The sequence below is a fragment of the Parasteatoda tepidariorum genome, chromosome 1 (assembly GCF_982258835.1).
Source record: "Parasteatoda tepidariorum strain Cologne lab strain chromosome 1, Ptep-v5.0, whole genome shotgun sequence".
NCBI lineage: Eukaryota > Metazoa > Arthropoda > Arachnida > Araneae > Theridiidae > Parasteatoda > Parasteatoda tepidariorum.
In genome coordinates this window covers 74810993-74883081 of record NC_141755.1, presented here as the reverse complement: position 1 = coordinate 74883081, position 72089 = coordinate 74810993, and positions in this window count along the sequence as shown.

The window sequence follows — 72089 nt, the reverse complement described above, 5'->3', positions numbered from 1 at the left end:
AAAAATCATTCTTGCAGCATGTTGAGATAGTTGCAATGGCGGAAAAAGAACGCCATGATAAAATTAAAACTCCGTCTCTCAAAGAGAGGAGGGGGTGAAAAAGTAAAACGAAAAGTCCCTGTTAAGGGATCGTAGTGTATTGAGTCATCACGTTTTTGAATGCTGCATGCTCCCAAAAATGGGCGGTATTTATATCAACAGCTTGAAGGTCGAAGTTAAACTACCTAAAACGCAGCCGAATCGTGGTTAAAAGGAGAACCGAAATGAATTGATGAACCTCTTAAATATAATCACAATTACGCACTAACTGTGACCCTATCGGACCATCTCCCATGTGCTCGCATCAAAGGCTGCCGAAGGTCAAAGACAGTAAGGCGTCAGAGAAGAGGGGTCAGGGGTCGGCCTAATTTTTAGGTCACAATTTTATTAGAAAGTTGTGATTAAGTGACACAATGTCACAGTAGGGGGCAGGGAACTGAAAGGTACAGAAAGGTTCTGGGTTCGAATCCCGGGCAAGATATGGATGTTCTTTCCTTTTCTGTACCATTTGTTCTTACTGTGGGAGTGACGTTGGCCCACCTAATATGGTACCCCTGTAAGAGAGGTCAACAAAATTGCCCTGTAGATACCTGAATTGACGGATGTTAACACAGGCGGGAATTAGAAGGAAAAAAAATTTTCAATGCGAAATTTATTTGAAAATGGTTTGAAGATTTCAAGTTATCGTCAATTTGTTTTAAAACACCCACACATTGCATATCAAGAAATACTTAATATGTGATGTATAATAAATACGTATTTGACGGCTTTCTGATAAACTATTTCGCACCTATTTGACCATTGGTCTTATAAATTCTGAATGTTTCTACACTAAAGCTTTGCAATGTTAATTCCCTTGTGCGTCTAGCATTACGAACTACGCAATGTGTGAGTAGCATTACGAGCAATGTCTTCTGTTGACATTAATCAAGGTACTTGTTAATCTGAATTTGATGGAGTTTGCTCCCTCAAACTAATGTCCAAGTTCTGTATTCGCAGAATGCATTGAATAGCACAGTTTCTGTATTAGATCAAAATAATTTATACGCTTGTCTTTACATCTGACATTTTCCGTCTAAAGTGGGATCGATTAAACTGTGAATTAGTTTGAAAATGGCTGATTGCATAAACATAAGAAATCTTGGTGATAGTCTATGCGCAATGAACGCACATTTTAATTGAATTTTAAAAGTATTGATTTAAAGCATTAACTTTAAAGAATGCGTTATGCAAAATTCGAAGAAGATTTGAATTTATTATTTAAAAAGCCATTGCATGTTCTTTCAAATAGTGAATGAAATAAAATCTAATTAATAAAAAAAGTATTGATCTCAAACTTTTATTTTAACTAACTTTTCACTTCAAACAGCCAAAAATCTTCTGAACTATTTTATTTTGTTGCTTTAGAAATGACTTCGTTTTAAAGGTTTTCCTTTTCCTCTTAATTATAATATTAAACTTCATGACAAAGGAAATTGTGTTTAAAAATTTTATAGAATTAAAAATTGTTCATTCTTATTCTTTCGTTTAAATATTTTTAATACCTTTTATGTTTAGATTTGAGAGGTTGTATTCTAACTCTTCTAAGTGTAAACCGAAAGGGAACAACCATACAGTAAAAAGCGAAACATGCTAAACAACTTTTAATCTAATGATCGGATTTTCATGTACTGAGGCTCAATCATACACCAGAATAAAAAATTTGGTCAAATATAGCAGAATATGGTAAACTTTACCATGTTCCTGGTTATATGGAAACCTCAAAAAGCTCAGTAACTTTTAGCGGATCACTTTGGCCATGATTTTGGCAAAATGAGCAGCAAAATATGTTTTTATAATATACGATAAAAATGCGCATGGCATAAAAATCATTTATTCAGGTAAATTTATTTTTCAATTTTTTTATTTTTTACTAAATGAAAGACAGAGCTCCGCAATTTCGTGATCAGCTGAAAAATAACGATATTTGAGTCAGCATTGCTTAAGTTTGGGGCTTCAAGTCATTGCCGTTTACTCCAGTCTTTCACAGTGACAGCTCATTGCTTTAATCACGGATCACGATTTCAATAAGTGGTTTAAGGACAAATTCTAAGCATAATCTTATGTAGCTTTTAACAGTTACTATTCACTTCGACCGTAATATATTTCAATCTTAAGGCCTGGTTTCTTAGGACAGGTAGGCGTTACAGAGCTTGCGTCATCTTGAAACGAGCACTAACCTCAGATTGGTCAATTTGTGAGTTAAACAGCATACGTTCATCGAACGCTCAGCTTGAACGACGACTGCCGTCCGAATCAACTGCAGTTGGATTACAACGGATAAAGTATGCAATGGCGGACAACAGCCAACAAACGACAAAAGCAATGGCGGACAACAGCCAACAAAGCATTGAAATCGGCCAAGATTTTGATTTCGAGGAGAAATTAATCTCTGAAATTAAAAAATTACCTAATTTGTATAATACAAAATCTAAATGTTACAAAGATTCCGTGCTTAAAAGCAATCTGTGGTTACAGATTGAAATGTCATTTCCCCCCCCCCTCTAAAGCACTGGTCGACAATAGCACATATAAAGTTATAGGAACTAGCTACAAAATCAAAATAAATATTTGTTTACGTCATTAACGCATGCGCAATGCGAGATAATGTCTGCCTTGGAACGACTGCTCACGCTGTACTTACAAAACAGTATTTTGTTGGCGTCAGGGTAGGTCAACTTCCCGCTGACGCCCAGAGAACGCTCTTGTCTTAAGAAACCAGGTCTTTAGGCGACTATTGATCACACAATATATAAATCATTTAATTATTTAACATAACAATAATAGCATGTAATTATATAGTTATTTAATGTACAAAGGGTTTATATAATAAAGTTGTCGACATATTATTCAACGGACAGCATACCGTTTGAGTGAACGGAATAAAAAATTTTACATAGGCATTATGATTTATGCGCTTAAGAACAATGTCAAAAACGATTGCGGAGTCGCAGTTTCAATGTCAAAATTTTCAAATGGTAACACTAACTTTTTTCACTTAATTTTTTCAGTTAAAAAACCAAAAACAAACTTCAAACTATATTTTTATCACTAGAAATTGTGACACCAGGTTTTTGAAAAGTATTACGAGTTTTTATGTCCCCTAACGGGAAGTAAGTGAGATGAAAACCTTTAAAAACAGGGAGGTAAAATTACAAGGAAAGAAATTTATATTTTAAAAATTGTTGGCTGTCAGTCCTCACCTGTTTGTATTTATCACACTCTCTTCTCGTTAGTGGTCATGAAAAATTGCGACCTTCGGCAAAAGCATAACGTCACAATATAGTTTGAACTCTATTTTCGGTGCTTAATGTAAAGATTCGGTTCATATCAAAACAGTGAGAGTTGTCATTTGATAATTTTGAAAATTTGTTACTGTAACTGTAGGAACTATGCACTCACTTTTGACATTCTCCTTGCGCACATAGATCATAATGTCTGTGTACAAAATTTTACCCCATTCACTCAAATGGCAAGGTCTCTAGAGGGCCATATGTTGACAAAGTTATAAATCACCCTGCGTAAATAAATAATATTACATATATATTTAACAATTTTATACAATCATATTATAAACTGAATCTTATCATACAAATATGCAAAAAATTTGCATATTAAACAATTTTGGACATACCATTTATAACATGTTTTAATGTTTATGAATATCATTCATATTATGCAAGGTTCATAATACAAGGTTCATAATAAGGTTCAATAATTAAGGTTCAAGGTTCATAATAAGGTTATACACTCATGGACAAAAAAATTAGTTCCCCAAGAAGGAGTCTTCAAAATGAAACGAAATTTTACATGTGTAATGACTACTTCGATATAAGTAAATGATTAAAAAATCAAAGATTATCGTTTTTCTTTGATTTATTTATATAAAAGTAGTCATTACGCATGTAAAATTTCGTTTCATTTTGACGACTCCTTCTTGGGGAGCTAATTTTTTTGTTCATGAGTGCATAAATTTTTTTGTTACGTTTTTTCTACATAAATCTTTATATGTATTGATTCCAAATTTTTTAAATAATTTTTATTTATGTCTGTGAATTAGAATTTATTTTATTGTAGATAACTATATTATAGGTCAGTAGTTTCTACCCAAAATCTTTATTCATAAATGGTCATAGGAGATTGTCGTTTACACCAATGGAGGTGGTGGTTTATGATATTTGAGGGGAAAGAGAAATGGTAGAATCAAAAGCCTAAACACATGCAATCATGCAAATAGCTTTGATCAAGTGCAGAGTGGAGTCCTGAATTATGCATTGAAAATTTCTGTAAATGTAAAACATGTGTGTATTTTATGGAGGTAGGATTGAAAGATAAAAGATGACTTCCAGATGGATCATGAATAATATGTTACTGAACATCTGGCGCAATCGGTGAAATAGTATACAAACGCTCAAACAAATTGTTTTTGATATTCATTCAATTCAATTCAATTTATTTTGTAGATTTTTTCTATTTTCAAATTTCGGAGTTCATTTTATTTAAATAAAATCACACTGTTTAAAATCAAACTGAAATATTTAGAAACACAGAAAGTTTTATTGAACTTTCTGTACTTCTAAATATTTCAAATGTGTTTAGTTATTCCATTTGAATTTTTCTTCCAATGGCAAGGCAAAAGGTACAAATAAAAAGATGAAATAAATAACGAATACAAATTTATGTAGGATAACAAAGAAAGAAGACCGAAGTCATTGCCTTAAAAGTTCTCTTGCTTCCCAATACCTCATTTGAAATATCAACCAGCAGTTTCTAAACTATTTTATGTGGTGTCCTGATAACTCGGTTTTTATAAAAGGTCACCATGTTTCGTCTGATAAATCACCATGTTCCATCTGATCATCGATAATTGCTCAAATCTCCTCAAATGGTTTACTTGTAATAACAAATTAGTGGCTCTTCAGTGGATTCCGGCCCACTGTGGAATCCAGGGAAACGAAGCGGCCGATCTCCTGGCAAAAAAGGGAGCCTACAGAGATCTAATTCCAGACTCCCTTTCACATTTACTGACATTTATTGAAACTTAATATTTGTTAACATTTAATGAAACTTAACTCTCTTATTTTCATAAAACTTTTGTTGATAAACGGTTTCAGCTAACAGAATCTTTTTAATTAGAAAAAATAATTTTTGAAGGTACTTACATGTCTCAAGAAATGATTATTAATTTGCATTAAAACCTTCATTGTTAATTATCTTATTTGCTGTCAGAGCCTAAGATTTAGATCTTCGTTTAGATGCTTTCACCTTTTGAAAATTGCCTAAAACCAGTCTGCGATAAAACGATTATATTAGCAATAACAACGATTAACGACAACAATGGTGTTAATGATAAAATTAACACCATTTGTACAATCAAAGGTAATGTTAGCTTTCTCGAAATTCTCTATTCGATGATTATTTTTAGATGTAACAATCAGACATCTAAGTTTATAGTCATTATTGTTACGTACTCGTCTCTCGAGGCATTGACACTTACGAAACGGCGAAATGTTACAACAAAAGTCTAAAACTCCTTATTGCTTTCCTGTAAATTTCTCGATTTTGAACATCTACTAAAGGAAAGCGATTTCCACATGAGTAAACTACACTTTCGCCCTTGGTTAATACAAATCCTTATTGGTCCGTATGTATTCTTACGGTTACACCCTGCAGCAAAGCTTAATCGAGATTTTGGGAGCTAGCCTCTAGCATTCTCGTTCAATTTTCTTAGGAGCAATTGTTTCATTCATATTTGTAGTAACTATGTTTTAATATTTTGAATTCACAATTCAGGACTAACACATATTGCTTTCAAAAAATTAAATTTTTTAGTGTAATTATTTTTGAAAGCAAGAAGATTTTAATTTTCATTGTGCATTTCGTATAAATATATATATTTGTAAATAATAAGTTTTTAGAGTAATGTATAATATTAAGTTCACTGTGGTTTAAAAAGGCAAATATTACACTGGGAAAAATCCAGGATCAATTGACGGTAAAATGTACCGGCAGTCAAGGTGCCGATACTTTTTACTGTTAAGTTCATTTATATCAGAACCTGTTACGGGACAAAAAAAACCGTAATTTTTACAGTAATAACCGTAAAATCACTAAAACACTCTGATTAAATAAATTTTACTGTAAAATTACTGTATAACATTTTATGGTAAGAAACGCGTTTTAAGTATGATGCATTCAAAGTACCGGTACTTTATTCCATAATTTGATCCGGAATTCTTTACAGTACAATTGAGAGGTAGAATATTGTAATTAAGGCAAATAATCGCTCTTTCTGAATTTATTTGTTAAGTTTTTCTGATAATCGTGTTGTATAGTGTGCCATAAAAGTTAATTCACACATCAAAATATTGCTATAAATTCAAAAATCACAGTTGTAAAATATTTCACTACATTCTTTTTAAAAAGTTTTATGGCATATTTTGTACAATTTTTGTACTGTAAAAAATTTGAGTGTATTTATCATCAAAAATAATGGCAACTATCCTAAGAACTAGTTCTTAATTAAACTTATTCTAAGACTGAGGAGTGAGCTTCTTCTTGTCTTCAAGTGGCGCCATCTATGACCAAGAACTCGATTTCTGTCACACACATACATCATAACCCGTTTTACAGGGAGGACATTCACAAACTATTCATCCATCAGCAGATCGTTATTTTGACCATTGAGGTCATTTTGACCTAAACCAGAGCACAATTAATCTCCGATCCAGAATCCCAGTATGTTTTAACTTGTCATTGGAACTTGAAGGACTTTGTGATCCCAACAGATTTAGCGCGCACCAGTCACAATTTTAAACATGGAAAGATTTCAGCCGGTGGGGATCGAATTCACAACCTCTTGGGTATGGGCCCAACGCCTTTCCAACCAGGCTATTAAAGCTATTCATGATTCTAGCTTTGGATTGTATAGCAAAAGTAACTTTACCGATACTTATGTGTATCTTATCTGTAATTATAAATTTTAGTGATTAGCAAACAAGGGTCGGCTATTTTACGCCAAGTAGTGACAAAGAAAATTTTAGATGTTTAACTACAACAGGAACTATTCTTAGTTTTGGTGTGGTGTCACACATAGTGAAGCACCACTTTGGTGAAAAGTAGTGGCCACCGTTTTTGGTGTTCAAATACGCGAGAATATCTTACAGTATGGAAATCAAATTTTATAAAATTACATAATAATTACGCATTAGACAAAAAACATATTAAAATGTATTCGAACTAGGCTTATCAGAGGAGAAGCGGGTATAAATTATTATTTATAAAATTAATTAGAACATTTCACAGAGATTTAAAACATAAACATTCATAGCACACATACGCCTTTTAACGACGAACTTCTGTTTCCATAGATGCAACTCACACCAACTTGTATGCAATCTACTAACGATATACAAAGTCTGCAAACCTTATTATTCTCAGGAATGAAAATATTTTATGTAATGTTAAAGATCTCTAAGACGTGGTCTTGGCGTAAGCTTCATGTTTACAAATATTTGTTGAGTATTAACTAATTTTAAGCGTCGCCTGCAAATGAAAGAGGGGAATCGCATAAGATCATACTTTAACTGCTTTATGACAGTACACAGGAATACATTTTTGCAAACTTTTTAAAGTTGCATGATAACTAAGTCTGACAAACTTTTTGAGTTTTCAGACTTATTTGAAAATAAATAAAGTAATCTTAGATACCTATCGTTCAAAAACATATATTTTTAAACTTGGTAGTTTACAGTGTATGCTAAATTCTCACATTAAATTTTCAAGTATTAATAAAATTTAAAAAATAAATACATTTTTCAAAAAACATGTTATATTTTAAGGTTTATTTAGATGACTTATTTATAGATTAACACTCTACCAACTTTTACTTTAAAGACTCAAGCAGAGTTTTAAAAATCAATGAAAGGAAAAATTAATATGCTGCGCTCTTAAAAAACAGCAAAAGGAGAAGAAAACATAAATTTTGCATCGAAATTTCTTTTGTTTATTTCTTTTTAATGTCCATTGAATTCAAAATATTATATCAGTGTTCAATACATAGAAAACTGTTTTCGATTAAACTGGGTTGTAAGTTTAACAGATAGGTTTTTTAATTTACTCTAAGCTTTGTGCTTAAAATCCTTCTAAAAAATCAATTTTTAAATGAAAATTAGTTCGAACAAAAAAAAAATGATTGGTGACATTTATTTCAATCCTCAATAAAACATTAAATCTAAAATAATTTAATATACGGTTTTAGTAACAATTTCAATTTGTCGCTGGAAATGTTTTTAATATTTTTTAACTTTTATTTATTTATTTTCATTTTTCGTTTAAATTATTTTTTTTCTACAAAAAGCATTCATAAGACACTATATTTTTTAAAAATTCATAATTGCCAAAAAAATATGTCAAATAAGTTTTTCTAAGCTCTGACCAAAAGTCATGTTGTAAGCACGTATCTTAGAACTGGCAACAACCAGTTAAAAATTACATCAAAACTCGTATTCACTTGGGAGTCGTTACAAGTCACTACGTGACCAAAGTGTGTAAACAAACAAATCGGCAAAACTTTACATTGAATGCTGGCAGATAGGAATTACCAAAACTACTGCTATCGCATTCCAATCTCTTGGAAAAAATCCATTACCTTCATACAAACTTCTTTTAAAATTTTACCTCTATAAAAAATAACTTTATCTAGGAGAAGTTTAAAAAAATTAATACTATTTTTAACCGTTCATTTCATTGTTATCTGTATTGCATACTGATTAATATATTATAAATATAGAAAAGAAAACAATCAATGTTAATAATTTATGGAAAATCATTTATTTACTACATATTAAGTAGTATCATTTATGTAGTGTTATAGAAGCAATAACTCATATCCTATTTATTCTTTCATTAAAAAATTGTTTAAAGTGATTCTAGAGATTGAAAGAACTGCATTTCAATGTATATTTCTTTAAGCATAGAGATAAATTTAAAAACAAGTAAAAATAGGGCGAAGTTTAAAGGAAATCACAATTCACTTAAGGTGATTACGACAAAATGTACTTTGTTCTTTAAACACTTGAAGTCCTTAAAATTTAAGACTTCTAGTATTTTTATTGAATGAAAATAAAGCTATTATAATCAAACAATCTATTATATATAATTCTCTTACGTGGCTCCCAAATTTTGCCTGTATTTCTCTTCCACCGGTGGCAACGTTTGCTTTGTTTTGTTTACGTTTTGAAAACATCAACGCATTCTGCCTTTTAATGATGTGTTTCTGATCTAATATATATAATTCTCTTACGTGGCTCCCAAATTTTGGCTGAAGTACTTTGTACAACTAAATAAGATTCTTTTCACAACACTTAAATATTTACTTTATTTTCTTCATATATCAGTCGGCAAAGAATTCTGTTGGGTTAAAAAACATTTAGCTAAAAAGATAACGAATTCTAAAAGAAATAAAAATAAGCAACTTAAAAAATAAAAATGCTGTTGCCAGCCATAGAATTTTTTGAAAGTTAACTTAATAAATCAAAATGACATAGAAGCGCAACTAGATCAAAATTATGATACCTGAGCGCTTGACGTAACAAATCCTTTAATTCTATAAGTGCTGTATCGCCAAATGCCCAAATTAACAATTGTATTTTTAAAGAAATTCTATAAAAAGTTTTAAATAAACAACCTACTTCTACAACTGCTTCTTGAAGAACTTGGCTCATTGATTAAAAATATTGTTTTAATTTCACAGTACTAACTTTACTTCTACTTTCATTATTGCTATGACCCTCTTTCATTACATTTTACAACTTCATGCTAAATTTGAGGACTTAAAGTTGTTTTGTGGTTGAATACTGACAGTTATAAATGTGTACATAAAAAAGTAATATTTAGAGGTTAAGAGTTTGCCTCAGAAAAATTTGAATTGTTGACATTGAATTTAACAATGGAAACAATCGTCTTTGTGAAAAATTGAATTGTATTGTAGACATCAAAACTGAAAATATTGTGTTTCAACGTAACAATACTACCTTAATTTATACTTTAGAATTGCCTCGGAGAAATTTGAATTGTTAGAAATGACTTAAAATTATAATATGGTATTTTTCAGTTAAAATAAAACTTTTTCTTTAACTTTTTCTATGACTATACTCATTTTCTTACTCTTTTCTTTGTTTTTTATACATTTTATATTTTTGTGATAAAATAAAAAACTTATAGTTGTTCTGCTTCTGAACACTGATGAAAACACAAAATGATGGGCTTCATCAACAATCAAAAATATATACATTTATTTTACAAATTCTATATTATTAGGGTGGCGCACTTCAGAGAATTAAAAATGCAAAATTATCTTCATCGAAGCCGATGCTTTACATCCGGCGTTCAGTGGCAGACTACTATTTCACATTGTTTTACAACACATGGCTTTAGCCCTCTGGTGGGAAAGACTTTGAAACAAAACTTACAACAGTTACTTTTCTCAACAACTGAAATTTAGAATAGTGTGATTAAGAAAAATATGTGAACTGTTTGCAATTTCAAATTAATATTGAAATGTACAGGTTTAGAATTTTCTACAGTGAAAAGTTTTCGGAACTTCAGTATTCAAAAAAGTATACAAAAGCTAGATGTTAAGAACGTATCCAATGAGTGAGCAAAGCGAGCATTGGATTGCGAAGCAATCCGAAATGAACTGCGAAAGCCGTTCCGGGGGTTGGTGAGCGTTAGCGAGCAGGGGGCGAAGCCTCCTAGTAAAAAATAATTCTATAAATTCAATCAATTTAAAACTAATAAAAGAAATTATACATTAATCGTCAAAATTGCAATTAAGATAGTTTTACCGTAGTATTGAATAAATAATTTATATCTATACTTTAAATATATATATATATATATATATATATATATATATATATATATATATATATATATATATATATATATATATATATATATATATATATATATATATATATATATATATATATATATATATATATATATATATATATATATATATATATATATATATATATATATATATATATATATATATATATATATATATATATATATATATATATATATATATATATATATATATATATATATATATATATATATATATATACACGTCGTTTCAAACCAGCTATAAGCAGTTCAATACTGACTAACAGTAGCTAGAACTGGTTCAAAGAACTTTGGAGTGCCGTATTTCATACTTAAAAGATCAAGCGATTATTCTATAGAATACCTAGTTAAATTGTGGAATTCAATAATTTTATCTAATTTTACCGACTTAGCTATTTATTTCATGAAATACCTAGTTATCTACGAAATAACGGATTTCCCACTTTAACAGTAACTTATAAGGATTGTTTGCTTAAAATATGTGCTAAATAAATTTCGTATTCATAAATTATTATTTGGATTGTGCAGCTAGTTAATTTGAAAGCTATGCAGTTGTGTAATTTTTGTGTTGTGACTTCCAATCCAAAAAGCACAGGATTTTTTAAATGAAATCTATTGAATTTTTCCAAAGAAGGAACTTCCTATTCACATTTTAAGATATCAATAACAGTGTTAATTTACCTTCATTCGTAATTTAATTTAATTTTAATTTAGTTTACGTGATGACTCAACTTGAGTTATTTTTAATACAACTAAATATATAAAATTGAAAAAAGTAAAACACATAAATTTAAAAAGAAACGCAAAATGGCTTCAATTTATTGAGATTCTATTGCAACCGAAGTATAATAGAGGATAAATTGGGGTAAAAAGATAATCATAGAAAAGCAATTTTTTTATACTCTACACTTCTCAAAACATTAGTTCATCTTTGAACAATATTATCTGCTGTGAAGAATAATACAATTAAGGTGTTGAATTTAGACACATTTTTTCTTTCATTTAAAACCGTATTACCGTGTTATTAAGTTTCTGAAGCACGACAATAATGTTCATTTCAGCATCATATTAAAAGCTGCAGTAATTGTTGACAATATTATATAATATGGTTCAAAATTGTTTTTTCGCCAGTATTTTAAGCAATACTGCTTGATTTCCATTTTACTGTATCCATAACATTCAGCTTCATTATCAAATCCAAAATGAAAGATCTCAAAAACCCGAAAGTGCTCTTATTTCATGATTCAAATACAAATCCGAAATATCCTTTATACCATTCTTTCAAAACATGTTAAAACACTTAAATTATATTGTCAAATAAATTTCAGATACTCAACTTTTCATGAATGTTATAATATTCTCTAAACAAAAATTTTTGCAATTACACACGCAAAAATATTTTTAAAATTTTCAGTCCAGACACTATAAAAAACTTTTTTAAAAAGTAATGATCTAGGACCAATCCGTTCTGCGCCACCTAAAATAGCACGGTTGATAAAACTGCTGAGACATTTTACTCCTAAACTATTCTATATCGGATTGAAAAGGAATGTTTCGAAATTGATTTTGTATCTCATTATCTTTCTCATAATTACTTCGGCTAGAATTTTATGATACAATTACTGCAAATCATTAAACTAATGAAAGATAATTAAGGTAACAGCTGCAAAAAATCCCTGCCGAAACTGTAAAAAGTTCTTTTTTCTTTTTGAAGTTTTACCATTTCTCCTCCCCCCCCCCCCAAACGTATTTTTCTCACAAACAGCGAGGAAGTTTAAAATAAATATCATAACAATTTAAGTAATTACCAATGTGTGAATAATTCAAAACTTAAATAGCTGCTGTTAGCTAATTTATTTTAACTAACTTTTTAATCAGATTTTATTTCGTATTTATTAGCAAAAATGGTGTACAAAAAAATTATTTTAAGTTTTTCAAACTTAAATCTTGAAAACACTATCCTGCTAATTCCTTTTTATCGTAGAATAACTGGTTTAAAAGTATGGTTTTTATTTTTATACAGACAAAAAAAGACAATTTCATTTTATAATGTAGTTTTTAATAAGTATGAGTGACTATTTCTTTATATTAAAAATTTATTTTGCACCTTATGAAAAATATAGATCTAGTTTTCTTACTGTCCCTTAGAGATGGTTACAGTTCTTTACCGATGGTTACAATTTATAACCGTGTACCATTTCCTTAGTATTCTGCCAAATGCAGATAATATTTTTATTAAATGGTTTGTAAAAGTGTATTAGTACATTCTATCTTAATTCATGCCTTAAAAACTTTTAGTGTATATACTGTAAGAAAGTTTAGTGTAGGTACTGTAAAAAAAGTTTAATAAATTTAGTGTAGTGTATTTTAGTGTAAAAGTTTAGTTCAGTGTACGTACTGTAAAAAAGGTTTAGTAAATTTAGTGTCGTGAATTTCAGTGTAAAAGTTTAGTGTATATACCGTAAAAGATTCAGTAAATTTAGTGTAGTGTATTTTAATGTAAAAGTTTAGTGTATGCATTGTAAAAATGGTTTAGTAAATTTAGTGCAGTGTATTTTATTGTGAAAGTTTAGTGCTAGTATCTCTTTTCGTTTTCCTTCCCATTGTTTAGAAACTTAATTTTCTCATTTTTTTCGAATTTAATCTCTACTAACTGGACACCCCCTCAAACCCGCTTCTTATCACCCTTCTTTTATTATCCAGTTCAAGCTTATTTCTCTTCTCCTTTTTAAATTGCTTTTTTTTCCTTACTGCAACGTGTTTGTCTCCTTATTTTTCATCTGTTATTTTGTGTTTAGTCACTGAAGAAGGTTCTTATTTATAGAACTAAATCTATAGTATGTCTTTATTCACGTTGTTTATTCATACGTAGCACCTAGTATACCTATCCTAATTAGGACAAATAAAGTTAGTTTTGTATTTCTTTCACACAGGAAAATTTTATTAAAATAAAAACAAATAATAAAGCAAGATGATATACTAAACGCTTGGATTTTCCTTCAAATCACTATTAATACATTTTTTATACCGTGAATACTCCAATTCCAAAGTCTAGCACGAGGATCGTGATCATTTACTTTGAGCCATTTAGTTTGATATATGCAGAATGACTGAAGGAATATATCGAGACAAACACGCTGAGATAAAGAAAATCCACTATATTATTTCAAACACTATACAAAAACAAAGAAACGGGAGAAAAAAACTTTTTTTCTAAAATGAGGAAAAACTGTGGCGTAACTACCACTACAAATATTAAATACCAAATCACTAGTATATAAAACATGTTAAATCGATTCTATCTTGAGGTACGTTTTTGACAGATGAAGGTTGGCATAGTCTATAATTAATTCCCCTCAAAACAAAGAAGAACGTCATTAAGGTCTGTTACAGACACCAGTCTCGTTGTATTCTAAAACAAAATTTAAAAAAAAAATAGAATTATCACGAAAGTTTTTTTTTATATTCGCGATCGCAACGAACTATAGGGGGCGTTGTTGTATGAGACGCTTACCTGCGATTTCCATATGAACCGTCATTCAGTTACTCTGGAGACGTCGTTAATGTAGCGTGTAGCATTGCAACGTTCCTTCTTTAATGTGGCTTATTAAATTTAAAAAAGAAAAATGCTTGATCTTCTTTCTTGTACAACCGAAAACAAAATGGTATCTCTTTTTATTAGAGAAGGAATATCCAAAACACATCGGAAAAATATTTGTTCATTAACAGAAAAAAATATGTATATTCTTATAAGAGTTAAAACCTAATGCCCGAGAAATAGTATTACTAAATGTAATGATATAACATGAAAGGCCCATTTAAACTTTACATTCTATAGTTTTAAGAATCATATTAGTTCAAAAATTAAAATGAGCAAAAAGTATACATAAGCCTCATAATTTTATGAAATTTAATTTTGTAAACAACGTTTTTTGACAACAATTATCAAAAAATTTCAAGTTTCAATAAAAATCATTATTTAGAAACTAAGAAACGTAAAATAAAGAATGCTGACGAAACAGAAAAAAAAAAAAAAAAAAAAAAAAAAAAAACAATTCTTTTTTGTCGCCATTTTTAGTGCTACGAATGTAGCACTAAAAATGTCTGGGGAATGTCTTTGGGATTTGCCAAAAACAAAACAAGATGCAATTTTATTTTTTCAGGAGGGAAATATTTTACCGAAAAAACGAAAATGTACCAATTCCCACAACATAAAACTTTATCTTGGCAAACGTACGTTTTGGAAATGTTATTTCATTTGGAATCTTATTCATCAGAGTTCATATGGCGATATGATTATTTTGAATCTATGCTAAACTCTATATCGGCTCATTTTCCACCGAAATCCAATTAACTATTTTGATTTTAAATAAAGTGTTTTATTTTATGAACTGTCGCAAAAATTTTAAGTGTAGATTGGCGGCACTTAAAAACCGCCAAATCTGTAGCGGCGGTGGCGTTAATACGTCGTAAGTACCGAATTTTTATTCCATACTTTTCTGAATCATATTATTTCAAACATTGGAATATACAAGAAGTATACATAAACACACAATGTTATACCATTTAATTTTTCAAAAGTATTTTGAGAACAATTTTTATCAAAAAATTATTAACTAAAAAACGGAAAATAAAGAATTCTTAGGATAAAAAAAACGATTTTAAGAATTCTTAACATTGAAATAAAAACTTTCATATTGTTTCTTTTTTTATTATTCTTATAGTTCTTAATCAGACGTAAAAAACCATTCTGTAGAGAAAAATCATCAAATGAAAAAAAAATATTTACAAGCAAATTTTTTATTGTAAAAATCATTGCACTTACCTGATTTATGATTCCCGGAGAATTCCAAAATGATAAGTTTCTTGTTTGAAAACTTTATTCTCAAATAATAGATACATAGTTTATACCTTCATTACTTTTAGATAACATACTACACAGCAAAATTTTATAATTGATATGAATTTGAATATGTAGCTAAAAACAGAATAGCTGAATTCTAGTTGAACTTATTCTTTCAAAATTAAAAAAAACTTACCAAGAAAACGATTTAAATTAATTAAGAATCAGCACAAATGGCACTATTTCAAGTAACTTGGATAATTTTTTATTGTTGTTTTCCGAATTATATGGATACAGAAATATATACTATTCTATAACGAAGAAGAATATGCTATAACTATTACAATTCTGTATGTTCTGAATTCATATTTATTCACTGGAATGACGAAATCAATGTTGACTTCACTTTAATTCGTAATGAATTGAAGACAGAAGAAATGCATTTTATCTTAATACACACATCTGTAACAGTATCCGAAATCGGAAGTCATCAGTTGCAAGTTTATTGATAATAGAAATTAAAAATTATTGAGGAATTTTTCTTCAAATGTTTGGCGTGTTCTGTCCTGAAAGATTTACTAATATTCTGGAGATTTTTTTCAAGTTCTTCGGCTTTTACCTTAGGGAAATTTTGTTTCTTATTTGCTGCTAAAAAATGGCGTCTGATTCAGTCAATGACTTTGATGGAACTAAATGAAAACGTGATAAATTAATGTCCGATATTTACAGGCTCCCGCTAGACGGCGTACTCGAGCGTTGCGATCGCGAATTGTCGTTGCATACTTTTCTTATTTATTTTCTTTGCTTTAGTCAACCTCGCTAGATATTTTTCTATAAGTTCTGACAATAATAATAGTCACATTAACTCTTACTTATCTAAGTAATCAGAGCCAATTACGTAAAATCATACATGTGATCGCAAAATTTAAGTTGCTTTTTCGTATGTCTGATTTCATTTGACGAGATTTAAAAATAATTGTATTTACAGTATAGGTGGTATAAAGAGATAAAAACAGCAGTATAAAGTAATAAAAACTAACGTAGCAACACTGGCTGCGTTTTCTTTCTTTCTCCTATCTTTTTTAACAAATTATTAAAAAATTAAACACCAGTTTTCTCAAATATTAAATTTTTTTTTAAAAATTAGAAAATATTTGAACACAATGTGTAAAACGTTACAGAAATAAATAACTTATAAAAAAAACATATCCTCAAACTACCGAATTTCTAAAAAGTGTGACCAATCTCTAAAACATTCTATACAATTTTTTTTCCTATCTGAAATTCATTTCAGAAGTGCATAAATCTTACTTTGTAAGATTCAAAAAAACCATTTCTCACCGTAAGAGAAATTTTGCTCAAAAGCACAAATGTCTAAAAAGTATTTCCTTAATACTATATGAAGGCTTGACTTGGTAACCATTTATTATCATTTTCGAAAGAATGGAAGAAAAATTGTCCTCCCGTAAACAAGATGGAAAACTAACAACTTCACTAAAAAGAGGTCTGTTTTTCCTTCTAAACATTCCCGTATGATGCACAACGTATACTAATGATCAACGAAGACAAATGACGGTAAAACACAAAACCGTGTTTTGGCATTTTTTTGTGGCTACGGTTTTGCAAATATCTATAATCAATCAATGTTTGGAAAGGATCTTGTCTAAAAAAAAGGGATAAAAGATATCTTGCTTAGGGCTGTATTGTGGAGATTAATTTATTCATGGATAAATGAATTACTAAATGAGAGCCCGGATGAAGCCGTATTTACAAGGAAAGCCTTTTCTCATGAATATTTATGCTGTTGAAGTTTGAAGTAATTTATATCTATAAGCCCGAAGAACGTTTGATAATTTTTATTTTTATTTTTAAGAATTTCTTAAAAATAACTAAAATTCGAGTTTTTGGTTATACCTTAAAGTATAATAAGCAGCAATCGTACCTTAGAGCAATATTTCAGTAAAATCACTGAATTTAAATAGATATTACTGTAAACAATTACGATATAAAGTTTTACGAAAAAAAATAAGATTTTGCGGATGCTGCACTCAAGGTTCCAGTGCTTTTTACTACAATTTGATCAGGAATTTTTACAGTTTAGAGGAGAAAAATAATTGATTGTGAACAATTTTATTATAATGTGTGAGCTACGAGCATCAGCAACGAGCCAAATGGTACCGAATACAGTTAATCTTTATTTTGGTGGGGTGAACCACTAAAAATGTTTTTTATTTAATCAAATAACGAAAAGCCAACAGAAAAGGCAAAAAGCATTAATAAAAAATGGTGTATTTTAGCTTTATTGATTGTATTGTTTTATGTCTTTCAGTTTGGGCATGATTTTGTGGCATTTCTCACCGTTTACGAAGAACTGTAAGCTATTGCGGTTATAGTTACAGCAACTGTATTTAGCTAGTATGAATAAGAGAAAACAACTTTATTTTTCTTAGAACTAAGACTAAAAAGTATATGGGATCACTGTTGAAAAGCGTGTGGAATAAATTTATTGAGGTGATAGCTTATTAAGAAAGCTATGCATACAACACTATTTGTTTTGAGCCTGACAAAAATTAAATTATTTTCTCTTTTTCAGTTCGAGTAAGTTCAGTTCGCAGTTCTTAAAAGTTTCATTTTATAAAAATATTTTGTTCTATTTCAGTTTTAGGTATATCTGTTAATTAAATTATATTGGTAAGCTTTTTTTAAATATCGGTTAGATATAAAGTTGCGATAATTACTGCTGTAGAGTTCAGGAAACCATTAAACCTTTAATTGTCATAAATTACAGAGCTTCAGCTAAAATGTGAGCACAATAGAGAGTCAAAAAACCAATCAAACTTTTGATCAATAGATAACTCCTAAGCGATAAATTCTTCTTGTACCAGTCAGAAAACAATTGATTTTTGTGTTGCCATAAGATTTTAGCACACAAACTAGTCAAAACACAGTCAAGCTTTTAATTAATAGTTATTTCTGTTTGTCAATATATTTTGGTTATAGTCGTTCGGAAGCTATTGAAACTTGTATTGTCATAAAGCATAGGATCCCAGATTATATTTGAGCAATAATTACTCGAAAAGAGATAGCAATTGCGATTGTTGATTCCGATAATTTTTCGACAAATGCAAAACTATTTAACAATAAAACTACAATAAATTCTACTTGTAATGGCCAGGAAGCGCTTGGAACTTGTAGAGATTTAAAAACATTCAGACTTGTAGAGATTAAGTTCTTTAGTAGAGATTTAAATATTCTAGTCAGCTAATCAAAAAGTGGTTGAAAGTTTGATTGGCGAGATTGCAACTTAACAATTACAAAAGTTGCCTAATAAAAACTTTTTAAAGAAAATGAATCAATACGGTAAGTATTAATGATATAAAAAAAACAGAACAGAAGTCGTTTAAAACTGAAACAAATTCCACATGTTTCCGACCCTGAATGTGGAAAATCTCTGTATCTTTCACTTATACAGATTCTTCTAAAAACCATATTTAGATTTTAAACTTTCAGATGGTATGTTTACCGAAAAAAATGCTTTATACAAATCTGCAGATACATTGATATTTTTTATTAAAATATTTTAATTACAGCTTTTTATTATTGACCGTTTTTTTAGAGATTAAGTTAGGTTGTGTTTCGAAATATATTATCCAATAATATTTAAAGTTTTAATTGTATCCTTCATTTTAAATTTAATCTCATAAACAAGTTTTTTTTCTGAATATTCATAACACATATAAAATTTGTCAAAAAATAATAATTTTAATTTGTTATTTATAGACAAAATTTAATTTTCATTTTATTTTAAATTTTTTAAACTGTTTTTAAACTCAAGTCTTTTAGATTTATTTTTATTTCGTAAGACTATTTCATCTCGTGGTATGTCTGATTTTTCCTCGCAAACACGTCCCGCAGTGGACTGATCGTTAAGACACGGTTCCCAACAGATCACCGAAGTCAAGCATCACTGGCTGCGGTCAGTGTGCGGGTGGGTGACCACTTGGATCAGTCTGCGTACGGACCGAGGGTGTGCGGTATGGGTCCTCGTTAAATTGTTCTACCGTAAAGGACTCGACTTCGCCTGCAGGTCGTCGAGCTACCGAAGCGGGGGTGCCATCCCCTCTGCAGAGGATCAAAATTGTGATGGCATGTCTTCGGATCATCCTCAGGGATGTTTCCCAGACAGTCACCAATAGCCCATTGTGCAGCTCTAGGGCGACGTAAATGAACTACTACTACTACTACTCCTCGCAAACACGGCCATGTGACTGAAATTCATGGTATAAAAAATACCAACACTTAGGATGCCAGTACTTTTTATCTATATTTACGATTTACCGTGACAATTTATGACAGAAAAAAACAGTTCAAGTATGAGTGCAAGAATACTCGGTCATCGTACTCGGTTCGAACCCAGGTTAACCTTACAAGCTATCATGCTAACATCTGTACCATCCCATCAAACAGTGCGGAACATTTTAGAATAGAATAAACCAATTTTTATTTTATAGCTTATGAGGAAAAATCTATCATTGCCCGCTACTGTTAATAATCTGCTCTACTTCTACCATGTATTTTACTATAAATACTTACGAAGAAAAAATTCTGGTAAAATTACTGCACTGCATGTTAATGATATTTCTTGTAAATGAAAAACATAAATTTAGTTTATAAAACCAAAATATGCAGGTTTTAAACCATTCATTTGGTAGCGATTTACCAGAAATTCTGGTTTCTAAAATCTATATATATATTTCTCTTACACGGCGACAAAAAAAAGCCTCATTACAACTCTCCGAATGGCAACGCTAGAAAATCGACCAATGATTGCCGCTAAAAATGTCACATACCAAATCTAGCTAAAGGTGGCTCAATATATAGCGCTTTTAGAAACGGAAACTGAAACAACCTGAGAGAGTATCAGTTGCGGCAATCTTATACTATTAAGCTAGGCAGAAGTGAGTACTCTTTGTCGATAGATCTCTATTTTAGTATTTTGTTGAAAGCGCTTTTTTTCACGAATTTATATATTACGAATTGATTTGACGATTTTTGATTTATATCACGAATTTATTAGCTTTATTATTGTTATTTGTTATTCATTGAAAAATGAGTCTCAGTCGTGCTGTTACGCTTTAATATTTTATACTATAGCACATTTCTAATAGGTTTAATAAATTACATGTCATTTATTTGAATTCAAATTTATTTTAATGACTTAGTATTTACTAAAAAGATGCAATTTTTTTTAAAAAAAATTGTTATAAGGATTTGAATGATTGCTTTGAATTCTTAGAATTTTGTGCATTTGCAATGCACCTAAGTTAGCAGCGAGCGAAGCGAGCTTGGTTTGCGAAGCAAACCATATAAGATTGTGTAGCAATTTTCGGGGATTGGCGAGCGTTAGCAAGCAGGGGGCGCAGCCCACTAGTTTTTTATTATTATTAACATACCTTTAGTGCAAAAAAAATAGCCAGATTTTCCGAATTTTATCACTATTATAAAACGATATTTTAGGTCAATTTTGCAAAATTCATTAACAAAGCGTTTCGATTAAAACTACCGAGCTTTTTGGTGCTCCCAAAAAGCTAGTGACGCGGTAAATTTTTACCATATTCTGGTAGTTTTTACCATGTATTTTTCAATGCAAAAAAGACAATAAAAACAATATTTTAGATTAATATTCACCTCAAAAGTTTCTTTCTGCATTTTTATTTTAAAAAAAAAATTATTAAAAAAAAATCCTAATGGAAGATGCTATAAAAAATCTCTAAAATGTAATGGAATGTGAAATATTGTCAACAATGTTCCTGCTGTTTCTATCTAATAAAGTCTAGAAAGGCTGATTCTTATGACCGAATTTTCTTATCTGAATGTATATACTTTATCCAAATATATTTTTCCTCTAATCTCATATGATCGTCATATTTTATTGAAAAATTATTCTGAAATTTTTCAACGGCTATTTATTATTCTTTAAGGAAGATTTGTGCTTAAAGTTAGCGTCTTTACACGCCGCTAAGTTAATACATTTCTGTAAGAATAAATTACAGCTTTTCCCTGGACATAATCTAAATCAAGCGAGTCACATAATAATAAAGATGTAAAGAGAGTGTGACAGAAAATATATATAAAAAAGCTCTGAACTTGACTCTATTTTCATCGCACGACTTCATCTAGAATTCCACCGGGATAAATTTATTCCGCTGAATTTCCCGGAAGAGTTTTTCCGGAAATCGGGATCTAGAAATAACGCTTCAGGCTTGGACTCCTAGGAATGATTTATTAAGAAACGAATGTAAATAGAAACTTTCTTAAAAAGTCTTTCCCCGTTTTCACTCTAAAAGAACGTGTATTTACTGCAAAGTCTTATTCATGAATATTTATGCCTCTGAAGTTAACACGGCTTTATTAATGTTCTTAAAGAGCAACTTTGAAAACTGCTTTAACGTTTTCAGTTGCTTTTGTTGAATTTAATTTAAGAGTTTGTAGATTTTTGAAGGAAAATAAAAATTAAGAGAAAGAGATGAAAAGACTGCTTTTAACAAATTTGCTCTATTGAAGTAAGTTGCGAGCTTGATTGTTCATTTAGCATAAATGGCATCTTAATTAAATGGAAAGTTTATTTTAATTCAAGAGTTTAAAACGCTTCAGCAGTTTTTAAAAATTCAAATGTCTAAACCATGAATTTGAATAGACCAGAGAATTTTCCCAAACTTTTCAGATAGTTTAATTAATGGAAGAGAGCTTTATGTTTGCAACACTATAACGAATCTAGACTTCTAATGTACGTCGTCGGTAAACTTTGCATCTAGACGTAATTCAAAATGCGTGTTTAATAAAATGGGCATAACCAGAAAAGCGCATTTGAAATTTGGACACAGCTCAAATTGAGAGTTTACGAAAAAAAAACACTTTTCAAAACATTTGCTAAGGAAAGCGGCATATCCTGAAATGTGTGAGAAAATATGCTCAGCTCAAAATGAGTGTTTGAGAAAATGGACATAACCTAATATGCGTGTTTATGAAAATGGATACAACAAAAAATGCATGTTCAGTTCAAGAAAATGGCCATAGCTTGAAATACGTATTTTGAAACATGAACACAAAATACGTATTTATATATGGACATGTCTCACATTATTTAAGAGACGGACTTTGCTCAAAATGCTTATTTAAAAAAATGGACATAGCTACTTAAAAAATTGACCTATAATTTTATTTCGTTTTTCAAGCTTCCCTTATAAAAAAAAATTTACGAATAAACTGATGAATCTAAATTAACTCGACATTTGATTTTCATTCGCCTAAATTATTTAGTACATTTTTTTTATTAAATTCGTCTTTTTTGAAAATACTTTAAACGTCAACAGTTGTTTTGACAAGACTGTCACGATTTCTTTAAATATGTAAGAAATAGGGTAAAGTTTACGTTGCACTAATTTATATTTTTAAAAACCACTTTATTGTTAAGTGTTGTGAATACGAAAAAATTACCTGAATTGTAGATAGGTAATATACTCAAATGTCCCGACTCCGAAATCTGGGACTTTGCCTCTTTATGATGAAACTAAGTGTTTAAAACTGAAAGGAAAAGTATGTACGAAATTCTTCGTTTAGTTGTTAGATTTGAAATTGCGTATTTTTTGTTGTGCACATTTTTATAAAAAAAACGCTTTTCTGTTTACTTTTACTCTCTTAACGCGTGTTTCAAGTTGGGCCCGTTCTCTTAAAACCTTATTTCGAGCTACGTCTATTTTCTCAAACACGCACTTCTATCTATGTCCATTTTCTTAATCACATTTTTCGAGTTTTGTCCATTTTCTTAAACACAAATTTCAGACTATATTTAATTTCTTAAACACGAGTATTAAGCAGGCATTTCGAGCTTTGTCCATTTTCTTTAACACGCATTTTGTGCCGAATTTATTTTTTTCTCGCGAGTTTATAGCTTAGTCCATTTTCTTAATCATGCATTTTTTGCTACTTCCACAATTAAAAGCTCACCGGTGATGTGTTGTTCAGTTATCACAGCACTTAAATTACATTTTTAAAATTGTTGCCAACAAATGAATAAAAAATACAGGTCCGAGTTTGATAGTTAAATAAGTAAAAACTAAAAGCATTTTTCAAAATCTATTGAATAATGGTTCAGAAATACGGAATTCGCGATCACAACGCTCGAGTACGCCGTCTAGCGGGAGCCTGTAAATATCAGACATTAATTTAGCACGTTTTCATTTAGTTCCGTCAAAATCATTGACTGAATCAGACGCCATTTTTTAGCAGCAAATAAGAAACAAAATTTCCCTAAGGAAAAGGCCGAAGAACTTGAAAAAAATCCCCAGAATATTAGTAAATCTTTCAGGAACAGAACACGCCAAACATTTGAAGAAAAATTCCTCAATAATTTTTAATTTCTATTATCAACAAACTTGCAACTGATGACTTCCGATTTCGGATACTGTTACAGATGTGTGTATTAAGGTAAAATGCATTTCTTCTGTCTTCAATTCATTACGAATTAAAGTGAAGTCAACATTGCTTTCGTCATCCCAGTGAATAAATATGAATTCAGAACATACAGAATTGTAATAGTTATAGCATATTCTTCTTCGCTATAGAATAGTATGTATTTCTGTATCCATATAATTCGGAAAACAACAATAAAAAATTATCCAAGTTACTTCAAATAGTGCCATTTGTGCTGATTCTTAATTAATTTTAATCGTTTTCTTGGTAAGTATTTTTTAGTTTTGAAAGAATAAGTTCAACTAGAATTCAGCTATTCTGTTTTTAGCTACATATTCAAATTCATATCAATTATAAAATTTTGTTGTGTAGTATGTTATCTAAAAGTAATGAAGGGATAAACTATGTATCTTTTATTTGAAAATAAAGTTTTCAAACAAGGAACTTATCATTTTGGAATTCTCCGGGAATTAACAATCAGGTAAGTACAATGATTTTTACAATAAAAAATTTGCTTGTAAATTTTTTTTTCATTTGATGATGGTTCTCTATAGAATGATTTTTTACGTTTGATTTAGAACTATATGAATAATAAAAAAAGAAACAATATGAAAGTTTTTATTTCAATGTAAAGAATTCTTAAAATCGTTTTATTATCCTAAGAATTCTTTATTTTCCGTTTTTTAGTTTATAATTTTTTGATAAAAATTGTTCTCAAAATACTTTTTTTGAAAAGTTAAATGGTATAACATTATGTGTTTATGTATACTTCTTGTATATTCCAATGTTTGAAGTAATATGATTCAGAAAAGTATGGAATAAAAATTCGGTACTTACGTATTAACGCCACCGCCACTACAGATTCGGCGGTTTTTAAGTGCCGCCAATCTACACTTAAAATTTTTGCGACAATTCATAAAATAAAACACTTTATTTAAAATCAAAATAGTCAATCGGATTTCGGTGGAAAATGAACTGATATAGAGTTTAGCATAGATTCAAAACAATCATATCGCCATATGAACTCTGATAAATAAGATTCCAACTGAAATAACATTTCCAAAACGTACGTTTACCAAGATAAAGTTTTATGTTGTGGGAATTGGTACATTTTCGTTTTTTCGGTCAAATATTTCCCTCCTGAAAAAATAAAATTGCATCTTGTTTTGTTTTTGGCAAATCCCAAAGACGAATTTTCGTAGCACTAAAAATGGCGACAAAAAAGAATTGCTTTTGCTTTTGTTTCGTCAGCATTCTTTATTTTACGTTTCTTAGTTTCTAAATAATGATTTTATTGAAACTTGAAATTTTTTGATAAAAATTGTTGTCAAAAAACTTTGTTTACAAAATTAAATTTCATAAAATTATGAGGCTTATGTATACTTTTAGTTCATTTTAATTTTTGAAGTAATATGATTCTTAAAACTATAGAATGTAAAGTTTAAATGGGCCTTTCATGTTATATCATTAAATTTAGTAATACTATTTCTCGGGCATTAGGTTTTCACTCTTATAAGAATATACATATTTTTTACTGTTAATGTACAAATATTTTTCCGATGTGTTTTGGATATTCCTTCTCTAATAAAAAGAGATACCATTTTGTTTTCGTTTGTATAAGAAAGAATATCAAGCATTTTTCTTTTTTAAATTTAATTAGCCACAATAAAGAAGGAACGTTGCAATGCTACGTGCTACATTAACAACGTCTTTAGAGTAACTGAATGACTGTTCATATAGAAATCGCAGGTATTAGTCTCATACAACAACGCCCCCTATAGTTCGTTGCGATCGCGAATTAAAAATGTTAAAATCAGTTTCAATAGCGCGTGAAAATTAAAACACTTCCAAATAATTCATCAAATTTAATAAGATTTTTTCTTTAATAAATAGTAATTCGCGATCGCAACGAACTATAGGGGGCGTTGTTGTATGAGACGCTTACCTGCGATTTCCATATGAACCGTCATTCAGTTATTCTGGAGACGTCGTTAATGTAGCGTGTAGCATTGCAACGTTCCTTCTTTAATGTGGCTTATTAAATTTAAAAAAGAAAAATGCTTGATCTTCTTTCTTGTACAACCGAAAACAAAATGGTATCTCTTTTTATTAGAGAAGGAATATCCAAAACACATCGGAAAAATATTTGTACATTAACAGAAAAAAATATGTATATTCTTATAAGAGTTAAAACCTAATGCCCGAGAAATAGTATTACTAAATTTAATGATATAACATGAAAGGCCCATTTAAACTTTACATTCTATAGTTTTAAGAATCATATTAGTTCAAAAATTAAAATGAACAAAAAGTATACATAAGCCTCATAATTTTATGAAATTTAATTTTGTAAACAACGTTTTTTGACAACAATTTTTATCAAAAAATTTCAAGTTTCAATAAAAATCATTATTTAGAAACTAAGAAACGTAAAATAAAGAATGCTGACGAAAAAAAAACAAAAAAAAACAATTCTTTTTTGTCGCCATTTTTAGTGCTACGAATATTCGTCTTTGGGATTTGCCAAAAACAAAACAAGATGCAATTTTATTTTTTCAGGAGGGAAATATTTGACCGAAAAAACGAAAATGTACCAATTCCCACAACATAAAACTTTATCTTGGCAAACGTACGTTTTGGAAATGTTATTTCATTTGGAATCTTATTCATCAGAGTTCATATGGCGATATGATTGTTTTGAATCTATGCTAAACTCTATATCGGCTCATTTTCCACCGAAATCCAATCAACTATTTTGATTTTAAATAAAGTGTTTTATTTTATGAACTGTCGCAAAAATTTTAAGTGTAGATTAGCGGCACTTAAAAACCGCCGAATCTGTAGCGGCGGTGGCGTTAATACGTAAGTACCGAATTTTTATTCCATACTTTTCTGAATCATATTACTTCAAACATTGGAATATACAAGAAGTATACATAAACACATAATGTTATACCATTTAATTTTTCAAAAAAAGTATTTTGAGAACAATTTTTATCAAAAAATTATAAACTAAAAAACGGAAAATGAAGAATTCTTAGGATAAAAAAATGATTTTAAGAATTCTTTACACTGAAATAAAAACTTTCATATTGTTTCTTTTTTTATTATTCTTATAGTTCTTAATCAGACGTAAAAAACCATTCTGTAGAGAACCATCATCAAATGAAAAAAAAATATTTACAAGCAAATTTTTTATTGTAAAAATCATTGCACTTACCTGATTTATGATTCCCGGAGAATTCCAAAATGATAAGTTCCTTGTTTGAAAACTTTATTCTCAAATAATAGATACATAGTTTATACTTTCATTACTTTTAGATAACATACTACACAGCAAAATTTTATAATTGATATGAATTTGAATATGTAGCTAAAAACAGAATAGCTGAATTCTAGTTGAACTTATTCTTTCAAAATTAAAAAAAACGTACCAAGAAAACGATTTAAATTAATTAAGAATCAGCACAAATGGCACTATTTCAAGTAACTTGGATAATTTTTTATTGTTGTTTTCCGAATTATATGGATGCAGAAATATATACTATTCTATAACGAAGAAGAATATGCTATAACTATTACAATTCTGTATGTTCTGAATTCATATTTATTCACTGGAATGACGAAAGCAATGTTGACTTCACTTTAATTCGTAATGAATTGAAGACAGAAGAAATGCATTTTACCTTAATACACACATCTGTAACAGTATCCGAAATCGGAAGTCATCAGTTGCAAGTTTGTTGATAATAGAAATTAAAAATTATTGAGGAATTTTTCTTCAAATGTTTGGCGTGTTCTGTTCCTGAAAGATTTACTAATATTCTGGAGATTTTTTTCAAGTTCTTCGGCCTTTTCCTTAGGGAAATTTTGTTTCTTATTTGCTGCTAAAAAATGGCGTCTGATTCAGTCAATGACTCTGATGGAACTAAATGAAAACGTGATAAATTAATGTCCGATATTTGCAGGCTCCCGCTAGACGGCGTACTCGAGCATTGCGATCGCGAATTGCGACCGCCTAAGCCTCGTTTTTTGTGATCTCATTTTAACTGCATATACTAAGCACAGATTGAAAAAAAGTAAGAAAAAACAAAACTCCTTGTTTAAATTATTCATCGTTTGAAACTAAATTTTCGTATATAAACTTGACTTGCTACGAAAAATTAGCACTTTTGTACGTGAAAGCTCGTTCATTAGTTAAAAAATTATTATGGGCGTGATGTGCCTTATTTAGTTCTTTGTATATTATATTATAGTTGGAAACATATTTTTTTCTTTCAAAAACAGAATGGCCAATTTTGTCCTTTGATAATTTAAATAAACCGTTCCTTTAATAAATTTCCTATCTTATTGCTTAATGCCTTTGATAAACAATACACATTTATTAGCTTTCTAATATCTTTAACTCTCTCATTTATTTCCTCTAATCCTTTTTTTTAAAACAGTCATTATATTTTTTTCTTAGCTAGAAACAGTTTTAAATTATATCATTGCTCTTAAATTAGATTACAACCGCATAATAAATTTTAATTAATAGAATCTTTATCCTATTACTCTACCATCTTTTAATCTTTCTCTTGCATTTTACTACCTTTGAAGGTTAACCATGAGATCTGTCATTTTAAATTGTCCGAAAATTTAATTTTTCGAAATAAATTTTACTTGTCTTTTTTCATAACATTTTACTCCATTTTTGATAATAGCTGTTATGGAAAGCGTCTGTTTTAAAAGTATTCGTGGCTCGAATTCCTTGTTTCTGGTTACCTCAGGCTTTGTTATTAGAAATTGAATTTAATTTTTTTTTAAAAAAAAAAGGATTTTTTATTCATCGTGATCATTTACTTTGAAGTTGATTCGAATTTGATATTTAAAAGTCAAAAAAAAGGGAAAAAAGCTTTAAGATAATGAGAGTACGATCTAAATTTCCTTTTTAAAAAATTAGAATTTTTCATTACTTATTTTGAAAAGGAAAATCTCTCTACAAACAATGGAGTTTTTAGTTAATTACATACCTAAATATCACCAAAGGACAGTACCAAAATCACGAAGATTTTTGTCACAATTTTTAAGTGATTAATACATAAAAAATCAAAAAGGTACTTTATTTCTAAACTGGAATGTCTTAAGATATGTAAAATTAAACTAGCTGGTTTCAGCTCAATTGATTTTCTGATCTCCTTCGAACTCCGACATAGGAAGTCGTAAATTCGTGTTTTAAAACATAGGGAGTCTTTGTACTTAATAGTAAATACTGCGTACAGTGCGTAAAATAAAAAACTGACAATCCTGAATAACTTTTTATCTAATAATTAGATCTTCACTTTCTAGGACTCAATCTTAAAGATTCGAAGGGGAAGCCTCCATTATGCCAACTAATTAGCGCAAACGACATTTGAAGTTACAGAATCAGGCACAAAAACGTTCTCTCTCACAATGAACACACCATGTAGAATTTTAAAAACATGCATTTTTAAAATTCAATTTTTCAGGAACTATTCGACCGATTTCGCACAAATTTTAAATTTTGACCATGTAAATTTTCCTTCTTTAAAATTATATAAAAAGTTGTATACCTTACAATTCAAAAGTTTTTCGACTATTATGAAATAAAATAATAAAAAATAATAAATATTAACTAAAAGTTATATTTTACATGGGATGATTTTTGGATAAATGACTTTCATGACAGTGTGCAAAAATATTTTAATTTGCCTGAAAAGATCTCGAGATATAGTGAAATAAGCAAAATGTGAAATTAATATTTTGGGGGTCCAAACATTGAACCACTCATCTGACCAAACTATAACCACGTAGTTAGACACAACCGTGTGATTAGTTACAAGTACCTAATTGAGAGCGGCGATGGCTCAGGGGATAGAGCGTTCGCCTTCCAATGCGGCGAACAGGGTTCGAATTCCAGTCGATACGAATTCGGCATCCGGCTTGCACCGACCACAGTGCTGACGTGAAATATCCTCAGTGGTAGACGGATCATGGGTTAGACTCCCTTTGCCGTTAGGCTAGCCGTGAGAGGTTCTTGTGGTCTTCCTCTCCATGTAACGCAAATGCGTGTTAGCTCCATCAGAAAATCCTCTACGAAGGCAAATTTCTCCCTATACTCGATCCAGTAGTTTCCTTGTCTTCTGGATTGGGTTCAAAATAACAAGGCTACGGAGTTGAACATTAGTAGTCGTAAACCCATAAAATTGAGTCGGCTGTTCAACGACGGTTATAAAATAAAATAAAACTATAGGGACCATATTTTCCAGATTGCAGATACCCCTATATTTTGGGGGTCAGAAAACATAATCCGTCGAAAAAATGGCATGTTTATTCAGTTTTTATGTCTGCTTTCGTAACTTAGAATATCGTTTTCACAAATTAATTAGCATATTTGAGGTCACCCCCTCGAAACGTTCAAGATTGAGTCTTAGAAAGAGAAGATTCTATCATTAGATCAAAAGTTATTCAGGATAATCCGTTCTTTATTTTGTCACTGTTTATTAAGAGTAAAATATAAGCACAGGCATTGTTATTCTTGTAATATGGATTGCACACTGGAAAATTACCTCACGATTGAAAATTGAGATAGGTTTGTAAGCCTCTTTAGGTTTAGGAATAGAATGTTTATTTTTTTAGAGTTAGCGTTATAACTTATTTCCTTCAAGGAAAACAAATACCAAGAATCCTTTTTTTTTTTTTTTGTTTCTTAGCTCTTTTCATGTATTTCCCTTTTAAATAATTTTCCTCTTTTTTTACCATATCGAATGAAATTTTACCAAAGATTGCTGCATACATTAAAATTCCTCACTTCTTTTTATCTGTTTAATCTTAATATTCTCTTTCAGGAGATTGAAAGTTCCCTAAGAAATTTCCCTCTTAATATCATCCTAATTGACTAACTCGAAGATTTTCACATTCTCTCTATGAATATTATTAGCATATTTATTAGATATTTTATAAAAGGAAATTATTAAAACTCTTTACTTCGTTTGATATTTATAAGGCGAAAGTTTTGATGTGGTTAATGAATTTTCATTAACTAACAGAAATAATCTTAACACATATTCAACATGTATAATTCAAACATATTTTAAGTTACTAAGTTATACCTTTTAATTATGAAAGAAACGTTAAGCTCTTTTATTCCTCAAACATTTAAGAAATTTTGCTTTTGATCAAAAAAACTTAATTATTTCTACTTATTTTAAGAAATTACAATTAGATAATTAACCATTATTAACCAGGATTACTAAAATCAAACTTTCCAAACTATAATTTGCATGCTTTAAAACAAAATAAACCTGTTAGAATTGCTTAACGCTGTATTATTCATCTACACTCATTTAAATAAAACTCTCATTTTTGACAATTCAGAAATCCTTATGGTGTATTTTGCTAATTCTGAGAATCAGTTCGTCACTAAGATCACGTGATTTGTGACAAAACTCAAACTCTTAAATATGTGACGAAAATGTTTCCTCAACTCGAAACCTCACCGTTGTGCATTGTGGGAGATTGTTAACTAGAATGACGAAACGTGAATGAAGACTAGATGATGGAAAATAAAGTGACGAGACATGCCGACTGGCTCGTATCGCGATCAATGAGTTTGCCTCGTACCAGGAGGATCCCGGTTTCATATCCCGAATCGGGCATGGGTGCAATTTAATTCTCTATTCTATCGATCTTTCTTGTGTTGTAGGGGTGACATTGATCCCCCTATATAAAGCCTACGATAAGATGATTAATGGAAAATGTAAAAACAATAGGTAGGGGAGAGTGGGGTCAATTGTAACAGGGTACGATTGTAACAGAGCAAAAATTTCGAGTGTCGGGTTCTAGATTTGGTTCCTAGGTGGCGCACAAGGTGTATTTAATAAATCTACATGTACACCCCTGCTGGCAACCATTTTTATGTACTTTTGAAAGAGTTACATCACAAAAGATATTTTCACGCTACGTAAGTACTTTTTTTTGTATTAGAATATTATATTGTAACAAAGTAATTCTGTTTAAACAAATAAAAATTATTAACCGAATATGTAAGTAGACACCTTAATAAACATTTCAGAAAAAATATTAGTTTTGTTAATTAACTAGCATTGTTTTTAACAAATGAAGCTAAGATGGCGTCATGAGGACGATTGTAACAATAAGTAAAGGGACGAATGTAACAGCTGAAAATAAATAATCTTATGTTTACAAACCATTACTTAACTCTTTAAGAACCACCAATAGTTTCCTACACCATTTATACTATGTTCCATGTGCATTATTTAATTTGTCACCTTTCACAGCATAAATTTAAATTTTTAATCACTTAAAGTTAAACGTTTAACCCTTTAGGTCTCTGCTCATTATTATTTTTACTCCTAAAATATCACTACTATTTTGATCAATAAAAAAATATATCACAACTATGATAATATGTATAATTAACTATGTTTTAGTTGAATTTATGAACTGTTACAATTGACCCAGTAAGTGGGGACAATTGTAACAAGTGCACGACTGTCAAAAATTGTTAATAACTAATATAATAACATTTAAAATAAGGTATTTATTTATTTTTTCTAGTTGAGGATTGTCTACTTTACTCGTCTGTCAATTAATACTAATAATATATTGGATTTTTTGTTAGTTAAAAATAGTTAAGTAAAAAATGTTATAATTGACCCCACTCTCTCCTACTCCTTTTTTTTTTTTTTTTTTTTTGATAAAATTAGAATAACAAAATATTTCTTAAATTTTGACAAAATTCGTTTCCTCGTTGAAGTGCCGATAGTTATTTCGTCACTTTGCCGAAATTTTTTTCGGGACATATATCAAAAAACGGTTTCGTCAGAAACGAAGAAACTTTCGTGATATATTTGCGTCCATTCTTTACAATGTATTTTTATTATTTTAGGAATCCTGTCGGAAGCACTGTCACAAATTTCACTGATCAGTTAGAAATTTGTTCAAAATAATAACCATTATTTGAAATTTTTTTATTTAACCATCTAATTGAGACAGCATACAACAATTGTTTTATTCACAAGTAATTTGAAATTTACATATTTTATGAGAGGAAAAATATTTCACTTAGTCAAACAATAAAAGTTTAAATGCACTTTACAAAATAATTTGGAAAAAAATATTTAAAGCTCTTAATACACATGAAAAATCCTGCTCCCACTTCATTTGAAACTTGATCTTCGTAGCTTTTCTATTCAAAAACAAGACAAGTGAGATAAAGGGGAGGATTAAACTAATAAATTAAAAAGAAAGTACTTCAAAATCTTGGAAGTGTCTCTCTTTTTTTATGTCTCTGGAACCGGAAAGATCCCATTTTCAAATTTTTCTGATGTAGAGAAAAAAATCCTAGCTCAGTAGGGTTAGCACAATTCAATTAGACAGAAAAAAACAGCTGTTCAATGATCTATAATTAAATCGGCTTAAATATAATTCTAGTTTCATCCTTTTTTTCTGAACTAAAAAAAATTAAATCTATGCATATTTTTTAAGGAATTGCATTGAGATTTAAATGATAAGATGGGTATTTTTTATTAAGCTGAGAACAATATCTTTCTCTCTTGCTGATTTCGCGATTAAAGATATTACAAATGTTTTTTTTTAAGTTTAAATTAATATAGAATATAATTTAAATTTTAAATTAATAGAGATTCTGCATGAAGTTATAATACTTGCCAATATAGGACCACGTTTAAAAATGCAGCAAAGATACTGATGTAGATTCTGATATACACCGAAGAGCCATTACATTATGACTACCCTGCTAATAACATGTAGGACCACCTTTAGCCTTCAAAACTGCTAGCACCCGCCGTGGCATTGATTCCACAAGGTGCTGATAGGTAATCTGAGGTATCTGGTACCAAGCGCTCATCAACTGGTCCTGCAATTCCCTCACATTGCGAGGGGGTAGCGTGGCAGCACGAATTTGGTTTTCCAAGAAAGACCAAAAATGCTCTATTGGATTAAGGTCAGGTGAATTTGGGGGCCAAGGCATGATTTGAAAGTCACTGGAATGTTCCTCGACGATTAGACCCTTTTGACATGGTGCATTACCCTGTTGATAAACACCATCCCCCGCAGAAAAAAACTGTTGCAATGAATGGGTGAACCTGGTCTGCCACTATGTTAAAGCAGCTTACAGACGTCAGGGTTTGTTCTATGAGGATTATGGGTCCTAATGTGCCCCATGAAAACATTGTTCATGCGCGAGAAACTATGAAAACCTGGGCGAACCCATTGCTATAGATAGAGGGTGGTCATGATGCAATGGCTCTTCGGTGTAGATTCACAATTTTAACTACTTGAGACAGCATGCAGCAGTAATTTTATTCGCAAGTAATTTAATTAAAAATTGCACTTTGTGAAACGAAAAATATTTCATTTAGTCGAATCCAGTTCTATTTTCTAAACTAAATTTTCTAATTTCTCTAAACTAAAAAAATAATTTATTCCATGTACAATTTTTTTTCAGAATTGCATTAAGATTCAAATGAATGATGGGTATTTTTTATTAAGCTAAAAAACAATATCTTTCTCATTTACTGATTTAACGATTTAAAATACTTCAACTAGTTTCGTTTACTCTAAATTAATATAGATAAGCTGATATTTTAATTTTTAAATTAATAAAAAATCTGCTTGAAATTTTCACTTTGCTTTCACAAATAGAAATGTAGACAGATGCAGATTCTGATGTAAATTCAAAATTTTAACCACTTGATCATGCAACAATAATTATATTCGTGAGTATTTTATTTGAAATTTACTTTTTATGAAACGAAAAATATTTCATTCAGTCGAAGAATAAAAGTTTAGTACACTTCACAGACGTATTTCGAAGAAATATTTAAAGCTCTTAGTATACATGAATAAACCTGCTAGCACTTCATTTGCTACTTGATCCCAGAGGCTTTTCTATTCAAAGACAAAACAAGTGAGATGACGAAGAAATAAAACTAATAAATTAAAAAGAAAAAGTACTTAAATTCGGTAGTATCTCTCTTTTTTCCTGTCCTAAAAACCTTAAAGATCCCATTTCAAAATTTCTCAGCATTGGAGGAAAAAAAACTCCATACTCAGTTTGGTTAAAACAATTTAATTAGGCAGAAAAAGTTAAAGTCCAATGATCTATAATTAAATCGGATTAAATGCGGATCTAATTTCATCCTTTTTTTCCCTTCATTCTAATGAAAAAATCAAAGGCATAATTTTTAAAAGAGTTGCATTAAGATTTAAGCGATAAAATAGGCATTTTCTTTTTAAAGAAAAGACAATGTATTTTTTCTTTTACTGATTTAACGAAATAAAGGATACCAAAAAAATTTTTTATTATTTTGAGTTTTACAGGAATCAATATAGATAGGAAGAGAAACAGATATTTTAAGTATTAAATTAATAAAACAAATCTGCCTTAAATTTCTGGTTTTACTCTTCTGTAAAAATTGCAATCTCTCTCTGAGTATGATGTTGAACAACCCTAACAATTGCGAGAAGGAACACTTTACTCCATAGTAACGCCAAATCGTGTAATCATATATGCTTTAAAGTGTATAATTTAAATCTAAACATTTAAAATTGAATAATCTTCCTCTAAAATTTCGCGCTGTTACACCACGCGTGCACTCACTTCCGAAAACAACAATGGTGAACTTTATATACCAAAAACTCAAGGCCGGCGGGAGTTGTCATTATTTAAAACGATGGATATTTATCAACAGAAATAAAAATTCTCCGTCAAATATGCATGCATCTTTTTAGTTTTTAATCAGGATAACTGAGCCATGATGACTCAGGGAATAGAGCTCTCACCCTCCAGTGAGGTAAACCAGGTTCGTGGTAGATGGATCATTTTCAGTGGTAGATGGATCATAGGTTAGAATCCCCCTAGGAGGCTAAACCGTAGGAGGCAATCCGCTGGAGGTTTTCGTGGTTTTTTTCCCCATGTAACGCAAATATTAGTTAGTTCCAACAAAGTTCTCCACGATGGCTAGTTTTCTCCAATGCTTGATCCACGCGATGGCTCAAGGGATGGAGTGTTCGCCTTCCAATGTGGCCAACCAGGTTCGAATCCCAGTCGATACGAATTCCTCATCCGGCTTGCACCAACCACAGTGCTGACGTAAAATATCCTCAGTGGTAGAAGGATCGTGGGTTAGAGTTTCCTTGACGTCAGGCTAGCCGTGGGAGGTTCTCGTGGTCTTTCTCTCCGTGTAACACAAATGCGGGTTTGTAAATTTCTCTCAATACTTGAACCAGGAGTTTCCTTGACTTCTGGATTGGGTTCAAAATTACGAGGCGACGGGGTTGAACATTAGAAGTTGTAAGAACAAAAATTGGGACGACTGTTCAACGACGGTTATAAAATAAAACAAAATAAAAATAATTGTTTTACCAAGAGAAACCAAACTAGGATGATAGAACAAATATTTTGAATTTATTTATTAAATAAATTTCATTTTAAATGTGTACCAGAAAAAAAGCAAATATTTCTAAGCATATCTTGTTTACGTCGTTGTTAATTGATTATACTTAATGTATATATTTAAATTCCTTTCCATAAAAAAGTATGTACATTAGAATTAACAAATTATTATTCAAATGAAATAAAAACAAAAAAGAATATTGTCCGCGCCCTTATTGGCTTTAATTGGCGAGATTGTAGAGCGCCAAGCTTAGCTTCCCAGCAGTGTTGCCAGATTGGGCTACAAGTAGCGGATTGGGCTACTTTTATAAGTCCCCGCTACTGAAAATTGAATTTTCGCTACTTGCTACTTTTTGGGCTACTTATTATTTTTCGAAAGCTACAAATCTTAAATATGCGCTACTTTTTTTCCTTACTGAAATATATATATATTTTTTAATTTTTTCCCTTCCCATTATAAAATGATTCTGAAAGTTTGCAGCTTCTTTACCATTTTTAAAAAGGACATTTTTGTTGCTGTTGAAAATGTTCTCGCTTCAGTTTTGGATTCTTATTGATATGTTTTACTGATGGAGTCTTTAATCTTTCCTTGTTTATGTTTCAAATCGTAGACTCGGGAAATCGCAAGGATATGTATGGAAAAATGCACAGAGAGTATGATAGGGAAAATGTTTTTTAACTCCAACTATTATTAATCGTTTATCTTCTGGAGAAAAAAAATCACGTTACTCGCTTTGAAACTCAGAAAAATTAAATCCAAAGTCATTAAACCTGATGAATGAAAATAGTTGTCGTGAATGACAATGAGTTTCCAAAAAATATCGTACTGTTAAATGCTTTTTTGTGAATTCATTTCACTTTTGTAAATCACCATCTATTCACAGTTGCACGAAAAATAGGAAAATTTTTATATCTCTCTAGAGCTTAGATTTGCCCGTTGTAAATGATGAAATTATTTTTTTTTAAAAATAAGCTATAATATGTATTGCTATGGTTACAGTTATTATTTTTCACCTCATTTTGCCAAATATGCAATAAATAAATGAAACAAATAAAAATGAAGTTTTGGATAGTTATCATATTAAAATAAAATTCGTATTACCTAACGCAAATGATAATCAGAATTGGCATCAAGGAGAACGACATGAAGAAATATTTCATAGAAGGCCAAGGCCCACCCAATGATGTCGATGAAACGCAAAAGATGGATTTTGTTTTTAAAACAAAAATATATACTATGAAATTTCAAATTATAAATAAAATTATAACTATAACAAATATAACTATAACAAATATAACAAACTTATAATTATAACAAATAATTAACTATAACAATGAAATTATGAATAAAAATAACTAAGTTAATTGAAACATAATGCACTTAGGGATCAGGAAAATTGAATAACGACAATTTTTTTGAATTCGAAAATGTCAACATTTTAAACCTTTTGAAACATTTATAGTAATTGCAAAATAACTAGGAAAGATAATTACTTTAAATGATAAACACGGTAATGTATATGCTGTGTGTTATAAAAGGAGTTTAGAAAATTATTAAAGCTACTACAGTGAAACTAGCGTAAACTGATCAGAAGTGGAACTACAATTTGAGGGTTTTATAAGGGAAGTCATCTTATAAAAATGATAATAAATTGTTTTTACCAGATTTGCACTTGATCATCAAAATCTTAGATGGGTGATTAACTTATAGAGATGGTCAACTTAACATGTTTCATTGTGCAAGTAAAGTAAGCACAGCAACTAAGCGAACTGCGAGAAAAGAAAATATTTACGAGCATTTAGTGCAAATCTATCTTTTTATCATTGTTTTTTTTTAAACTTTGCAACAGATGTTACGGCTACTATAAATGAAAAAAATATTTGTTGCTTCGTAGACGCTTTAAAATATTGTTTCATGCGTGGCCCAAATCAAAATATTCATTTGTTCACTAAATTACTGTCAAAACTATTCTCAATCGAGTTTGAAACAATTATTGATGCTGTTACAAAGAAAAGCAAAGTCATATTTCTCATCTGCGAGCTGAATGTTTGTACTTTGTATTGTTTCGAACTTCAGAGCAGAAATGATTAAATAAATTATTTTGCTTATCAAAAAAAGATTTTTTGCCCTTTTTTTTAAAAAATACACACAGATGTAGGCCCATGAAGTTGAACTTTTCTGAATTTCTTGTTGGAGTTTGGGTCCTAGTTAGGTCTTATTTTTAATTTCCTCGAAACGCGAGATAATTTTTATTAAAAAAAAATTAGCTAGTGAGAACATTTTTATGTGCGAGTAATTAAGGTTCTTGAGGTTGGGGAACGAAGCGAGCTGAGGTCGAAACCTCTTAGTATTCTTATGCAGCTCAAAGACCGCACCAACATTAAAATATCGAAGACAGTTCCGACTGATTTTTACACATACTGCTTATACACATTAGAAACCATCCACTGCTTGAAAAAAACGAGCTATCCAATGTTATTATAATTTTAGTGTTTTCTGGCAAACGGCGCTGTTTTACAGAAATATAGCCAAATAAATTAGAGCACTCAAAACATGGCAAACTTTACTCTTAATTTATGCTGTGATATTAATTTTGTTTATATATATATATATATATATATATATATATATATATATATATATATATATATATATATATATATATATATATATATATATATATATATATATATATATATATATATATATATATATATATATATATATATATATATATATATATATATATATATATATATATATATATATATATATATATATATATATATATATATATATATATATATATATATATATGATTTATTTTTGGGCTACAAAATGTTCGAATCCGCTACTTTTGGAGCTCCCATTCGCTACTTTTTAATCTTAAGTTCTGGCAACACTGCTTCCCAGCATTCATTTCATTCAATAAAATATTGTAAAACGATATAGTCCACTTTGTTCTTTTAGCTCCAACATCTTTGATCCGTCGAGCCGAATCGCGATTCTAATAAACCATGGCTTAAACTGATTCTCAATGTCCCTCAGTATCTTACAATAAAATCTGGTACCATGTATCGTCTGATATCTGAACACTATTGCCTGAATAAACATCTATATCGCATCAACGTTGTTCCTGATTGTTTTTGTGCCTTGTGTGATCTCCACAAAGAGATGGAGTTGTCTCACCTGCTTAAATGCCCTGCTCTTCTCCGGACATCAATTTGCGAAAGCTACTGCTCGCATTTATAGATTTATTGTTATCTTTTTGATATTCAATTGCCTTTTAATGCGCCATTGGTAATAAAACTAAAAAAACTCAAAAGATTTCTCAGAAAAAATACCTGCGCAAGTCAATCTCGAAAAAGTCAATGCAACTATAATGCGTTTTTATAACGTTTTACAAAATATATGCTCCCAGAAGTTAATTTTTGTTGTTGTATTTCTTCAGTTGACTTAGCACTCTAACTTTACTGATGCAGTATATATCGGTTAATGTGTTCAAATTTTGTGGGCACATTGTAATATTTTTGGAGACAAGTTGCCACTCTCTTGGATGTTGAGGAAAATTGAACACATTTTTAATTTCTAGCAACAACAAAAAAATTACATACAATTGACAAAATAACAATTGTTTGAAAGAATTAGTGTGAATATAATTAGCGTTACTAAAAATGCCCTTATTTTTTAAACGAAATTTTTCTGCAATGAAGCTATTAAATTGATTTGAAGCGCTTAAAAATATGCGTCGTCAGTATAGAGACACAAACAAAAAATGAATGAATAAATAAATGTAACTATAACAGGAAAAAAGTAAATAGAAAATGAGACAACTTTTACTGTAAAAATTTTAGTTTATTTCAATACCGAAAATGGGGGCAACTATACACCAATATTTTTTATAGTGTACTTGTGTTGTAACTAATTTTTTCCTAATGTCAAAATAATGCCCTTCAGAGTATGGAAAAGACGATCAATGTAAAAGTACAAAAAGTAAATAATTAGAATATTGCATCTTTATTAAATTTAAAATATATATTCGCCTTCAAATGATTTAAAAATAAAATAACATCAAAATCAAAAATGGCGGGCAGTTATATGCTAAAAATTTTAATACTGTGCTTGTTTTATAACCTATTTTTTTCCTAATGTCAAAATATCTGTTGCGCTTAACTCGCATAAAGTAATAAGAATTAAGAATTTTTTAAACTTTTTTTTAAGCTAGTTCAAAGCCTCATGTCAAAAATCTCTACCGATTTAAAATATTGTTCCTACACTTTATTTATAACATTGAGCTTATTAATCATATGCTATACTTTATTTAAGCATATAATAAAATAAAAAAATTAATTTTTGAGTGTGCAAAAGAAATTTAATGCAGAAGTGTAAAAGTAATTAATTAGAATACTGTATCTTTTTTAAATAAAAAAAAGTATTTACCCCCAAACGCTTAAAAATAAAAACAATGCACGCTAATTAAATTTCTTTAATTATCTCAAGTGTACATAATCTTAATGAATAATTTATCACTATCCGTGAAGTCTTACTTATTTTCAATGCAATTGACTCTGAGGATTCTCTACAAATCCACTTTGAATCTAATCGTTAATAAAAAATAGCATTAAAAATTAGCAGGCACAAGAGACAAAAGTAGTTTTTTTTCTTTGAACAAAGCTTCTTAGAAGCAACTAATTTTATGATTAATTTTGTCACATGTTAAATTATTTTATTGTTATACTTCTTGTTTCTTTTAATTAAGAAAAAAGACTTTCTTGTGAACGTTTCACATTTAAAGGGCACCTTGGGCTTTTACAAAAAAAACACAACAAAAAGGCAACAAAAAGCCTTTGCTTTCTTTAAATGATTTTATAAATATTATAATAGTTCTTCAATTCAAACTATAAAAGATTCTTATTTAAATGTTATTTTATAGAATTTTCATTTAATCTTAACTACGACTTTTCGGTGACTTCTCAGAAAAAATAACCTTACAGTGAACATGATTTGTAAAATCTATTCTCCGGTTTTATTAAAAGCTTGTCCATACATTTTAAATTGAAATTACTTGTTTCTCAATGGAGGATTTTGAAAACTTGCAAACTGATTTTTCCGTAGAATTCTACACAAAATATGATTTACAGAAAAATTTAGACTTAAAATAGCTTGTCCTCTAAGAGCTTAATTCTTCTCTGAGAGAGTTTCTCTGGCAAAACTTTTCAATGCTTGATTTGGTGTTAACCTGGAATATAAAGTATTCCTTTACACAAATTTTTGGACTGTTCAACATCATAATCGGAGAGATATTACACCACAGTTTTTATAGTGTAGTTTATTCTATCTATAATAAATCTTCAAACTTTTTTTGATATCGGTGCAAAAGTTTTTGATCAATCGTGTCCACCGACTCCAAAAACGAAGTTTCTCTGGCAAAACTTTTAAATGCTTGATTTGGTGTTAACCTGGAATATAAAGTATTCCTTTACACAAATTTTTGGACTGTTCAACATCGCAATCGGAGAGATATTACACCACAGTTTTTATAGTGTAGTTTATTCTATCTATAATAAATCTTCAAACTTGTAATGATATCGGTGCAAAATTTTTTGATCAATCGTGTCCACCGACACCAAAAACGAAGTTTCTCTGGCAAAACATTTTAATGCTTGATTTGGTGTTAACCTGGAATATAAAGTATTCCTTTACACATATTTTTGGATTGTTCAACATCATAATTGGAAAGATATTACACCCCATTTCTTATAGTGTAGTTTATTCTATTTATAATGAATCTTCAAACTTTTAATGATATCGGTGCAAAGGTTTTTGATCAACCGTATCCACCGACTCCAAAAACGAAGTTTCTCTGGCAACAAACTTTCAACCAGTCATTCTAAAACCTGCCCTTCCTACTCTTTTATTCCAATCAAGTAAAAAGAATATGAAAAGAGAATTTTTAATTCTTCAAAGCCTACGTTATCCTTTAAGAAAACTAAAATTAATATTTAAACATCAAATTATTATAATTTAATGAATATATCTATTAAATCTATTATCTATTATTTGTCATAATATTAAATTATATCATATATTTAGGGAAATAATAAAAAGTTAAACTTTCATTCAAGATGACTAAACTTTATTTTAAAGATCGGATTAACTTGTTTCCGAGTTATGAGTGATTTCAATTTCGTGCAAATTGCTAGTAATTAGTAAGCATAATCATACTTTTAATCAGTAAGCAAACAAAATTATAAAAGATCAAAGCTAAGAAGTTAATGCATATCTTTCAAAAGTAACAAAATATCTGTTTTCAATATTAACGAGGAATACCACTATAAAAATTTCAAGAAAATAATCCATTAAATCATTTTTGATGACATTAGTTTCCTATATTTCATTCCAAATCTCGAAATGATTCTTTCTTCTCAATTCTCTTTTGAATGCTATCTTTCGAATTTACGTAATCTAAATAAATATTTAATTTGGACAACAAACAAAATCAGTCTAATCAGAATAATTTTGTTTGTCTTCTTTCTTTTCTTTTCTAAAGATATTCTGAATCAGGATTGAAACTGTTTCTATGCATGCTAAATGTTAGTTCTTTGTTGAATAATTTACTTTTGATTTCGTAATTTGTAAATGGAACCTAGTTTTGATTAGTTGCGTTATGAATGTTTAATCAAAAGAATTCATCTCAAAGGAAATGTATGAAAAAGTTTAAAATACATTTCTATTACTTCCGCATTTGTTTTCAAGCTTTTGTAAGACCATTAGTGTTTGGATTAATGGCAAGTTCTAGACCAGGGGTTTCCAACTTGTACGAGTTCGGGGGCCGCAATTAAAACACCGGGAAAATGGCGGGCCGCAACTTTATCAAAATTTTATATAGGACTCTTTTATGTTTGAAGGAACATTAAATATTACTGTCAGATTTTTATCAAGTTGTACAAAACAAACGTATTGAATTACAAATTAAAATGAGAAGTAGATTTTTAAGCAATATACTGGATTAATTTTGTATTTGAATAAATATTTTCTTGGATGCAAAACCTGAGAAAAAAATTTTCTTGCTCAGTTGGTATGCTAATTTTCACAGAAATGAAGAAATTAGGTTTTTTTTTTAACGAAAGAAAAGTATTTTAAACCCATATAGATTTTTTACGAAAATTGTCCGCAAAAAAAGAACAACTAATATATTTTAGTTCGCTGGCCACGAAAAAAAAGCTTCCCGGGCCGCCAGTTGGTAACCACTGTTCTAGTCAATATGCATAAATTGAACGAAAAAATCCGAGCGATAAAGGGGAATGTCGCCTAGTAAATAAGATACAACCTTTCTGTCGTACTCATAGATTTGAAGAACCAAATGTAATGCATGTAATTAAATTCAGGCAAATGAGGTAGCTTATTTAGATCTTTAAATCCGCTAACAACGACCCGGTAAAAATTATTTTTCCGATATTTTTGAATTATATTAATTTTTATTCAGAAATTAGTAATCGTGCAAGCGCTCATACCTAAATCAAATTTCCTCGATCGATACTTCACATTTCAAAATTTTCTGACCAACGCAAAAAAGAAATTTCACCGTTTTTTCTTCTTCTTTTTTTTGCAATATACTCATTAGTGTTTTAAAGAATTCCTACTCTAATGCTGGAATGTACATCATACACGTTGTTTTTTCAAAGCGTGGTATCGTTTCCCTTTATTATTTTTAAATGAATTTATCGAGTTCTTTGTAATCGTTTGGTTATTTGTTTTATTTCAGTTCTTTAAATGCTTAGATGTTAATTTTTTTGAGGATGATGGATTTTAAGGACAAAAAAGCTATATTTTGAGAAATAAAGTAAATTTTTTATTAATTCTTCACCCCCTTTCCTTGCTTATTGTTAAAGTCATTTCAATCCATAACAAATAAAAAAATATTTTGTCTTAATGGCTACTTTTGTATATGTCTCTCTCATAATCCATCCATAAATAATCATCCCGAATTTGAACAGCAAGTAAAATGGGCAAATTTAACCCCCAATATAAAAAATCTCTTAAAAATTTTAATGATATCGTTCGAGAAAAAGATTTCTAAAAACTAATTTGCAGACGATATTATTTTTTTTATATATATATTTTAAAGATAGCATCAGTGATGTTTTCTAGGTTATCGTTTTCATTAATCAAAAAAGAGTTTATTGGACATTCTTTGATGCTTAATATTTTCTTATTTGTTATATCAGTTCAACGCAATGATCAATGTGAACTTGATAGCTTAAGTAACTTATTATTTCTAAGATTATCTGAATCCATGTGTTAGATTAGTTTATAGCTGGGCTTCAGAAGCGAGTTAATATAAAACTTAGTAATTTTAAATAAATAGTCGCTGAAATGAAAAAAATAAGTTAGACACTGATAAGTTATATTAATGACAAAATGTCACGAATTCATTTAGGAGAAACGTAAAAATTCTTCATACTATTACTGAAGCCAATAATACTTAAATGGTTTTGGTAATAGGTACTAATAGAAATAAGAAAAATAATAAGCTATTTACTAAAAAGTTAAATTAATGGAAAAATGATTATTAAGAAGCGTGAAAGCGTCACCTTGCAATTATTGACTCCAATAATGCTTAATTAATTTTGATAATATTTTCTAATCGAAGCAAAATAATAAGCTAGGTATTGAAAAGCAAAATTAATACAGAAATTGTACTGATTCATTTCGTTTAGGAGAAAAGTAAAAAGTCCCCCTTACTTATTTTGACGAAAATAATCCGTAATTAATTTTAGAGGTAAATATCAATTTTAAAAAAAATTAAACAAGCAAAATAAATAGAGAAATTGTATTAGTTTGTTTCGGAGAGACGTAAAAAATCACCGTCTTATTATTAACGTCAATGATGCTTTATTAATTTTGTTAATAGGTACTGGTAGCATGGAAATTAATGTAGTTCGATAAGTACTAAATATACTAATAATAAATCTGCTTCAAATAGAACAACATTAAAAAAATTCTTTGTTTTATTGAAATTAACATATTTCTAAACATTTTTTTACGATTAACAAATTAGATGAAGTTGAATTATGAGTTTACTTAAAATATTAAACACATTTATAAACCAAACAGCAGTGTATTCAATGTTTGAAATATGAAAAATATCCAAAAATCTACTCGTTATGCGAACTGATAATATTCCGTCAGATAGTGGTTAATGACTGCAGTAAAAGTTTCAAACTTTCCAAAATGGTTCCATGAACGGAATCAGATAATATCTGTTGGTCATTACAGAATTTGTAGTTAAATAAACGCATTTTAAAAGAACGGTTTCCAAAGTTCATTTGAAATCTCGTTGTAGAACTACGATAGCTTTTAAAATAAACTTTTTTGTTCGATAAAACATGTTAAGCATCGAGGTTTTAATTCTACTTTAAAAACTTTTTTTTAATTCGTTTTTTAATCTGCAAAATAGAATTTACCAGATAATAATAAATACAGGGTTATTCATAATTCCCTCAGGGATTTCTTAGCGTTATAGTAAAAAAAACGAAGACGAATATGGCAAAAATGAACATATGAAATTATTCCGAAAGTATTCAGGTTTTAATTTAAGCAGTTGCCGGTAGATGGCAGTAACATGTACCACTGAAGCCAGTTGTAGTAAAGAAAAATGGCATTTACAGGCGGAGGGAATTATGAATAACCCTGTATATATCAAATGGTTATCACCAATAAGAATAAAATTTGCGAAATAGAACTTACCTCAAATAATTGTCATTGCAAAAAGCAAAATTTTGATGAATTTATTCAATTCAGCATTTTCTAACTAGCCAACATATCGTTTTAGGGGCATTTCATTTTTTCTATCTCATTCGAAAATAAAAAATTAGATTTTTAAACTTTTTCGATTCCACACTGAGAAAAAAAATATTGTTAAAACTACCAGAGAGACGTGATGGCTCAGGGGAAACAGCGTTCGACTTACACTGAGGTTCGATTCCCAGCCATGGCTGGTCGATACGAATTCCGCATCCGGCTTGCATCGACTACAGTGCTGATGTGAAATATTCTCAGGTATAAACGGATCATGGGTTAGAGTCCCCTTGCCCTCAGACTAACCGTGGTCTTCCTCTTCATGTAACCCAAATGCGGGTTAGTTCCAACAAAAAGTCCTCCACGGAGGAAAACTTCTCCAAATATTTGATCCAGGAGTTCCCTTATCTTCTGAATTGAGTTCAAGATTACAAGATTACGGATTTGAACATTAGTAGTCGTAAACCCAAAATTGGGTCGGCTGTTCAACAACGGTTATAAAAAAAAATACTAGAGAATGGTTAAATTTGCCACGTTTCTGGCTCTATGAGCACAACAAAAAGCTCGGTATTTTTTACCGAAGCGTTTCGGTAATGATTTTGGTAATTAATACTAAAATATAGTTTTAAATTACGTGAAAAAATTTGATAAATGTAGTAAAAATTAGTAAATTTATCATGCTGCTTTAAAGCATCACATAAAAACAATTTATTCGCTTAATTTTACCTTTCAGATTTGTATTTCTTGCTGAACGTGTAGTAATAATAACTAAAATTTTAACGCCAGAAATTCCGGTAAACCGTTACCATAACGAACACAAAAATGTCAACGAATTGTTTAAACACTGTATATTTTAATTAACCAGAATTTTTTTTTTTTTTTATCAATACGGTAATTTTACTAGAATTCTTTTCTCCATGCACGTAAACGTTTTTACGAAACAGTGAAAACAAGTAAAAAAAAAAGAAGTAAAATAAATATTAAAACAAAAGTAAATATTTTAAAACATACAAATTTTTTACAAAAATTAAAAACTTAATTTAAACTTAAAAAATTTTAAAATTCAATTTAATATTTCTTTTAATTAATTCAGTTATAGCACAGTTTAAAAGTTTGTATCGTTATAAATAATAGCACTCTAAAATTATCATAACTGATTTGAAAATAAAAATAAGATTAAAATTATGTCTCAAATATTCTAAACGATATCTGTACTTTATGAATCTTATCATCAAAATATTATTTTCCTTACTAAAACCTGCATGCAAAATATCTGAATTTCACAACTGAAAAACGTTTTTAAATATAATGATTAAATAAAAAAACTTTTACTAAATTATTTGCTAAGGAAATTAATTAATCGATTATTTTATATTCTTTGATTGAACCACATTATTTACCACGCTATTGTTTTAATTATTTTGAAAAAAATTTATTATTATTCTTTCTGTTTAATAAATAGTATCTCCGTAAGCGTATTTGAAACTCAAAAAGTATTTAAATTCCATTTCGTTTAATAAGAATGAATATAAAGAAAAAGACAAAAGGAATGAATTAAATGCATGGAAGAAAGCCATTGATTTTGAGTAATTCAAAAGTTTCTCCTTACCGCCCTCTGGTTTAGGAAAATGGAAGTACAATATGTCGATAAAGTGTGGTATTTCTTTGGAAAATATTCTGTAAAATGATAGTAGAAGTTAGCGCTTGATCTACTTTAAAAACTGTGTCTGACATGAAAATGTACAAAAATGTGTTGAACAAATATTTAAGAAGAAATATTATAAGCTGTTCTTCGAAGGTTATATTATCATACGAATAAGAGCTTTTTAGAGAATTAGAGAATAATATGCTATGCTTACAACTTTTGTAAGTTCAGTATCAAATCGCAGTAAAAAGTACTAGCACCCTAAATGCAGTATCCGTAAAATCCATTTTACCGTAAAATCCGATTTCACTGTAAAATTGTAATTTTTATCAAAGCGATTCAGTAATACTTTTGGTAAAATTACATGCAGTATAGCTTTATAATACATAATAAAATTTGGCAGCAAATTTAATAAAATTTGATAATTTTTATCATGATATCTTAGAACATGGTGTAAAAACCACTTATTCGGTTAAACTAGATTTCAATTGTGTATTCTTACTTAATGTGTGGTAATAAGAACTATAGTTCTTAAAAACTAGAATTTGCGATATACCTTTATCATATAAACGAAAAAATTACCAAATGCATAGTTAAAATACCGTATATTTCGGATTAATTACCAAAATTATATTGTCTTTTGTAAAAAATAAATTTACCATAAAAAAATTGAAATTTTGCCAAAATATTTATCTTTGTGTAATGTACGACATTTCATTTTTTGTGTAGTATATTTATTATTTTATTTTATAAACGTCGTTGAACAGCCGACCCAATTTTATGGGTTTACGACTACTAATGTACAATTCCGTAGCCTTGTAATTTCGAACCCAATCCAGAAGACAAGGGAATTCCTGGATCGAGTATTGGGAGAAATTTTGCTTTCGTGGAGGACTTTTTGATGGAGCTAACCCGCATTTGCGTTACATGAAGAGGAAGCAGACCACGAGAACCCCCACGGTTAGCCTGACGACAAGGGGACTCTAACCCATGATCCGTCTACCACTGAGGATATTTCACGTCAGCACTGTGGTCGATGCAAGCTGGATGCGGAATTCGTATCAACTGGGATTCGAGCCCGGTTCGCCTCATTGGAAACCGAACGCTCTATCACCTGAGTCATCGCTGCTCTGTGTAGTATATTATATAGCCAAAGTAGATGATGCACTCAACTAAATATAATTCGAATCTGTAAAAGGTTGTGTCAAAAGAACAATGAGAAATATATACAGCCTTCCATAGGCTGTAGTGTGCGAATAGATGATTTTGGAGAAAAAAAATCTCTTATAGCGTTGCATTTGTTTCGGCATTAAACTGATTATTACTCAAATGCTAGTAAATACTTTATAGAGTCTAATACATTCCTTTTTGCTATAAAATTGTCAATAAACAACCATAGCTAAGGATTATAATAATCCGAGCGTGTATGTTTAATATATTTTGGTTTTACCTTGGTATTATCCCACATAAGGACACCTTTTCTAGATTTTGCAGGTTTGTTAGCATTTTTATTTAATTACACCTTTGAAGTCACTTGGTCTTCGCAAACTTGGTCGATCTCCTAATGATTTGCACCTTTGTCACATATACATTGCATGTAATAATATTTACCATCTTTGTAATTCTCTTGTTCTAATCTTAATTTTAATAACAATGTCTCGTATTTAGTCCTTTCCTTTACAAAGAAAATCTTACGTAATAATTTCACTAAAAAAATTTCCAATCCCTTCCTACATTCTCCTCATTGCATTAATTAAAGTTCAATTTAATTAGAACCCACAGTTACCTATTAGAGAAAGCGTAGCCCATTAAAAGTGGATTCATGAAGCATATGTCGAAACATATGCATTTATTTTAATACAGAATATTCTTTTACCTTTCAAATATTTAATGGAAATTCAAAGCGAAGATGTGAACTTGTTTTCATAAGAGATTAAATAACAGCACACCCTTGTCTGTTAATTAATGCAGGCCCGCATCTTTCACTGACAATACTCTCAATGAGTCTTATTTTGTTAAAATTTAATTAAAAGGAATGAATTCGCCAAAGGCAGAGTTTTGAAATGAAAGTTTCAAAATGAGAAAGATGTTGCTACGGCTATTGAAAGCTCCCTATTAAACTCAAATTTCAATATTTTAATGCATGAAGTTTTACATAGGCTCACATAACTCTAATAAGCCGTCGGATCTTGGCTGTCGCAAATGTAATAACACCATAGAACATAATTAAATGAACATATAAACGTAATGTAGTATAGTGCGATTCACATAGCACCTTTCATTGCTTTGAAGTCAGTTTTTTTTTCTTTTTTGCTTAATAAGTTTATTTTACAGGCGTTTATTTTACAGGCTTTTTTGCTTAATAAGTTTATTTTACACGTTTAATATATGCTTTTTATATTAAACGTGTATTTCGAAAGTTATACTCGTTTAATATAAAAAGCATATTGTTATAAATTTGATATCTCAACAGTAGCTGATATTATAAATTACTTTTGTAACAGCATATTGTTATAAGAAGCATATTGTTATAAATTTGTTATCTCAACAGTAGCTGATATTATTCGTTGTCATTCATTCACTCTTCCCTCCTATTGGCCGTTGCTTTACCCCCCCCCCTTGTGACGTCACCTTTCTCTATATTTACCCTGTTTTCTCTCATCATTTCTTTCTGTTGCACTGATGCAGGTTGCCCTTTGAGCATCCGAAACAGCTGTCTGCATTTATAAATATTTTTTGTGCTCGTAAACGTTGTTCACCTTAGTTTAAAAAGCACATTGTTATAAATTTGTTATCTCAACAGTAGCTGATATTATAAATTACTTTTGATACAGTATATTGTTATAAAAAGCATATTGTTAAAAATTTGTTATCTCAACAGTAGCTGATATTATAAACTACTTTTGATACAGCAGATTGTTATAAATTTGTTATCTCAACAGTAGCTGATATTATAATTTACTTTTGATTCAGCATATTGTTATAAAAAGCATATTGTTATAAATTTGTTATCTCAACAGTAATTGATATTATAAATTACTTTTGATACAGCGAGTGAGTGAAATAAGAATGGGTTGAGAAAATAATAAAAGGTTACTAAACAGTGAATTATAAAATAAGTAAAACTCATTTCGAACAACTTTTCAACCGCTAACTGTATTAGAAAATCAGAGAATTGGTGAAATTCATGGGACAGTTCCCTGAAATGGATTCGAATAAACTATTATGCTTCATTTATAATATTTTTACTGATTCAACTAATATAAATTTTTATATAATGCTATAGCAAAAACATGAAAATTGCTATTTTGATATAAAGTTGTTCAAGTTGAAAGCTTCTTACAAGAAATCATATTTTGTTTCTGTTGAAAGTGGAGCTCCCTAAAAAAGTGTCAATATTTAGAGTAAAAGCTCTCTGAAGTAACGCTCTTAACCTTGTTTTCTAAAAATAATAAAGCTGTACAGGTAAAGGAAGTTATTTTCATCGATTTATCCTATTAAAAACGTTTAACTTAAATTGTGTTTAGATAATCTTTATAAAACAGTAAAGATACCTTAAAATTGCAAAAAGGGCAAAATATTAATGGTTTTTATTTGGTTCGTAAGAGGACTAGTTAACAAAGGTTTGGTCTTATTCTATACAACATTAAAAAATACACAAAAGACTATACTTTACTCATCTGGGTAACAACGTCAAATGTGTAAGTAGATATTAGTTTAAAATTTCTGTAATAATTATTATAACTACTTTAGTAGCTCTGTTGTCTCGGGTTTAGTATCTTTTAATTAAAAGTACAAAAAAGAAGGCACATTAGAAAAAATATTTTTCAACATCGCAATAAGTAACAAGACGAAAATTGTAACTTTTTTTAATAAAATTATCATAACTTTTTAACTACTGTTAGTTTAACAGCTTGCAAAAACTACACAATAAAGAATTCTGGAAAAAGTGCGGGCATTCAGGGTACCAGTATTTTTCACCGTAAAACTTATGACGAAAGAAAGAAGGATCTGATATACCGTAATATTTACTTAGTCACTGTAATTAAATAAAGATATTACTCTAAGAATTACGGTAGGAATTTTTTTAAAAACAATGGATTTTACGGATGCTGCACTCCGGGTGCCTGCACATCAGGGTGCCAAATTTTATTCGGGATTTCTTACAGAGTTTCTAGTTTTAACTACTAATTTAAAAATGACAATGATGGCTTTCTTAATGGTTACAGTTTTAATTACAATCGATTAAACAGAAACAAAACCTCATTTGTTTAGATAGCAATATTTTAGTTTTCTCTTACTGTTACCCGCTTTTTCTGACCTCTTACTCAAATGCTGGCACACTGGGATACGGCAACTTTTTACCATTTATTAAGAGGAATGTACTAAACGGTTTTTTTAATTGGATCAAAACTTTTCGTTATCTTTAGGTTAAACCCTATTTTAAGTGTTTACTATTAACTATCAACAATTTGATGGGGGGGGGGGAAACCTTTTTCTTAAAAACAATGTATAAATTTCAGAAGATTTAAAAAGATAGCCCTTCCACTAGGAATAAAGATTAAATTAACAATTATTTATTTCCACAATAATAATATTTGCTTGTGTTTTACTAAATAGATACATAACGAGATATCGCAAACACCGATACTAACAGATAAAAAGAAAGAACTACTCCAATAAATCTTTTGAACTATAAAAGAACAAAGCGGGCTCCATTTCCATAACAAAGGAGAAAATAATAGGAGCATCAATAACAGTATTTAATCAGGCAAATAGAGAAGCCGATGATAGTCTTTGGGTTGACAAAAGGGGAAATGAACAACGTTTCTCTAGAGGCAACTGAATTAATGAAAGGAGTCAAAGCTATGCACTTTAATTTTGGTGTAACTAAAGAGCAAGTATCGTTATTTCCAAACGATAAACTGAAACCAAACGACAGAACTGATTAGTGCTTTTCTGAAATGGGGCGTTGTTTAGTTCTTGAAATGACTTCAGTTAACTGCAAAAAGATTTCTCGCGTCAAAGCAGTAAGAAACTTAAATGAAATAGTTTAGGGAAAATAAAGTGGCGTAATTTGAGAATTTAAGTTAAGGAAGATCATTTGAGAATTTAAGTTTTATAGGTGACGCTCAAATACTGTAATTATTATGATATTTTTTGTCATATTTGTATGCTATTGTGTATTCATTATAATCGTGTGTTATTTTTAAACTAAGGAATTTTAATAATAACTAAGTAAAACTATTTTTTACACAATAAAGAAAGTCATACGGGTTTTTTTTCATAAGAAATTAGATTCAATTTTTTCCTTGTTAACCTATAAACATGGAGAAGATAGTATTCCTTATACGAACGCAATTTCTTTATTTATTAGGTAACTAATTAATATTTTTGAATACTTTTGTTTCATTTTAAATTCCCAAAATTTTGCTACATTGATATAAATTATCAAATTTTAATTTAGTTATTAAAGTTGAATTGCAAAAAAGAAGTAATTCCATTAATATTTTTTCATAATTAATTATACTTTTAAAATGCTATTGTGTAATGAACAAAAAAAAATTTAAATCTTGATACGGCACAAATTTTTTTGTACATTCTTTATTTAAAAAATGCCAGGTGATTAATCATACTTTTAAAATGCTATTGTGTAATGGACAAGAAAAAATTTAAATCTTGATACGGCGCAATTTTTTTTGTACATTCTTTATTTAAAAAATGCCAGGTGATAAACTATTCAACAACGAACTGTCAAATATTTCTAACGAGTTTTAAAGTTTTTAATAAGTAAGTCTTTGTGTGCATAAAAAATAAACTTCTATCACTGAAAGAACCATGTGAACATTTTCCGTGCATCCGACTCCGTGGATTTTGTGTTTGCAAGATGCAATCCTAATTGTTTGAAAAACAAACCCTAAATATGCTCATAAATCAAATTATTCTAAAATATCATGTTTGCACTCATTATTCTATTCTTTCAATTTGAAATTTTCAAATTTCAACATTGATTTATTATAGCTTCTGTTAATTGAAAAACTTATTTTCGCGGCTTTTTTCTGAAAGATGAATTTTCGAATTTTAGTCAAACCACCGAAATTAAGCCTATGCATCTTAAAGCTGCGTAGGCTCCATAGCAAATACTCATTAGAGACGGACTATTAGACCGTGAAGGTAGCAAACTTTTTCAAATAATTCTCAACATTTACTTTCCTATATATTATTTTATATCTAACAATCGCATGGCAGCATCACTTAACTTGTAAAAATTTCCGGATCAAATTACGGTTACCAGCACTTTGAGTGCATCATCCACAAAATCCTTTTTACCGTAAAATTTATTTTTACCATAAAATGTTGAAACGCAATTTTACGATAATATTTATTTAAATAAAGCTATTCAGTGATTTTACTGTAATTACTGTAAAAATTACGGTACCTCAGATTTTTTTTAGTGCCATTAAAATGGATTTTACGTTAAAAAGTACCAGCACCTTAGGTGTTTGCCTTTCTTACCGCAATTGATCCAGAATTTTTTACAGTGTACAACGCAGCACTTGAAGCCATCTCAAACATTTACCTTTAAAATATAAAACCCTTATGACTGCTACACCAATTGTTTTATCGTTTCGTGTGAGGTTTCGTTTGATTCATCGTAAATTATAATTTAGGAAACGATACTTTGCTTGTCTGGATAACAATATTTAAATAGGTACAAGTAAAAATTTATACTTTTCGGACACAAAAGCCTTTATCACTTCTTAGTTACTAGTTGATGTCGTCTACAGTTTGATCCATTTTGAGTCAGCATAAAAAATTACATCTAACACAATACCTTGTTTAAATATCACTATTTAAATTTCTCTTCTCGTTTATCTATCTCCTCACAGCTACAGGATTTTTAGGAATTTTTACGTAAGATTGCATGAAACTCTCATATGCAAATTCATACCAGTTTGATAGTTTGAATGTCAACCTTAAAACATTATCTAATGGCGCTATTAGGAAATGTTTGGAAAAAAAATTCAGAAATTTAGTTACATGTTTTACTACAAATTGCAGAAATACGAAAAATTATAAATTTTAAAGTACAGATAAAAACTAGTAAGTAACGAAAGCAAAATTTAAGCACTCGTAATTCATTAATGTTGAAATTTATTGATTTTACAAGCAATTTATTATTTAAAGAGAATCAAATTATCTTTAGATGACCTTTATTGACCCTCGTGACACATTTCAAGACACGTATTTATTGAAAATATTGTCAGAAAGTTCCATCTATTGGTTTAAACTGAATGAGACAGTTTAGCTAGTCATTAAAATATCATCGGGTGGCCTTTTTTGAACCTCGTGACACATTTCAAGACACGTATTTATTGAAAATATTGTCAGAAAGTTCCATCTATTGGTTTAAACTGAATGAGACAGTTTAGCGAGTCATTAAAATATCATCGGATGGCCTCTATTGACCCTCGTGACACATTTCAAGACACGTATTTATTGAAAATATTGTCAGAAAGCTCCATTTATTGGTTTAAACTGAATGACACAGTTTAGCGAGTCATTAAAATATCATCGGATGGCCTTTTTTGAACCTCGTGACACATTTCAAGACACGTATTTATTGGAAATATTGTTTATGAAGTTTAAACGAAAGAATTTTAAGATTAGCAGTTAACTGTAAAATCCTATTGTTACATTTCAAGCACTTTTGCAAAATGTACAAAAAATTTTATTTCTAAGGAATTTTCAAATACGTTTATTTTATTTAACGACGTTCGTATGTACTTTCTTTTAAAATCAAAATAGAACATTGTTAGCATTCGCATCACGTTTATTTTTGTAAGTATCATATTTAAAATTCTCCCATCCGAAACTTTATCAACGCTTAAACATCGAGTTAAATTAAAGGTCTCTATTTTTAACGTTGAGGTTTCGTTGCCATTTACAAGTATCAAACTTTGTAGAAAAATCCCCTAGAGAAATCGCATTGAAGCCAAAATCAGATTTAGAAATGAAATTTAGAGGGTTCTGTTTTCAAGTAGTGATGATCTGTGCCCCAAGGGCATTAAATCAATTGAACTAACAGCAAATTGTTTCGCGTAGATCAAACGAAGGTTTTAGTTATTCTGTTCTTAAGTTTCAAAGTTAGAACTTATTTGTGGAATTAGTTGAAAACTAATATATTTCCTAACGTTATTTGGCACATAACAAAGTATGAAACTTTATATATCTTACTTTAAACAGAAATAATTGTAAATTCGTAAATAAACTGAAACTATATTGATACATTAATTTCAATCCCGTAACGTAAAACATTGATTTTTATTCATGCAATAAAAGGTATTAGTTATTTTATCAGGAGGAGGTCGCTACATAGAGTTGGTCTGATAAAAAAACATTTCGCAGATACTTGGATAACAGACTAAAAAAAACAGTGAATTTCACCGTGTTACTGGCTCATAGGACCACCAAAAAGCTTAGTAATTTTTACAGCCTTGGTAATTATTATGGTAAAATTAACAATGAAATATGGTTTTATAAAAAGAAATAGAATTTGGTAAATGAAGTAAAATTATCGCGATGTCCTAGCATGGCTTAAAAATTTTTTATTTGGAAAAATTTCATAGTTCATTGTGTATTTTTTACTAAATGTGGTAATATGAACTATAATTTTGAAAACCAAAATTTCGGGGTTAACCATTAGAATGAGAAAGTTACTAAATAAGTTGTTAAAAAAATTTTGGTTTTAATAGACGGAATTGTTTTCTTTTTTCTCAACAGAAATGTCATGACCATATAGTTCAGTAATTATACTGGAATATTTTTTTCTCTGTGCAGTAACTGTGAAATATGGACCTCATTTTGTTTAAGTTTCAGTTCATTCACTGGATGGTTTCTTAGAGAAGAAAACAACTTATTTCATTGTTTTTGATACTAGGAGCATAATAGCAAAGCTTTGTAAACTTTATCGTTTCTCGTTTTTGTTCGATAAATTATTTTTTACCAAACTATTACTAACTAAAACTGTTATCATATTCCATAAACACTTCACTTTCTGTGAACTTCCATCTATTTTTTAAACTTTAAGTTGTATATTGCAAATTTGTTAGAACTGCCAATATTTCAACTGCCAATGTCCCCAAAATAACTAAAGGTTTACGAAATAGTTTAAAGAAAAGCAGAAAGGAAAGAAGGAGCTGTTTGCTGAATTCTGTTTAAGGAGCGACATATTAATAATATTTCCAAATTCATTGCAAAGCTTATTAAAAGATGGCACTGATGACTGAAAGAAATGTAAAAGAATACTTTTAGCAGCGTCTCGGGACATTCCATAAAAGTCGCATATTTAAAATTTGATTTATCGAGAACTATTTGATTTTCTTCAAATTTTGTATTTCGTCATTTAAAATCTCATACTTTAACACGATGTAAAAAATTTGCCTACTTTACAATTCAAAATATAATTCATTTAAAAACTGTAAATAATTATTAAAATTATTATTTACATGAAATTCAGCTGAACGAACTTTATAATTCGGTGCAAATTTTTTCATTTCGTTTATACAGCTCTCTAGATATGGCGAAAAACGGAAAAAAATAAAATTAATTAGTGGATCCGAACTTTCAACTGCTCTTCTATCTAAATTATTGGGTTCATATTTTCCAGATTGTAGCTCCTTCTACCCATAACTTGAGGGTAATAAACCCAAACAACAAGAAAATGTATACTTATTAAAAGAAAGTATATTTTTGTGCCTGTGCCTTAAAATAGCGTCTGCTCACAGTAATTAGCATATTTAAAGTTAGGCACTCGAGACATTAAGATTGTCTGAGTCCTAGTACATCGGAAGCCCTAGTTGAAAATCGGATCATTAGATCAAGAGTTAATAAGGGCCGTTTTATTCATTTTTTCTATACATTTATTTATTTGTTTTATTTATTTTATTTATTTTATTTATTTTATTTATTTGTTTATTTATTTATTTATTTTATTTATTTATATTATTTATTTACTTTATTTATTTATTTAACTTACTTATTTTATTTATTTATTGTGCACTGTACATCTTTAAACAGATTTTTTAAAAAATGACACAATTCAACACAATTTTCTGCTTCCAAAAAAAGTACTTTTCTGTCAGCCGGGCGCAAAGCGAAAAGTCGCCAAAAAATGTAGACCATCGCCAACTTTTTTCATGTAATTTTTTTATTATATAAATTTTTTATTTTATTTATTTTTAAACACATATAAAATTAAATAAAATAAAGCAAAGTAAATAAAATAAAATAAAAACTAGTTATATTTTCGCCCAGTTAACCGAAAAGTACCCAAAAAAGAAATTAATGAAACTAAAATTATGTATTGTTTGATAGTTGCGTTTCTTAGAAGTTCATACCCGTCTTCTGACAGAATGCGTTTCGATAAATGGATTGTGATGGGAAAATAAACATCTGGCGCTAATTCCAAGGCACACGTAAATGAAAAGTTTTCTTGAACTTATGGTAACCAAAGTACTTTACGCCAAGACATGCCCCCATTTCCTCCTCAGCTATGTTCTACCATTTTTTTCCGATGCCTGAAGAATTACCACCCGTCTCTTTGCTGTTGCTTTCTCACCAGTTGAGTCGATGGAAAAGTTCGCGTGTCTTCACTTTAGCGACGATGTAGATTCCCTTCCTCAAAATAGAAATAAATGTATTGAAGTTTTAAGTTTTCCTTTAAAACAAAACCGAAGGAATGTATAGAATTATGGTCAATTTTCTTGAATGGTAAATGCGTTTAGAGAAATTATTGGTTATCCAAAAGCCGATAACGTAATAAAATGCACAGGTAGTAAAGAAAGGAATATTGTCAAATAGATATTTTGAATTTATTGTTAGTAGTTACTTTCATTCTTTTATTGAAATTGGAGTTATCCAACTTAAAACACGAGTAATTCGTAATTTAATCTTCACTTCGCGTGCACTTTTTGTTTAAAAAAAAATTTATGTATTAGAAAACATTGGAATGAAAAAAGGATGCCACAAATAAGGGGTTTTGCACATAAAAAATATTTTTGGGGGTTTTCCCATCTTTTCAATACTTTTTTTACATTTTTTTATCCATTCTCAGTTTTCTTAGTTTCGCTTAAGTTATTCTTTTAAAAAAATATACATTAAACATATTTTTTTAACAGATCGTGACTATTTTTCCCACAATTCATTGCTACTCAGTTTTTTCTCGATTCATTTTTAATTCGAATTAAATTTTGTCTATTTGATTACATTTTCCTTTTGACTTTCGTACCATATGCTCGATTACTGCTGATTTCTACTTTTTTTTTTTTCAAATTTGATTTTCTTTACTTTTTTTACTTTTTTTAAACCTTTACTTTCTATTGCTTCATTACTTTTTTTTCTGTTGAATTTTATAATTTGAGTTAATTTTTTTAATTTACTTTTCTTCCAATATCCATATCTATTATAATTTCCTATTACTAACTATAAATGCCTTATATTTCACCACCATTGCTTAAAATTAACAGATTCTCTCCACAGCACAAATTATTTTAAGAATCAATCTCCTCCTTTTTTTTAAAGGTCTTACGAGAGAAAAAAATTTATTTGCAATGAGGATATAAAAACTTTTTATTCACGTTTCTAGAAGGTGCATTTCAACTTCAACTAATATTCAAAAGCAAAGTAGAAATGATTGTGTTGCTATCAGAACAGTTACAGTCAGAAACAGAATTAAACAGAAAACTAATCTCTTAAACAAGTATTGGACGAGACTACATGAAAAATCACAATTCAGTTTTGCTTCGCTCAGAAAACTTCAATTCATATTTTACTTTTTAAACCAGTGAGCAGCAAGTAACTATGTTTAAAAAAGAAGTCTATTACTATTATGAAAATCTTTCTATTAGTATCATAATTTTTTTTTCTTATAACTGTTTCTTTGTGAGTCTGAAAAAGATTACAACTAAAACTAAGTTTAAATAATTAAAAAAAAATGTAGCATTGACAAAAATGACAGGTTTTTTCACTTTTTTTCATTTGTTTAAAAACTGGTTTATCTATGAACTCAAAAGCCGATTCCCTGATTCACCGATTTGTTGATTCATTAAAATTCACATATTTATTCATCATAATCACATCATAATCACATATTTATTAAACTTTCTTTATTTTGTTAACCCAGATTTATCAACATAAAATGCTGAAAGTTAAGATTTTTGTCTCATATTAGACCTGATTATTCCTATTGTAAAGACATTTGTAGTAATTATTTAATCTTACGTAGCCAATAGCTGTTTTAATTCCAACGATGCAGAATTAAATTATTTCAGGTTAGAAGAAATGATAACCAAAAGTAATGCTATTAAGAAATGATAACATTTTATGATAACATATTTAAAATGATATATATTAAAAAAATTAAAATATTAAAAAATGCATATATATCGTAAAATTCAAGCATTGATTTTCAGATTAATATTTTAAATTCTCAGATCGATATTTTAAACAAAAGAAAATTTAATATCGTCTTGTCAAACACAGTTTCTGTTGACTAATTCTACAAAATTCATAAATCTCAAAAGAATGTAAACGAAAAGATGAATTCAGTTTTATTGAAAAATATTTAACTTTCATCAAGAAAGCAAACCTCTTCTCCAGTAAGAGAAAATAACCAAAGTTATTTTCCAAATTTGACTTCGCGAAAAGTTTCGCTTAGGAGAGAGAGAGTAGAATTTGGAGCAAACAGACCAAAGCGGTGGTCTAATGAATAGAACAAACTTCCCTCCAAATTATATTCTAATTGCGTTTGCTTTCCATTAATGATTCAAACTTCTAAGAAATAAAAATTTTCTCTCTTTAAGTCATTTTAACCAAGGCACAATAGTTAATTTATTAAATATTAATTCAGTTTAATTTTAAACAAATTATATAAATTTGAACAAAGATGTTCAAATACTTTATCCTTACATTTATTTGACAAATATCTATAGTTGTAACATGAATAAATTAAAAGTTTCAATTCATCCATTTCTCTTCATATTTACATTTAAAAAAATATCTTCACACTAATCAACGAATCTGTAGACACATTATGAAAAAATGGTAGTAAATAATAATGATGTGATTGCAGTTCATATTACTCTTAATTACTCCATCTCACTAGCACATTGCAAAAAATTCTGGACTGAATTACGGTAGAAAGAGCTGACACCCTGAATGTCAATACTTTTTACCATAAATTCATTTTTACCGTAAAGTTTTAAGGAATGAGACATTTGATAAACCGTTTACTTTTATACATACTATTGATAAAATCTTGAAATGGATGTAGACATTTCTACAAATATATGACGTCGGCCAGGTGGCCAAGTTAGCGTTCTGGACTGCGAAGCCAATGGCTACAGGGTTCGAATCCCGCTCAGGACAATGATGTTTCTCTCTATATGTTGTCCTCTGTTGATGTGTGAATGTGGCCCATCCTATAAACGGGTAACTGTAACAGTGTGGCGTGTGTTGCTCGCCTCCGTGACCAAGTTTCACAGGTGCCCACTGGGTATTATTAAAAAGCAGCACTTCTGACATCTTCCAAGGCAAATGAATGAGAGTGCAATACCAACAGTCATATATATATATATATATATATATATATATATATATATATATATATATATATATATATATATATATATATATATATATATATATATATATATATATATATATATATATATATATATATATATATATATATATATATATATATATTTATTATTTGTTCATATTGTATTATTATGTATTATTATATTGTATTATTATTCGATTATTTGTTCATTTACATGAGCAAAAGTTTATGAGCATATTGTGAGTGTAAAAGCAATTAATACGGTAATTTATAGTTTAATTTGTATTTAATCTAAATGGATAGGTTTGAATTATTATAGAGATTGTAAATTTACTACTGCTGGTTAATGCAGCTACATGCTGTACTTACCACTTCCTGATTTTTTATTTCATACACGAGTTAATAAGAATATACATATACTTTTTATTTGGAGCAAAAACATATTGTTAGAAAGGGTGAGAGAGATCTAGAAGGAGTTTTCCGCTAAGAAATAAAAGTTCGAAGGCTTATTTGCGTTAACAGCATTACGAAGTAAACCTAGAAGCACATCAATTTTCATGTTAAGTTGGACGCACTAAAATATTCGTTAAAGCTTAAAATCAATCAATCGACAAAATAAATTAAATGGCACAACTATGCTGAACAAATTTAAATTACCAAATAGACGGTATATTGAAAAGGCATTCATTAATTTCAAAACTTCCAAACTTTTATGATTTTTGTCAAAATTTTCTTTTTCAAACATTATGTGACAAAAAATCAATGCACTCCTATACTGAAATTAATATGTTAAGATCTGAGTGACAAAGCAATTAGAAACAAAATTAAGGGGAACATTTCATTAAGGCTAAAGTAATTTTCCCCGACTAATTACTTTTGCTTTAAATCAATAAGACTTTCCGAGTTCGATGCAGGAACAGATAGCGTAACAAATTAATTTAAGTCTCATTTTGCACTTTTTAATTTTCTGATTCTTTGACATGGAAAATATGAAATTAAAACTGGAAATAGAGAACTTATTTTTTTCGAGAATAAAATCATTATAGATGCATGAATCATGATGGAGAAAAAAAATTATTTTGATGGAAAGCAATTAAACTTGAAGTAAAATAAAGTCTTTGAAATTAATAAAAAAATTTATGTAAGATGCACAACTAACAAGTATTTTACTTGTGTCAAGAAAAAACTAATAACAATTGAAACCCTTACGAAATTTATTGAAGTGGAACTATTTACATCAAGGTACAACTGCAAGCTGATGAAAATGGTAGCATGAAAATAACGTACGCGAATTTCCTTTCCTTGAGAATCACAAAATCGATATTACAGTCTTGATTATACAAATAAAATCCGTGAATCAATAAAAAATATAATTATTTGATATTTCATGGTCGTATTAATTATACAGTAAAAAGTACAGGCACCCTGAGTGCAAATCCATTTTTACCGCAAACTTTTATACAATAATTTTTACAATAACATTTATTTAATTACAGTGATTAAGTGGCTTTACTATAAATATTAGTATAAAAATTATAGAAAATCAAATTTTGTTTCGTAAAATTCATTTTTATCGTTAGATTTTAGGGATCAAAAATCTGATATACCGTAATTTTTACAGTAATATTTATTGTAAAATCACTGAACCACTGTAAATAAGTAGATTTTTACAGCAATATTTATTTAATCCAAGTGATTCAGTGATTCTCCAGTAGTTATTATTGTATAAAAATTACAGTATATCAGGTCTTTCGTTCCGTAAAACTTTAACGTAAAAATGGACTTTGATCCGGAATTTTTTACAGTATATATGTTTGTTATCTAGTTCGGAATTAATTTTGTGGGACAAGCAAAAAACGTTTAGTAATGATGAGAAAAAAAAATATTTTTCAAACAGAAAAAATACAGTTACTGTGAAACACAATTCGAGTAGCATTATTTTTAATTATACGTTTTTTAAAGACAATTAACCAACGAACAGTATTGTTGTTCAGTGTTATAAGATCGGTAAAAATCTTTGGCTGCTGAGAGTAGACATATGACAGAAACGGTAAAAAGTTTTGGCAGCTCAGAGTAAACATATGACTGGAACAGTAAAAAGCTTTGGCAGCTCAGAGTAGACATATAACTGGAACGGTAAAAAGCTTTGGCAGCTTAGAGTAGGCATATATGACTTAAACGGTAAAAAGCTTTGGCAGTTGAGAATAGACATTGGACTGGAACAGTAGAAAGCTTTGGCGGCTGAGTGTAGATATATGGCTACAATATAATAATAACTACCGTACAGTTCAAATACCTTCTACAGCAATGTTATGAATGTTTGCTTTCTACGTAACAGACATGCTGCTTACTGATAGACATCTAAAAAATATGTAATTATGCATTTAATTTCAAATATTAGCTTGCAAAGCAATATTTCCGAAACAGTGAAAATTCATGTAAATATGTGGGTTTTAAACTTATGCACAGTTTCATTTAATTTAAAAAGCTTAAATTTATAAATAATTTATATATCAAGCATTTGAAAAGTTATCTTTGAGCTACAGAACTTTAATTAATCTTCGCGTGAATTTTCATAGCTGTTAGTGCCGCCGTATAACCACAATGCGATTCATACTTAGATACCAAGATTCCTTATTTTGCTAATATATGTAGAGATTCCAAGTTGTATAAAAGAATAACCTACACTGTCAGAAATTTCTCGGTAAAAATTGCTAAATAGCAATTTATTTAATTGTTATTTTACCATATTCAACCAAAACATCCAAATAACTATAAAAAGATGACATTCAAACCGTTAAGTGTGGGGGGGGGAAATGTTTATTGATTGTTTTTACCTAATACGGTTTAACAACCTGAATTCTATTCGCGCCAACAAGGCCCATTTTATGAAGCCATTTTGATCCGGACAACTGTGCTGTAGCTGAAATAGTTAATCGGTTAATCTCATGACCGGATTTCAGAATGAATTTTTAACAATGTAAGGCAAATTCGTAAGGAAAATAATGTTAATCATATTTGTGTCAATAAATCTGAATTTTTTTTATTTCTGCTAAAAACATAAAATGTAATTAAGAGGTACTTCATGATAATCTTCTATTTCTTGTCCACGAATACCTAACTAGAGTCTTTTATTTGCTTTTAACTAACCTTTTTTAACACATCTACTTAAAATTTATTGTTACGACGTCTACTTCCCTAATGAAGATACGTTTTCCTTTAAGCAATTTACAACATAAACTTGAAAGAAAAAGTTAACTTCACAGGAAATTTAATTTTTCTCTCAAAAATAAAGAAAAAGAAAAACATAGGATTGATGTTTGAAGAAAAATAGAATTTAATCGAAATTTTATTTATCTGATAAAAAAATTAATTAAAATAAATTATAAACAAAATTGGGGATCTTTAATTAAATTAATGAAACAAAAAATAACAACAATTACCTATCATTTAATTATTTTTAATCCCAGAAATTTAAGTTTTACATTTAAGCTTCTTATGCGGAATTAAAGATATTTATTTTGAACAGAATTCACCAATTCTTTGAGTAAATTAATTAAAAGTTGAGGAAGATGTAACTAAAGAGAAAACAATACTTGATAAAATTCCTTAATCTAACTTAATTGAAAAGAAAGTTAACTAATTAGTTGGCTAGTAATTAATTTTTACTTAAGACCAGGGGAATCTTTAAACCTAAATTTAATTAATGGTGGCTTAAACTAACAATTTATTTTTTTATAAAATAAATTTGTGAAAGAATATAATATGGATTAAACATTACTTTCCAAATTTTGAAAATCTTTTTCAAAGCATATTTCGTGAATTATTCTCATCTAATAAAATAGTAATAAAAAATATCATATAATAATTATTGACACCTTTTAACAAAAAATACAAGGACTGTGAAGTTGAAACCAAGATTTTATTACCATTTTTATTAGAACAATAAAGATAAATCTATTAAAGAAAGCTAAAATAAAAGCAATAGAAGATGAAATTAAAAAACGAAGATGCAGCTGGCTCGGACATATCCTTAGAATGCCCAAAGAAAAAATTACATCTGTTGCGCTTACAAGGGCCCCTGATGGTAAAAGAACAAGAGGAAGACCCAGACTTAACATCCAGCTCGTGTTTGTGGGCGAATTAAAAGAATGTGGAATATCTGGCTGGGAGGAAGCAAGATCTATTGCTAGAGACAGGAGGCGTTGGAGGGATATGCTAGAGGCTTTAAGTGCCCAATGGCACGTAGAGGATAAGTAAAGTAAGTAAGTAAAGATAAACGATTAAAAAACTATGTATCATAAATGTAATTATTAATATAAATAGTATTTACATTAAAATAATACAGATTTAATATTACTTTCCAAAATGTGAAAAATATTCTTCATGACGCCTATTTTGTGAACTATTTTCATTTAATAGAATAGTAGCAAAAAAGGTAAGATAACATTTCTTGACACTTTTTAACAAATGAACAAAACCTTTAAAGTTGAAATCAATAAAACAAAATGTTTTTTTTTACCACTTTTATTTTTAAAGAAATAGAAATGATTTAAAAAAATATGTATCATAATTTAGTAACTGTTATGCTATTTAGATTAAAATAATACGGATTAAATATTATTCTCTAAGCTGTAAGAAATTTTCTTTATAAAGCATATTTTGTGAATTATTTTCCTTTAATAGAATAGTAGTAAAAAAAGATATTATAATAATTATTGACACCTTTAGAAAAATAGACAAAACCTTTAAAGTTAGAACAAGGAAGAAACACATTTTTTATACCATTTTTATTACAAAAACAAATAAAAACAGTATGTATCATAATTTAGTAACTGTCATTAGTGGGTTTGAAGACTTTTTTTTCGAAACTCATTAAACTGAAATGGGAAAAGCTTTCCTCTGTCTTCAACACAATCTTGATGTTGGAGAACTCCAATTTCAAAAAGAGTAGCAAAAAAGTACTCTTTTTATTTCTGTTCTTCAAAAAGAAACTTTTTATCTTAATTTTATGTCTTTCAGTGTCTTTGCTTTTGGAAGAATGAGCTTTAGGTTACAAATTAGTGGGGATCGAGTTCCCAGCTACACTACTTATTTGCATTTACTTCGATAATAAGAATAGATTTTTTTGTTTACAACTTGAATGTAATCGAAATTGCACTGTGTTATTTGAGTGGTGTAATTTGTTAGAAGTTTAATTTCGTGGAATTTAACAGTGATTAATTTTACAGAATGGAAAGAAAGCTTTACTATTTTTATAACTAACGTCTACCAGTAATTTTTTGTTTTGGATAAACTAATTTCGAAATACTTATTTTTAAGAAAGTGAGTGAGCCCACATTTTTAACATTTGGTTTTTATATTTTTCTGTTTCGCTGATCAACACTCTAAATTTAATGTATATATATATATATATATATATATATATATAATATATATATATATATATATATATATATAATATATATATATATATATATATATATATATATATATATAATATATATATATATATATATATATATAATATATATATATATATATATATATATATATAATATATATATATATATATATATATATATAATATATATATATATATATATATATATATATGTTGATATATTGTTGATTTATACGATAAAAGAAATGATTTTAATTTTAATATTAATAAACTAGTTACTTGGAATTCTAATGTTTCTAGGAGTATCTATTTAAATACCACTTTTAATGAAATGAACAGAATTAAAAGAATATGTAGTAATATTTATTTATCCAAAAAACAAATCGATAAACTCTTTCAAAATCTGATAAAAAACAATGGATACCCAACTAATGTAATAAAATTTTATATAAAATCATTGAATTAATCGTATATTTTGGTGGATATATTTATTAAACATTTTTTTGTTAATTTTTATGATTTTCCCATGTGCAAATCCATTTCAGGTAGATCCATTGCCAAAATTATTTCTTTGTTAATTTGTATAATTTTTCCATGTGCAAATCCATTTCGGGCAAATCCGTGGTTAGAATTATTTACTAAAAATTCCTTTACTAAATAATTTTCTTTGTTAATCTATACAGTTTTTCCATGTGCAAATCCATTACGGGCAAATCCGTGGATAAAATTGTTTGCTAAAAATTTCTTTATTAATTTATACAATTTTCCATGTGCAGATCCATTTCGGGCAAATCCGTGGCTAAAATTATCTACTTGGGTTTTTTCTTTGTTAATTTTTCCATGTGCAAATCCATTTCGGGCAAATCCGTGTCAAAATTATCTATTGAAAGAATTTTATCTATTGAAAGAATTTTTTCTTTGATAATTTAAATAATTTTTCTATGTACTAATCCATATTGTGCAAATCCGCGGCTAAAATTATCTGCAAAACAGGCAATTTATGTTTCTCTTTTCTATTTTATACTTTTTCTTAAATAAACATCTATCTTCTAAAACTATTTATGATCAATTTTTAAAATTATCCAGTATAATATTACCTTGCGCACATCCATTTCGGGCCCATCCTTGGTAACTAACAAATCAAAACTCAGAATAACAAATCACTTCAACAGTGCAGTAAGAACGACACTTTAAAACCCTCTTGTTACACTCGATTTGCGCTTTTGTTTTCATCTTTTGTTTTCATATTTTGTAATCTGGCAATCTTTCTGCGAAAGCATTTTTAAATCATTCTTGAAAAATATTCGTCCGTGTAAGTTGAACTGATTTTGCTGCTCGCTTTATAGTCTCCCCTTTTTAATGTTTTTTATTTTATTTTATTATCTGTTTTTACATGTTATTTTTACTTATTTGTACTTTTTGTGATCTATTTCATTTGTTGTTATTTTTAAAAAAAAAAAAAAAAAAAAAAAAAAAAAAAAATTTTGAGTGCTCCTCACACTATTGTATTAATTTATTTAGCTTTGGCTTTATTGATACAATATCAGAAAGCACTCTGTTTTGCGGATATAATCGTGTGGGCTGAAGAAAAGATTATATCCTTTTTTTCCGGTTTTTTAATTAACATTTCATGATTTTTTTTTTTTTTTTTTTTAATTTTTTTGATTTTTTTTATTTATTATTATTTTTAATAAACTGTTGTTTGTTATTTTTTACTTATTATTTCCCCCCCCCCTTTTGCTAAAAATTTCTTTAGAATAAGAAAGAAAAATAAGAAACGAATAAGAAGAAAAATAAGAAACGAATAAGAAGAAAAATAATAGACATATTTCATATGTCTATTATTTTTCTTTGTTTTGTTCTTGATTTTGAACTTATATATATATATATATATATATATATATATATATTATATATATATATATATATATTTAATATATATATATATATATATATATATATTATATATATATATATATATATTTAATATATATATATATATATATATATATATATATATATTATATATATATATATATATATATATATTTATATATATATATATATATATATATATATATATATATATATATATATATATATATATATATATATATATATATATATATATATATATATATATATATATCCTACTTACCGTACAATAGTTCATTATTCACGTAGGGAGTTTTGTCCCCCGAACCCTCCCCATAACTACGTCTCTGACGGCAAGGGGTACGATTGTTCTTGTTTTACAGTGGCCAATAATTCGACTTCTGCCACACCCATACGTCACACCCGTTTCAAGAGCTGACCCATTCATTTCGAACTCCCGTTCTCACGAACATGAGCCTAGCGCTCTACCTACCAATCTATACCAGCCCAACAAAGATTTAATGCTGATTTTTAAATATTACAATCAAACTTTCAAATATACATAAAAACATTAGTACCAGTAATATATTTACACAAAGAGACATTCGTTGATCTTAATGCAAAGTTGTAAAGTTGTCGTAAAATGCCCAACTATGGGTTACAACTGAACAAATTATATTTTCTTCTCGTCCTTCCTCTCTTGCTCTTCCTTGCTCTGGTCACATAATTCGAATATAAAATTATAATTCGAATATAAAGTACTGTTTATAATTATGTTTTTTGTAACGAATTTATATTTCTGTTGACAATAAAAGCAAAAGTTCGAAAATTTTAAAAGAACTATTTTAATTCTTCTCCCCCAACTTGAAAAGTTTCTCAGGAAATAATGATAAATTTACTAAAAACGCCATTTAATTTCATATTCCCAGCTGCTTCTTTTTTTTTTCTTTCTACAATTTTTCGATTTTGTTAATGTTTATTATGATTCGAATAACATTTTATTAATTGTTTTTCAAAGTTAACATACATATTTAATTAGTGATATTTTACTTTTCAAGAATCACAGCAAAATATCAATTTACTAAACTTTCAATTTAGTTTCGCTCACATTAAAACAGGGAATTTCATATAATTCATATTTTAAGGTACAAAATTTCAATCGAATCACAGTTTTATTTATACGATGTTCAAAACCATAAAATAATTACTGAAAAATAAGAGCAAGTATAGAAAATAATCGTAAAATTATTTGAAAAAAACTAGACGTACGGTAAGCAATGCTGCATGACAAAAACTAGAATTTAAACTGACAGTTTAAATCCGTTTAAGTTAGGATGAAAAACAGAAAAACAACGTTTCGTCAACAAAACAGCTTTAAACCGTAAAACATACAGAGATAATCTGTAAAAAAACGGGAATTTTTTACATTGATTTGTTACTGATAACAAATACAAACTGAAAAATCTGTATATTTAGTAAAACATTTTTTTCTATGAATAATGTTCTGTAGAAGTTACAGTTATTTTTTACAATGTGGTATATATCTTCAGTTCGAAGTCAAATTCTTAAAAATAAATAAATATCAAAGAAAAAATAAAGAACCCTTTTGTTTACTACATTAATCAACATCAATTTTTTACATTTAAAACACTCTTTTGTTTTTAATAGAAGCATCTATACAATACGTTTAAAATTTCAATTTCTCTTATACTTTCAAACCCAACAAAAATAAAATAACATTAACTTATAAGAAACATATTCGAATGGTATCATTTATCTTGCAGAGGGAGAAGCCTGCTCTCAAATAACCAATATTTCTTGAAGCAACAATCTCAAGTTTGCATTTTTTAGTATATTTTTCAAAAATATGATTCTGTTTTTTGTTCACTTTTCCAATACAAACATAAATAAGAATATTCTTTATGTATGAGAATGTTTCGATATAGGGATGCATACATTATTTTATGTCTTTAAATTCCCAATAAAACGAGAATTTCATTATTTTGAAACATCAGACTACACAAGAAAAATAAATTATTCAGTTGTTTAGTGTGTAGTTTAAATTTTTTAGCTCTTTTAAACACTCTTTTTATTCGCTTATCATATGCGATATTTACAGAACCTAAGATTGTTTGAAGTTGGAAAACAACTTTTAGTTCAAATGAAAGTAAGCTTTCTTTATTTTATAAACATTGGAAAGTCAACTATCTGTTGTTTTCTGCTTGTTTTAACACAGTTGTTTATTTATTTATCAAATTGAACTATTTTTTTATGTATTAGAAATTTATATTTTTAATGTTTGAAATAGCTACATTGAAATCACGAGAAAACAAAGCATTTTAATTTATACAAACTATAATGAATGAAATTGCCTTTAATAGTATCAACTGATTTAAAAAAAAGCTCTTTTGTTTTTTAATCTTATAAACAAATACGAGTAAAGCTCTTTTGACTTTTCAGTCATATGAGTATAACTTTTTAGTTTTAATTCTATGAATTAATGCGAATAAAACCTTTTCATTTTTAATCTTGTGAATTAGAATGAATGAAGCACTTTCAATATGTATATAATAAATTATTATGAATAAAACACCTGATATTGTTTCACGGGAATTAAAATGACTAAAACTCTCTTGGTTATTTATCAAAATTGTATTTATATATTAGATTTAAACTACCTTATTGATATAAATAAAATTCTTACGGTTATTAACTCTAGGAATTAGTACAAATTTACCGAACCTTTTGATTTATATTGATGTAAATTCAAATGAATAAAATTTATTTTAAGTTATAATTATTTTTTATAAATATGAGTAAAACTCTTTTGATTAATAATCATGTAAGTTCAAATCAATAAAATTCATTTAAATTATAATTATTTTTAATTAATATGAGTTAAACTCTTTCGATTTTTTATCATATTAAATTATATAAAAATATAATGTTGCCCTTCCTCAATCTTTTAGTGCTATCATGAAAGTAGA